The sequence below is a fragment of the Castanea sativa genome, chromosome 9 (assembly GCF_040712315.1).
Source record: "Castanea sativa cultivar Marrone di Chiusa Pesio chromosome 9, ASM4071231v1".
NCBI lineage: Eukaryota > Viridiplantae > Streptophyta > Magnoliopsida > Fagales > Fagaceae > Castanea > Castanea sativa.
The window spans coordinates 16763680-16827447 of NC_134021.1; the positions used below are offsets into that span (position 1 = coordinate 16763680).

Genomic DNA, 63768 nt, shown 5'->3' on the forward strand with positions numbered 1-63768 from the left:
TATGGGTTTCTCCCATGACTTGCAGAGATAAAGGTCTCTCTTTGAATCAGAAAAAAGGTCTCTATTGAAAGTGTTGACATATTTAAATTGAGATTGATTGAGATATATCATCGGTCATGTAGGAAATCTGCTATGTCTTTTCCAAGGCTTAAAATTTAGTTGTCATGATTTATAAATTATAAGGGAGGTAACACACATACATACAAGTCCCACCTGAATCATCCATGCACGGATTTTTCACTCTGTTTATAAATTTTTTTTTAAAAAAAAACAGATATTTTACTAGTTATTTTAAGTCTTGATACAGAGCACATGTATACATCTATTTTTTAATGTTTTCAATTGAGACATTCGAAGTTCAAAACCTCTAATTCCCAACCATCGAATTATAAAATCAAATAACCAAACACATATTATTGTCAAATGAATGGCTTTAATTTAAAGATTCTCTTTTAGAAAATCCAAAGTCAATAGATAGTGGGGGTTTAATTCGTGATCATAATGGACATTAGGTAATGAGTATATCCTTATCAATTGGTCATTTAACTAGTGTTCTGGTGAAGTCATGCACATTTTAGAGATGGTCTTCAACTAGCTCTCTCACTCAAGATCACCCATTTGTTACTTTAGCTTGATGTTTTCTCCCCTTTAATTTAGAATTATGATAGAATTGATAGTAGGTAAGTGGTACAGTTTTTTTTATTATTAATGAAAGAGAAGATTGTATTGCGTCTAATGAAAAGAGTACAAAGTTCAAGTAAAAACACCCTAATAGCAAAACTAGAACATCAAAACTAAGGGTCTGTTTGGATATCGCTTATTGTTAAAAATTGAAAACTGAAAATACTGTAGCAAAATAATTTTTAAATGTGTGAATAGTGCTGTGAAACTCAATTTTAAAGTTGTTTTTGCTGAAAAAAGTACTTGTAGGTACTGTGGGACCTACTATTTTTCAACAAAACATAGAAATACATGTTTAACGTGCATTCCCAATGCACACTAACTCATGCAAGGAAAATGATCACTAAAGCCATAATAAGGGGAAGGAATTAAGAAGAAGAGGATTAAGAACATATAAAGAAAATCCTCATAAACAACATAAAACTTTGTTTTGGACAGAATTACCAAAATAGCCATTCCCTTCAATTCTCCATCTAACTTCCCATTTGATCAAGTGAAGGATATTTTTTTCTACATAAATTCTCCCTTGATGAAGCACACCATTTCTTTGCTGCCAAATGTGATATACAGCAGACCATAAGGCAAAGCGGAATACATTGAATCTAAGGCTCTTGCTTTTGGCATGTCTTTCACCCCAAGCCATGATCTCATCCCAACAAAAGCTAGGGTGCTTCACCAAACACCAACTCATGAGAGTCCTCCATAATCTCCTAGAAAAAGAGCAATCAAAGAAGAGGTGCTCTATGTTTTTAATTTTACTTCTGCTATCTCCATTAAAGCCAACCAATGAAGGCATGCTTGAGTATGGCTTTTAAATACCATATCGATCTCCACCAACTAACCATATCTTTGTTCTCTTTAATAGCCTCTAAAGTTTCTACACAAGAGTAAGAACTAGATTTGGAAGGGTTCCAAATTGGTCTTAGCTTCCACAGTAAAATTAATAAGGAACAATTTGCTTCAAATCCAATTACCCTCTCGCACCAGATTGGACAAAAAAGCATCAGAAGAGCTGGCTGCATCCTACTTCCTACATAAGACACCATCTAGATGCCACCAATCATGCCAAAGATGAATATTCCTACTTGAACCCAACATCCAATCTCTAGCAATCTCCCTGAGCTTCAGGATTTCCCTCTACTTGCCTTAGTCCAACCTTATAGTTGCTATCGACTAGTATCACGTGATAATGTGGCTTTAGAATTTAATTTTAAAGGTTCGGTCTCGACATTTGAAGCTTTTATCTCATAAAACAAGGTATAAACCCAGAAAATAGCACAAACATCAGAAACCTAGAAAATACCCAAAAAACTAAAATAACAACAGAGAACCAAAAAAAAAAAGAAAAAGAGTGGAACAGGCCATCAAACCCAACAAGATTTAACAATAAAACCCAAACAACTCAACACCAGATATAGTTGGAACTGCGAGTATTAATCAAGGAGACTCACCTGAGATTGAGGCTAGAACAGGTAGGTCAGTTGCCCTGAGGGATTGAGAGGCTTGGAAAGAGAGATGGCAGAACGACCAAAGAAGACGAAGGAAATGAGTTGTTTTGATGTTGGAGGGAAAGTAAGCACAGCACAGTAGGTCATGGATTGGGTTTGGGTCGGGTATTCCCAAACCCGAGGCTAAACTTTTACCCATGAATCCCAAACCTCGATATCCATTAAGTATCCGTTACCCATTCATACTCGGAATTTCATCCATGGATATCAAAATTTGATTTTTTTGGACTTTTTATTAATGATAATAATAATGTTTAGTTGATTTCATTTCTTTATCTAATTTGATTTCAAGAGCTGCTAAATAGAAACACAATGATTTTCTCTTATTAATAAGAACAAAATAAGAGAGGGAGTTTGTTTTATGGAAAAAAAGAAGTAAGAGAGTTTGTTGTAGTGAAAAAACTAAGCTGAGGTGTATAGTGCCTCACATGTCTGGCACACTACTTACTAACTAGAATAGATTATATAAGGCTACAAGTCGTATAAGTAATAAGACTACAAAACACTTGTTGTTTAAACAAATTTGAAATTCTCTTCATTCCTGTTAAAGTCTTTGAGCTTGTACAGGTTTGATACTCTGAGACTTTGTTTGGTTCTCTCTTTTCGCTTCTCTCTTTGCAAAACCAAACCAAATCTTTGATACTCATTTTTAGATTTAACTGTAAAAGTGAATCAAATTTTCATTTGATTGCTCCAAAGTACTCCACGCTATAGTTGTTAGTATCGTCTAATATGTGATGCGTATCGTATCGTGTATAAAAAGTTCCGTATCGTAAAGATGTATTGTAGTGCTTTGTGCTCATGAATTTTTCGATACATAGATGCATATAGTATGAATTGTATCGTATCGTATCGTATGATACATAGACATATGTTTTAAAATGAGTTTTTTAAGTTAAAATGTGTGGTTTTATTTGATTTAAACAAGTTGTTAGACTTTTTTAACACAAAATTATTAGAAAACTTAATTGAATATAATAAAATAACATGTCCATGAATTTCTTTTCCTCAATGTGCATTTGGTAACTTCCTTAATCCTATTTCCATATTTAAATTGCTAGCTATTTATTTTTCTTTAAAAAAAAAAAAATTATTTACACAAATTTTGGTCAATGTTTTTATATATTTAATAAAATAGAGAATTAGGAGCTCATGAGATGTAAAAGAATCATCAAATAATCATAATAAAATTACAAGTAGCTTATATACCTTAAATTTGGTTATCTACAAGTAATTTGTCTGGTTGATTGATTCCTTGTAGCTTATATACCTTAAATTTGGTAGGTTTTGTCAAGCAAAGTTCACATTTTGCATATTTTCAAGTTTTTCTTTCTCTCTCACAAACCATCACGTACTATAATGTAGGAAGTGATAATGTTACTTTTGATGGTATGAAGATTATGGTAGATTTTCAAATCTCAAAGGATTTCAACATCTCTCAAAAAAAGTTGGATGTTGGATCATTTTTAAAGCTAATTTTTTGGATTGTTGGCCTCGTAATTACCACTTTTGTTTCATAAAAGGATATAGATTTTTTTTTTCCCAGGTTTCAACAAGATTTTTGGTTCCAAAATTTATTGTGAGCATGTGTCAAAATGCTCTGCTAAATTCAAGATTTTAAAATAAATCCCAAGACCACATTAGGTCTACAAATGTGGGGATATTGCTCCCACGCTCACCCAAACCTAATTCTATTTTTTGCATATTTGACGAAAGTATGATGATGTAATGTATGACGTGTATGAGAATATTTTGATGCATATAAGAGTGTTTAACTACTATAAGAAATTTTTATGGGTATTATGGTATACTTTTAAGTTGGTACTCATGAATCAAGATATCACCTCGCTATAGAATGTTTATGTGTGTAAATATTAAAATTCCTATACTTCACTAAAAAAAAATTATTTCTTTTGAATATCAACCCTCAAAATTACTAACCAACCTAGTTACTTAGTAATATATATATGCAGTTATATGTGGCAGCACACCAAGGTCCAAAACCTTTTTTTTTTTTGCAAACTTTTTGCAATTAAGTTTTTTGTGAAGTCCATGTTTTAATTGGTTTAACTTAGTGATAAATTTATATGAATTTTTTATTCATTTTTAATGTATTTTTCTAGTCTTTATTGTATTTGGGATAGAAAGTACTCAAGTCTCTTACTATTGTGAAAATTGCATTCTAAAAAATTCAAGAATAAATAGTAAATCTTAGCCATCTTTATTTTCTGAAAAATAAACTTTTTTTTGAATTTATATATATAATGCTTTATTAAATAGTATTTTTAAATAAAGTTAAAATGTACACATATATCAAAAAAAGCGCACACAATCACAATTAATTTATGTGTAAGCCAATGAATTATTGATTTATGTATTTTATTTTTTGAAAAATATGCATCCACCAAGTGAATTATGTCGGACATGGATTGTATTTGGGATAGAGAGTCCTCGAGTCTCTAACTATTGTGAAAATTGCATTCTGGGACAACTCGCGACCTTAGTGACCTACACAGCCCGCAAGTAACTCATGGTAGAAAAACCAGATTAGAGTGTAGACTAAGCAACTCGCAACCATTTCATGACTAGATAGGTCGCGACGAGGTTGCGAATTGCACAATCGGTGTACTATATATATATATATATATATTATCGCTCGTGATTTTGCCAACACAATCTCTGTGTTCAAGATTATCAGATGGATATATATAACCCACTATTATACAAAATTCTATATTTCTTTAAAAAAAAAACATAAAATAAAAAAAATTCAAGAATAAATAGTAACTCTTAGCCTTCTTTATTTTCTGAAAAAAAAAACTTTTTTTTTGTTGAATTTATATACATATAATGCTTTATTAAATAGTATTTTTAAATAAAGTTAAAAAGTGTACACATATATCTAAAAAAGCACACACAATCACAATTAATTTATGTGTAAGCCAATGAATTATTGACGTATGTATTTTATTTTTTGAAAAATATGCCTCCACCAAGTGAATTATATCGAACATGGATTGTGACGAATCTCTTCATATGAAAGACCTATTTTCACAAATACTATCCAAAGTTCAAAATGAAAGAAAATTTGAAATTTGCTGGGTAATGGGAATTGTCTCTCTCTTGGAGTCAACCATTGGGAGACATTGGAAATTCCATTTTCGTCATCTAAGGACAGATTTTCTTTCAGCGTAGGAATTGGTAGTTACATTCTAGGATTTGCTAGCTACTAAACTAGTTCTTTTGGGCTTAATTACAACCTTCAATTTGGTGGAAAAAAATGGAGTATTATTAGAACAAGAATACGGTCCATTCATGTGTCATAAGTTGCTTCTTTATTATTATTATTATTCAAAATGAAAATTGAAAAAAATGTTCATTTTGATAGTAAGCAATATCATTTCTAAGGTCACATTTTTTTGTTGTTGCACTTTTTGACAAAGCACAAAACACGTCTAGGCATACTTTTTTTTAGTATGTTTTTATTTTTTTTTTTATTTAATGAATAAAATTAGTTATTTGATCTTGAGGGAAATGATATGAACCATTATACACACATTGTACGTGATTCTCAACAATTGGTTAGACACTCAAAAGCCACCCCAAAATAGCATTATTCATAGGACCCAACAACCTTCTTCTAGTCTCACATTAGCATTTTAACCATGTGTACATTTATATCCCAATTTCATATAGAATTTCAAATTCTAATGAATTACATTTGTAATCAGTCTCACTCTATAATTGCAAAATAAGGCCTAATTACAATCTATTGCAATTAATTTTGTCAATTATATTGCAATCTCATGACAATATACTATTGTTTCACAATTATTATTGCAATAAATTACAAATAATTGACAAAAATAATTTGAGTCAAGTTACAACAACTATATCTTTGTTGTAATTATTTATTACTTCATATTTTTCACTGTAATAGATTGCAAAATAATTTTTGTTGGGTTATTGCAATGATATCTTTGTTACAATAGGTTATCACTCAAAACTTTTGTCGTAATATATTAGAATAAATATTTAATATAAATTTATTACTATAATTATTTTTTGTTTTAAATTATTGCAGCAAGATTTTCTAATATTAAGTCTTCTATTGCAATAAAAAATTATAACACCCTCTTTCTCTCTATATATGTATATATAATTGTAAAATAAGGCCTAATTGCAATCTATTGCAATTACTTTTGTTAATTATTATGCAATCTCACAACAATAGGTTATTGTTTCACAACTATTATTGCAATAGATTACAAATTACTGGTAAAAGTAATTGAGTCAATTTGTTGCAATTATATTTTTGTTGTAATTATTTATTGCTTTTTGTTTGTTATTGTAATAGATTACAAAATAATTGTTATTGGGTTATTGCAATAATATTTTTGTTGCAATAAGCTATCACTTCAAAAATTTTGTTGAAATATATTTTATAATATATGAAAAAATTTGTGGATTGTTTTTTTGTACTAACTCACATGAAAATTTTTTATAAATCTAATTTAATATTTCAGAATGCATTGTTGGTAACTGTTACTAGCTTCACAGTGATTCATCCTAATGAAAAAGAGTTCACGATGAATAAGTTGAATGAGGGGCAACAATATGAGTATCTAAAGAGTTCTTAAAATCAAGAATAAACTCTACAAAGGTTAGTGTGGATTTAGGAGGGTATCAAAAGATGACTTTGTTACACATACAATAATGCTCACAGGAGATGAGACTACACACGACACTGGAGAAAAATGTTGGCCTTTTAACAACTGAAAAAAATACTACGAGAATAGAACCTATTGTAAAGAACTTAATCTTCTAATTACTATAGTTAAGTGTGGACCTATAAGTTAACGACAGTCAAGAGATCGCAAATAGATATTTTCTGAAGTGTGAGTGTTAGTTATTGTGCAAAATTTTTGCCTACTTTAATGATTTGGCTTATCTGAAATTTCATGTTTTGTGCATCTTCAACAGTTTTGGACTTAAACCTCGTGTTAGAATTTTATTCCATCTCCCTTGTGTGTGTTTGTCATCTAAAAAAATAAACATAATTACAACTATTATAGTTCTCTTTGACATGCAGTATTTTGCCAATTCTAAAACCTCACACACTAGTTTATGTTTTTTTTTTTGGCAAATGAAAAACCTCCGGTTAAGTTATGTAATTGTTTGTTTTTGTAAAAACAATATTTTATATACAATTGAGAGAGAGAGAATGGGGGAGAGAGAGAGAGATTTCATTAATAATTCTTATACTATTTTAACAATTTGCCATAGTTTTGAAAATATTTTATAATATTTATTTTTGAACAAAAAATTCCAAACTTGAACTTAAATAATATACCTTTTATTTTATATTTTACTTCATATTTTTCATTGTAATAGATTGCAAAATAATTTTTATTGGGTTATTTCAATAATATCTTTGTTACAATAGGTTATCACTCAAAAATTTTGTTGTAATATATTGGAATAAATATTTAATATCAATTTATTACTATAATTTTTTTTGTTTTAAATTATTGCAACAAAATTTTCTAATGTAGTAATGTATTAAGTCTTCTATTGCAATAAAAAATTATAACGCCCTCTTTCTCTCTATATAGGTATATATAATTGTAAACTAAGGCCTAATTGCAATCTATTGCAATTACTTTTGTTAATTATTATGCAGTCTCATGACAATAGGTTATTGTTTCATAACTATTACTGCAATAGATTACAAATTACTGGTAAATGGTATTCGAGTGAATTTGTTGCAATTATATTTTTGTTGTAATTATTTATTGCTTTTTGTTTATTATTGTAATAGATTACAAAATAATTGTTATCGGGTTATTGCAATAATTTTTGTTGTAATATATTTTATAATATATGAAAAGATTTGTGGATTGTTTTTTTGTACTAACTCACATATGAAAATTTTTTATAAATCTAATTTAATATTTCAAAATGCATTGTTGGTAACTATTACTAGCTTCACAGTGATTCATCCTAATGAAAAAGAGTTTGTGGGGAGTAAAAAGACCCTGATGGGAATGTGGGCCTTTGGGCCATGCTAAGGAAGGCCGACCTGCTCTTGGGTTTAGAACTTGTCAGTACTACGGGTCAGCCCATACGTCGAGGATCCGAGGATCCATCTGAGGGTGAATTTCTCTACGGACGGACACCGGAGAACCCGGGACTTCATGATAAAGGTTAGGGAATGACATGGTCAAGACCGATGGTTAAAGGGGGGAAACCCTTGAATGTCCTAGAAGCACCGATGTTAAGGAAATACCAAAGATAAAGGCTGCCACCTCCACATTAAAGACCCTGCACCTACCACCCTGGCCGCATTAATGGGGAAGTGACACCTGAACAGTGGAAGGGAAACTTCTGGTTACTATTCAAAGGCACTGAGAAAGTAAATATCTAGGCTAAGGGGGAGTTGGGGCAACACGTGTACAAAGTATCAAAAAGAGGGGTATTTAAGGAGCAACTTAGAACAGAAATAGGGATCCCCTTCTTTGTAATCTAAAGAGAAAAAAGAGAAAGAGAGAATATAAGAACATCTCTCGGCTTACATCCGAGCAGGCTGATTTACAATATTCCTTGTTGTTTTTCAAGTGTTTGCAATCTTTGACTTGTCATTTAATCCTCAAACACTTCTAACCTGGGTTTCAAGCCCACATTCTACAAATTCATATTTTTTAAGGCTCATTGGGCCTGAGCCCGTAACTGTTCTTGGGGCCAGGTGCAATTGTGCGCTTACAGAGTTCATGATGAATAAGTTGAATGAGGGGCAACAATATGAGCATCTAAAGAGTTCTTAAAATCAAGAATAAACTCTACAAAGGTTAGTGTGGATTTAGGAGGGTATCAAAAGATGACTTTGTTACACATACAATAATGCTCACAGGAGATGAGACTACACACGACACTGGAGAAAAGTGTTGGCCTTTTAACAATTGAAAAAAATACTACAAGAATAGATGGCATAAAATCTAAGAACCTACCGTAAAGAACTTAATCTACAAATTATTGTAGTTGAGTGTGGACCTATTAAGTTAACGACGGTCAAGAGATTGCAAATAGATATTTTCTAAAGTGTGAGTGTTGGTTATTGTGCAAAATTTTTGCATACTTTAATGATTTGGCTTGACTGAAATTTCATGTTTTGTGTATCTTCAACAGTTTTGGACTTAAAGCTTGTGTTAGAATTCTATTCCATCTCCTTTGTGTGTGTTTGTCATTTAAAAAAACAAACATAATTACAATTATTGCAGTTCTCTTTGACATGTAGTATTTTGCCAATTCTAGAACCTCACACACTAGTTTATTTTAAGTAAAAAATCATATACTATATAATAAAATTTGGGTGTAGATGTCGTGGTTGCGCCAAGTGGTTTCATCATATTGCAGAAATTTTTTAAAATTTTTATATTTTAAAAAAAATTATTTTAAAAAAAGTCTATTGCATTTTAAATTGCATCAACGTAAATGTAGTGTAATCTAATTCTTCTTATATTTTAATTACTACACTAAAAAAAGGTCTAATGCATCTTAAATTCTATTGTTTAATTATTACACTAAAAGAAAATGTCTAATGCATCTTAAATTGCAACAATGTATACTACACTAAAAAAAATGTCTAATGCATCTTCAAAAAGAAAATCTCAATTGTTCTTATCAACTTCCCTTCAATTGGTTTATCTCTTATTTCTATATTGATAATTTGGATTAAAAAAAAGAAATTCTATCCTATTTCCTAACAACCATCCATCAGGTTTGTTTTTTGTTTATTTGTTATGTTCATATGGGTTTAACTAGCAGAAATTGTAATTCTACTCAAATAACCCAAATTTGATGGACAACTCAAGCCAATAAATACGTCCATTTGTAGATAAATTTCAAATTCTTAATATATTTAATCTTTTCTCTTTTTTTTTTTTTAAAAAAAAAACTTGAATTGTTACAATTTTTTACTAATGCATATCTTTTTCATAACCTACTTTGATTAAAAATCTAACTTCTTCATAATTGAAAATTCTATATATATACACACACAAGCGCGGTTTTCTTTAATGTATTCTTATATACTTCTAAACATTGTTTCTTTTTCTTCTTTTTATGGCTTCTTCTTTCTAGTTTTTTTTTTATTTTTTATTTTTTTTAATTTTAATAGAAACACTACTTATTGTTCTAATCAAATTTTTTTCTTCCACATTATCAATAATTCTCATTATCTTATAATTTCTATGTTGATAAGAAATCTAACTCTCCTTTTGTTTTGGTTTGTGAAATCCATAGTAGAATGTTTTATCAAACCTACCATCTATCTTACAGGTATGCATTTCTCTTCTTTATTTTTATTTTTTATAATTTTTTTTTTAAGTTTTGCTTATGAACCATAAGTAATTTTAAATCCATTATAAAATTCTCTATAAATAATTTTATTTATTATTGATGAATTATCAAATTTTGTATTCTCTCCTATAACAAGGAGTTCATATTTTTTATTTCTAGATTGTATTTGTGTTTTGTTTATATGTGTGTTATTAAATTAAATTAATTTTTAGAATAGTAAAATACTAAATTTTTTATGTTACTATTTCTAATTTTTTATTTTTGTCGTTAATAATATTATATGTGTATGGAAGGGATTATCTAACATTATGAGCATGTAATATTTTTATTTAAATTTCACTATAATTAATTTTCATTTTGGTTTTTACAAATATCAAAATTCATGAAAAAATTCTAAAACATTGCTTGTTAATTGTTATGAATATCAACAACATATTCCTTCACAAGATTGCTATAATCAAGTAATATTAAATCTACATCATGAAGAGGAATCCACACCTCAATATGATTATGCAACTTTGCTTGAACTAATAATTTTTTAACAATTTTCTATATCCTTTTTATTCCTTGGGACTCCTTTAATATTAAATTTTCATGACTTTCCACTCATCTTGAAGGAGATCCATATTAAATTGTCACAACTTTCCATTCATCTTGAAGGAGATTTGATTTAGATAAAAGGAATCATTACCATTTCAAAATGTAAATCCAAATAAAGGTTTGAAAAAAAAAAAACCATTTAGTCTATGCTCTTCAAGTGCATAACACAATTTAGATGTAACTATTTAAGTTAGAAGAGAATTATGTTTCTGTTTTTGTTTTTTGTTTTTTGGCAAATCAAAAACCTCCGGTTAAGTTATGTAATTGTTTGAGTCCTTTAAGAACAATACTTTATATACAATTGGGAGAGAAAGAGAGAGAGAGAGAGAGAGATTTCATTAATAATTCTTATACTATTTTAACAATTTGCCATAGTTTTGAAAATATTTTATAAAATTTATTTTTGAACAAAATATAACTTACATAATATACCTTTTATATTTTATTTGTTATTCAATTTATTTATATTATCAAAATATTTTTTATTAAGCTCGTGCATCCTTCGGGCATAATACTAGTAAATAAATAAAAAGGAGTCTTTGCATTAATACCATATGCATTTGAGGAATATGTAGACATTTGAACTGTAAATACGAGTAATTAAAATGGTACTGAACAAGTTCACTTGGACCAAGTTAGATTAAGAAAAGAAATTGGTGATTCAGGATGGAAACAACTCTAAAACTCAACAAAGAGAGGACTTGCACCGGTACCTGAAAGAGCAGTTTGGAGAGAGAAATGGCAGTAGCACTATGCTTTTTTATTTGGATGGGCTATGGGCTTTATGGGAGCTTTATGTAGCCTTGCTCATGAATGATGGGCTAAGCCTCTTATTTGCTGATTGAGTTTCAAGTTTTAACTTTGCTCAGATTATTCCATTCTCTACCTATGAGATACTCTAGAACCCTATTGACTAATAGTATGATGAATTGAACTTGAAAACTCCAAATTCATGACACATTCTTCAAGTCTGTTAAACTCACCACCCAGGTGTCTCCGTTTAACCCGCTTGCTATCATGCTATGCAACTTTTTTGGACGAATCTATACATGCATGCCTAGAGCATTATCTTTAAGTGATATTGTTGGATTCTCGTATAAAGGAATAAACCAAAAAAAATAATATGTGACTAGCTGAAGGCGAAGAGATTGAGACTTGAATCAAAATCACCACACAAGATGAGAGAAATGCCTGTGGGCCTAAAGGCCATTGGGTTTTCATCCCTTTCCTAATGTATTCTCAGGTGGCAAATAAATAAATGAGGCTTCGTTTAAAAGAAATAAGGGCTGGGCTCTATGATAATTTCGAAGTAGCCCAATTCCCGTTTTTAATAAACAACTTCTCCATTAGTTTAAAAGCCATCCCTATTCCTCCAACTTGTAATCATTTAACATATTTTCAAATATGATAATTTGATAATTGTACAATAATTGCTCTAGACTAAGTTAGAAGGATGTTGCACTTTTGACATAACAGGCATTAAATTAATGCGTGCCAAGAAGTCTCATATGCACAATTTCTATACATATTGGTGCAACTTGTAGTGAGATGTAATTTTGGATTCAAAGATTATTATTATTATTTTTTCCAGATGGGTGAAAAGTATGAATAGCCCTTAAAATGTCCATAATATTTATAAACAAAAAAGAAAAAGAAAAAGAAGCACGTTAAGTGAAGAACTTTTGTTTCAAGGAGGTGAAAAAATAAAGAACCTAAAATTTTCTAATGTATAAGTCATTTTCACACTTAAAACTTTCAAACAACAAGTATTAGGCCATATGTATAAACATTTATACAAGACGTTTTCTTGAAATGTTGATGGACCACGTTATCTAGTCAGAAAAGGGAACTATATATATATAATAATATTTTTCTTTACAAAGTGAATAAAAGAAGGAGTCACGACAAATGCATTTGATTGCAAAATAATATTAAAGGATTTGTTTTTTGTTTTTGATAGGAAGTAATAATAAGGAAAACAGAGAAAACAAGCAAGGAAGAGAAGAGTAAACTGATGTGCCTGCCAACCATGTCCATGTGTACTATAGTTCGATTGATGATGAATTCCAAGTTGATCCTTTAGGTCCCACCTTTGACTTTGTGCTTGCCAACATTGGCGGTTCTAAGAATTTTTCTCAAAATATTTTTTAAGAAGTATAAATTATACAATCTAATAAAAAGAGAAATTCATATATTGACAATAACAACAATAAAAAAACAAGCAAATAATTAAAGTTTACAATTGCCTTCTACGAGTTTTCATATTTTGAAATCGTTACATGATAGTCTTGTCATCAATGCTACAAGCTACATCTTTTTCAATGTACACAACCAACTAATCTTCATTTATTGAATGTAGAACAAATTATGGAGCAAAATTTAATTTTATTAGCATAAAAAAAATTAAGAGTGTTCCCAAATTTTTTTGAAGAGTAGACAAATAAATTTTTTAAAATTATTATATAAATTTTTTTTTTTTTCAGGTAAGGGTAGTCTTGGGACCACCTTGGCCTTAAGGTGGCATTGCCCCTGCTGCCAACCATGCGTGCTAAAATGTTTAAACTCTTAAAGGCTTAAAATTGGCCCGCATAGGTTGTCTTGAATCTCGATTTTGATTCGACCTTATTAGGCTATTAGCTGCTTGGGCTAATTAAGAAAAAGCTTTTGTTAACAGATTCACACATTTGTTACGGAAAAATTCTTTTTTTTTTTAAATTTATTTTTTTATGAAGTTACGGAAGAATTTAATAGGTTTTATTGTCTTAGAAAGTAATAACATAAATAAATAGATATTTCCTTAATTGATTGAAATGCGACTACACTCAAAAAATTGATCGATTAAATAAACTAATACATTTTAGACATTTGTTAACTGAACTCTTTAACTAATTATCACAGCTTTACATCAATGATACCCTAATTTGGTAATGATTAATATTAGTTTTATGGGTCCAATTAACAGACACTCTTAGGATTTTTTTTAGTGGTTCATTTTAAGAAAATTCTAATACCTCTTTTATGATAAATATAAAAAATATTTTTTATAATAATTTTTTAAAAATGGTTCGCTAGTAAATGCCCTTAGGCACTCATTAACTTTTCCCTAGTTTTATTACCAATTTTATTTATCTTGTAAATAATGCGTCAACTTCTAAACATAAAACAAGATTCTTAGTAGTGTTCTATGTTGTTTGAACCCCTATCATCCGTCATTTACTATCTACCTATCTATCTTATAAATAAAACATAAAACAAGTAAGTAACTAATATAAATATATTTATTATTTTATTAATATGACACAAACATTTTTGTTAAGTCAATTTGCAAGACTTTTAATATTTTATTATAAAGGTTATTCTTGGTGTAAATAAGAAAAAAAAATATTTAAAAAATTTTATATCACTCAATATATTTTTATTAGATGTGTATTTTGATAAAATCTAATGTTGGATTGTGTTTTCTACTTATACTCTCCATTTAAATTTTCAAAATGATTAGTGATAAATAATTATTTCGTCTACAATTTCTTAACTAGCTCTCTCACTCAAGATCACCCATTTGTTACTTTAGCTTGATGTTTTTTCCCCCTTTAATTTAGAATTATGATATAATTGATAGTATGATAGAATTCTGATAGTAGGTAAGTGGTACATTTTTTTTTCAATGAAAGAGAAGATTGTATTGCATCAAATGAAAAGACTACAAAGTTCAAGTAACAACACCTAATAGCAAAATTGGAACACCAATGAACACCAAAACTAACACATGCAATGAAAACAATCACTTAAGCCACAACAAGGGAAAGGAATTAAGAAGAAGAGGATTTAAGGACATCTAAAGAAAATCCCCATAAACAACACAAAACTTTGTTTTGGACAGAATTAGTAAAATAGCCATTACCTTCAATTCTCCTTCAAACTTCCCATTTGATCAAGTGAAGGATATTTTCTTCAACATAAATTCTCCCTTGATAAAGCACACCATTTCTTTGCTGCCAAATGTGATATACAGTAGACCATAAGGCTAAGCAGAATATATTGGATCTAAGGCTCTTACTTTTGGCATGTCTTTCACCCCAAGCCATGATCTCATCCCAACAAAAGGTAGGGTGCTTCACCAAACACCAATTCAATTAGAGTCCTCCATAATCTCCTAGAAAAAGAGCAATCAAAGAAGAGGTGCTCTATGTTTTCAATTTACTTCTGCTATCTCCATTAAAGCCTCATTTAAGCATTCTTTCCTAGGTTGACAATCTATTCAACATGACCAGCCAATCAATGAAGGCATGCTTGAGTATGGTTTTTTTTTTTGGTGTAAATGCACTTTTAGTCCCTACATTTTGACTTTTTTCCATTTTAGTTCCTACATTTTATTTTTACCACTTTTATTCCTTAAACCAATTAACGTGGGACATTTTAGTCCTTGAAGCAGCATTTTGTCACCAAACTAATGGGAAAACTGACGGATGAATAAAATTAATAATATTTCTAACCTTCTTATTCTTTAAAAAAGAAAAGAAAAAAATTAAATTAGTTTTTTTTTGTCTTTTTTTGGGAAGAACATGAAGAATCTAGAACATGTGTTCGTCCCCGTTAATCATATTCTTCATTTTCTTTCCAACAAACCTTGCCCAGAAATTTAAAAAATCAATATTTTTGTTTCCCTTCTTGCATTTTCTTAGCAACCAAACATGCAAAACACATAGAAATCTTCAAATGAGAAAAAAACCAAACAATCACAAAAATACAAATCTCCTGCAAAATCAATCTCCAACAAAGAACCAAACCCAAATCTCCAATAAAACAACCAAACCCATAAACCCAACAACCAAACCGATCTCCAACAAAGTAAACCTTAACCTTCAAACCCATAAATCTTCTTGGGAAACAAATACAAAAAATCTAGATTGGTTGAATTGTGAGAGAGAAAAAATGAATCGTTGATAAAGATCAGGTTAGATACCGACATATGAAGCCGAACACCGCAAGCGGAGATCGGGACTTGCTCCGACGCTGGTGCGGTGAAGTCGTTGGAGACAAAATACAAAAACCATAGCAAGACCAAACTGATCCCTTCTCTCACCAAATCCTAACCGCCGCCACCATCAATCTCTTCTCTCTCCTCAAACTCGGATCTTCGATACCCAACACTCATAAGCTTCAATCTCAGCTAAGTTTTCTGTGTTTAGTGGGTTTTGATCTTTGTGGGTTACTAGGTTTCAATTTGTGGGTGTAGATATTTGGATGTATGATTGTGGGTGTTGATCTGCTTTTTTGGGATTTGAGGGTGTCGATCTGTGGTTGTAGGTGTCACTCTGTGGCTTACTAGTTATGGACGTCGATCTACCTATGCACCGCATCGAACCGAGTCCAGGAACCGCACCGCTGGAGGTTGGATAATCAACCTCCGGCGGTGATGAGCAGAGCTGACAAAGGGAGAACTGACTCATAGTGAGAAAAAATCAGACCTTGCGAACGAAATCTCTCTTCTCTTAATCTTTAAATCATAATTCATTTGAATTTTGATTTTTAATTCTGTTTTTATTTAGTTAAAATTAATAAATTAATTTTTTAAATTTATATGCTGATGTGTCAGTGCTACATTGAATTATTATTATTATTTTATTGATCTGTCAGTTTTCCCGTTAGTTTGGTGATGGAATGGTGTTTCAAAGACTTAAATGTCCCGCGTTAATTGGTTTAAGGACTAAAAGTGGTAAAAATAAAATGTATGGACTAAAATGAAAAAAAGTCAAAATGTAAGGACTAAAAGTGCATTTACGTTTTTTTTTTTTTTTTTTTTTCTCTCTAATAGCCTCTAAAGTTTCTACACAAGAGTAAGAATTAGATTTGGAAGGGTTCCAAATTGGTCTTATCTTCCACAATAAAATCAATAAGGAACAATTTGCTTCAAATCCAATTACCCTCTCACAACACACTGGACAAAACAGCATCAGAAGAGTTGGCTGCATCCTACTTCCTACATAAGACACCATCTAGATGCCACCAATCATGCCAAAGACGAATATTCCTACCTGAACTCAACATCAAATCTATAGCAATCTCCTTGAGCTTCAGGATTTTCCTCTACTTGCCTTAGTCCATTCTTATAGTTGCTATCAACTAGTACCACTTACCTTATTATTTTGTTGGTGTAAATGCACTTTTGGTTCTTACATTTTGTACTTTTTTCATTTTGATTCCTACATTTTGTTTTTACCACTTTTAATCCCTAAACCAATTAACACCTGACATTTAGGTCCTTTTTGTCACCTAACTAACGGCAAAAACTGACATGGCCGACGATGAAATAAAATAATAATAATAATATAATCACGTCAAAAAAACATTAAAATAAAATTCTAAACTTGATTTTAAAAAATAAAAATAAAATAAAGTAATAAAATAATTTTTTTTTCTTTTCATTAATATTTCGGAAGACATGTTCATGTTTTTCTTCCCAAAACGTGACTATCATGTTCTTCATGTTCTTAGCAAATTAATCCTCGTTTTATTTTATTTTCTTTGTTTTTCTTGTATTTTATTTACAACCAAACACATTAAAATTCAAAATTTAGTTCAAACAATAATCAACCAATATCAATAGATCTATATATCTGAAATTGAACACAGAAATTTGAACCCAACACACACCAATCAAAATCAACAAACCTGCATCCTCTTTGTTCACAAAGTCAACACCAATCTCCAAGTTGGAAACCCACCAAGCCAAATTAGAAACACAAAATCAAATCCAATTTGGAGACACAAAATCTAGCAATCATCAAAACACAAACCCAGCAAATCAAACACTCAAAAAGGTAGAAATAACCTACAAACAACTATCCGCATTCCACACTAACAACAAACCTAGAATCTTTAGAGAAACTAGCTGACCACAACTATCCTCACCAACACTAAACCCAGAAATTCCAGCACAAACCAAAAAAAAATCAAACACAAGAACACAAGAAAATCAAACCTAGAACACAGGAGCACAAACCCAGAAAATCAAACACAACTCCCACCCAAATTTGAACAAAATACCCACAAAACCATTAACCCAGCACACCTCAAACTCTTTCTGTCAGAAAATCCCCTTGATCGAACCTTAAGCCCGCCTCACCAACCTGAATTTGAATAAGGTGAAACCCAGATCAACAAAAATCATAAGCCACAAACCCACCATCGGAGTGTGCCACCACCTATCTCCACCGAAATCTCCACCACTGAGTTGAGGGATAGAGAGATGAAATAGAGAAAGTCTCACCAATTTGAGACAAAAACCACCCACTAATCTGGAGCACCCACCGATCTGAGGCAGAGACCCCTCGATCTAAGAGAGAGAACCGCTAATCTTAGAGAGACACCTATCTGAGAGAAAGAGAGAAAGGTTTTGGGTCTTCAGCTTGAGTGAGTTTGAGATATGAGAGAGTTCGAGATGAGAGAGATGAAGATATGGGGAAATAAGTAAATAGATAACGATGAGAAAATAAAATTTTCTGGGCAACGAAAAACATGAACAATCATGTTCTAGTGAAGAACACATCTTCCAAAAATATAATAAAAAGAAAAGAATATTTTTTTTAAATCCTCATAAGTTTATTTTAAGTTATTTTTTCTGAAGTGGTTATATATATATATATATATATATATATATATATATATTTAAAATGCTAATCTGTGTGATTATATTATTATTTTTTTATTCCATTGTCAACCACGTCAACTTTTGCGGTTAGTTGGGTGACGGAAAAGACCTAAATGTCAGGCGTTAATTAGTTTAGAGACTAAAAATGGTAAAAACAAAATGTAGGGACCAAAATGAAAAAAAGTGCAAAATGTAGGGACTAAAAGTGCATTTACGCCTATTTTGTTAGTAATGTGATACTGTGGTTTTAGAATTTAATTTTAAGGGTATGGTCTTGATATTTGAAGCTCTTATCTCATAAAATAAGGTATAAACCCAAAAAATAGCACAGACGTAAAAGACCAAGAAAATATCATAAACCTAGTAAATAGCACAAACATCTGAAACCCAGAAAGTACCCAAAAAAACTAAAACAACAACAGAGAAAAAAATGCCCATAAAAATAAGAGTGGAACAATCCTTCAAACCCCACAAAATTTAACAATAAAACCCAAACAACTCAATGCCAGATATAGTTGGAACTGCGAGTATGAATTAAGGAGACTCACCTGAGATTGAGGCTGGAACAGGTGGGTTTGTTGCCTTGAGAGACCGAGAAGATGGTAAAATGACCAGAGAAGATGAAGGAAATGAGATGTTTTGATGTTGGAGGGAAAGTAAGAGTTATGTGAAGATTTGGGATGTAGTGTAGGTGTAGCATAAGCACAGCATAATAGGCCATGGATCGGGTTTGGGTCGGTGTACCTGAACCCAAGACTAAACTTTTACCCATGAATCCCAAATCTCAATACCCATTAAGTACCTGTTACCCATAAATACCCAGATTTTTACCTGTGGATATCCAAATCTGATTTTTCAAGACTTTTTTTATTTATAATAATAATAATAATAATAATAATAATAATGTTAAGTTGATTTCATTTCTTTATCTAATTAGATTTCAAGAGAGAGAAGCTAAATAGAAACACAATGATTTTCTCTTATTAATAAGAACAAAGTAAGAGGGAGAGTTTGGTTTATGAAAAAAAGAAAAGAAAAGAAAAAGTAAGAGAGTTTGTTGCTGTGAAAAAACTAAGCTAAGGTATATAGTGTCTCGTGTTTGGCACACTACTTAATAACTAGAATAGATTATATAAGGCTACAAGTCGTATACTACAAAACACTTGTCGTTTATGCAAACTTGAAATTCTCTTCATTCCTCTTCAAATCTTTGAGCTTATAGAGGTTTGATACTCTAAGACTTTGTTTGGTTCTCTCTTTTCGCTTCTCTCTTTGCAAAACGAAACCAAATCTTGATACTCATTTTTAGATTTAACTATAAAAGTGAATCGAATTTTTGTTTGATTGCTTCAAAGCACTCTACGCTATAATTGTCAATATCGTCTGATACGTGATACGTATCATGTTGTGTACAAAAAATTCCGTATCGTAAAGATGTATTGTAAGTGCTCATGAATTGTTCAATATATAGGTGCATATAGTACGAATCGTATCGTACAATATATAGACATATGATTTAAAATAAGTTTTTTTTAGTTAAAATTTGTGGTTTTATTTGATTTAAACAAATTGTTAGACTTTTTAAACACAAAATTGTTAGAAAACTTAATTGAATATAATAAAATAACATGTTCATGAGTTTTTTTCCTCAACATGTATTTGGTAACTACCTTAATCCTATTTCCATATTTAACTTGCTAGCTATTTATTTTTCTTTTAAAAAAAAATTATTTACACAAATTTTGTTCAATGTTTTTATATATGTAATAAAATAGAGAATTAGGAGCTCATGAGATGTAAAAGAATTATCAAATACTCATAATAAAATTACAAGTAGCTTATGTAACTTAAATTTGGTTATCTACAATTGATTTTTTGGTTGATTGATTCCTTGTAGCTTATATACCTTAAATTTAGTTTTTTTTTTTTTATTGATTTGTTTGGTTAATAAATTCCTTTTCAAGAAAGATTTAGCCTTTTCACCATTTTCAATTTCAAGAAAAGCTTTGTCAAGAAAAGTTCACATTTTGCATATTTTCAAGTTTTTTTTTCTCTCTCACAAACTGTCACGTACTATAATGTAGGAAATGATAATGTTCTTTCTGATGGTACGCAAATTATGGTAGATTTTCTATTTTCAAAGGATTTCAACCTCTCTCAAACAAAATTGGATATTAGATCATTTTTAAAGTTATTTTTTTGGATTTTTGGCCTCATAATTACCACTTTTGTTTCATAAAAGGATATAGATTTTCTTTTCATTTTTTATTTTGTTTTATTTGGGTTTCAATGGGATTTTTCGGTTCCAAAATTTATTGTGAGCACATGTCAAAATGCTTTGCTTAATATGGAATTTGGATTTTGAAGATTTTAAAATAAATCCCAAGACCACATTAGGTCCATAAATGTGGGGATTTTCCTCCTACGCTCACTCATACCCAATTCTTTTTTTGCCTTTTTGACGGAAGTTTGATGATGTAATGTATAACGTGTATGCTAATATTTTGACGCATATGAGAGTGTTTAACTACTATGAAAAATTTGTATGGGTATTATGGTACTTTTAAGTTGGTACTCAAGAATCAAGATACCACGACACTGTATAATGTTTGTGTGTGTAAATAATAAAATTCCTATACTTCACTGAAAAAAATTATTAAAATTGCTAACCAAGCTAGTTACTTAGTAATAAATATACAATTATACATGGCAGCACAACAAAGGTCCAAAACTTTTTGTTTCTGCAAACTTTTGGTAGTTAGGTTTTTTGTAAAGCTCATATTTTAATTGGTTTTACTTAGTACTAAATTTATATGTATTTTTTATTCATTTTTAAATATATTTTTTTAATTTTAATTGCATTTGGATTAGAAAGTACTTGAGCCTCTTACTAATGTGAAAATTGCATTCTAGGACAACTCGCGACCTTAGTGACCTACATAGCCCCACAAGTAACACATGGCATAAAAACCAGATTAGAGTGCAGACTAGGCAAGTCACAACTATTTCATGACTAGCGAGGTCGCAAATTGCATGATCGATGTACTTTATTTTCTGATCTTTTTTTGTCCATCGTGATTTTGCCGACACACATTCTCTGTTCAAGATTATTGAATGGGATATATATAACTCACTATTATGTGGTCTTTTTATTTAGTACAAATTTCTATATTTCTTTAAAAAAACATTAAAAAAAATTCAAGAATAAATAGTAAATCTTAGCCTTCTTTATTTCCAAAAAAATAAACTTTATATATATATAATGCTTTATTAAATAGTATTTTCAAATAAAGTTAACTGCATACATATATCTAAAAAAGTGCACACAATCACAATTATTTGTGAGTAAGTCAATGAATTATTGACGTGTGTATTTTAATTTTTGAGAAATGTGCCTCCACCAAGTGAATTATATTGGACATGAATTGTGACGAATCTCTTCATGTGAAAAACTTATTTTTGCAAATAATATCCAAAGTTCAAAATTAAAGAAAGCAATTTGCTAGGTAATGGGAATTGTCTCTCTCTTGGAGGCAACCATTGGGAGACACTAGAAATTCCATTTTCGTCATCTAAGAACAAATCTTCTTTCAGCGCAAGAATTGACAGACACATTTGGGTATTTACTAGCTACTAAACTTGTTCTTATGGGCTTAATTACAACCTTCAATTTGGTGGTGAAAAATGGAGTACTATTAGAACAAGAATACGGTTCATTCATGTGTCATAAGTTGCTTCTTCTTTTTTTTTATTTTTTTATTTTTTGCGTTTTTTGACAAAGCATAAAACATGTCTAGGCCTACCTTTTTTTTTTAGTATGTTTTTATTTTAATTTTTTATTGAATGAATAAAATTAATTGTTTGACCTTGAAGGAATTTATATGAAGCATTATATTCTCACAATGTAATTCTCAACCAATTGGTTAGACACTCAATAGCCACCCAAAATAGAATTATTCATGGAGGATCCAACAACCTTCTTCTAGTCTCACATTAGTATTTCAACCATGTGTACATTTATAGCCCAATTTCATATGGAATTTCAAATTCTAATGAAATAAAATTTGTAATCAATCTCTCTCTATAATTGCAAAAATAAGGCCTAATTACAACCTATTGCAATTAATTTTGTCAATTATTTTGCAATCTCATGACAATATACTATGGTTTCACGATTATTATTGCAATAAATTACAAATAATTGACAAAAATAATTCGAGTCAAGTTACAAAAAATATATTTTTGTTGTAATTGTTTATTACTTCATATTTTTCATTCTAATAGATTATAAAATAATTGCTATCGGGTTATTGCAATGATATCTTTGTTGCAATAGGCTATCACTCAAAAATTTTGTTGTAATATATTCAAAAAATAAATAATTAAAATCAATTTTTTACTATAATTTTTTTTTTGTTTTAAATTATTGCAACAAAATTTTCTAATGCATCAATGTATCAAGTCTTCTATTGCAATAAAAAATTATAATTTATTGCAACTAATTATTATTAATGCCCTCTTTCTCTATATATAATTGTAAAATAAGGGCTAATTGCAATCTATTGCAATTACTTTTGTTAATTATTATGCAATCTCATGACAATATGTTATTGTAAGTGCACAATTGCACCTGGACCCAAAGAAGGTTATGGGCTCAGGCCCAACGAGCCTTAAACAATGAAACTTGTAGAGCGTGGGTTTGAAACCTAGGTTAGAAGTACTGAGAACTTGATAACAGGCTAAAAGTTACAAACACTTGTAAATAATAAACGATAATTGCAAATAGACCTCCTCGGACGTGAGCCGATGACTACTTCTGTATTATTTCTCTTTCTTTCTTTAAAGGTTACAATTCTTAATTTCTTTCTTAGTTACCGAACTCCCCCCCACTCTCTTTGGCCTTCACCCCCCTTAAATACTTCCTTCCCTGATGCTTTTTGGACAGTGACTAGAAGTTTCAGCCCTACTGTTCAGGGGTCACTTCCCTATTAATGCAGCCAGGGAGGTAGGTGCAGAGTCTTTAATGCGGAGGTGGCAGCCTTTGCCCTTGATATTTTCTTTAACACTAGTGCATCTAGAAGGTTCAGGGCCTCCCCCTTTTAACCAACAGTCTTTCCAGAATTCCGCCTTGACCTTTATAGTGAATCTCCGAGTCCTCTTGGAACAGTCCGAGGAGGAACTCACCCTCGGCTGTATCTTCGGACCCTCGGCATATGAGCCGGTTCATAGTACTAGCAAATTCCTAGCTTATGAACAGATCGGCCCTCCTTGCTAGAGCCCAAAGGCCTACATGCCCACTTGGGTCCTTTTACTCCCCACAATAGCCCCTCAAAACTCTATTTTTCAGCATCCGAGGAGAAAGATAGGGTTTTGATCCAACGAGAACCTTCCCCACACGTTTTGTAAATAACCGCGCGTGTGAAGACCGTTTCGCGTTCTAGAGGATGCCACTTGGCGGTATTATTTTCAAAAACGCGCGCATTCATTACCGTAAGTTACACCTTGTCCCCCACGTTCAACGGTGAGATGAGCATCCAACGGTCCTTGTTACTCCATGAAAATTTGGGCGGAACAAATACAATTTCGAGGCTGCTTCCCGCACGTCGTGACGCTTCGGAAACCTGCGCCTTCATTTATTTCTTCAGAAGCTAATCCCATCAAAACATCAGCAATCACCTTTTGTCTGCAGAAATCCGTGAAAATTCGCACAACTTGAAATTTGTAAGTTCTTATTCCTTTTTTTCTTAACCCTTTCTCTTCGGACCCTGTCCTCGGCTCCCTTTATAACCGTTCTCCCTCTTAGAACTTAGCCTTTCATTCCTTTCTGATGGGAAAGTTTAAGTGTCTAGTTGATACCGTCGCTGGGATGGAAGGTTTTAGGGCCAAGTATCGCATTCCCAGCGACGTAGGTTTAAAATATTGCCCGGCGGAAGCCGTGGCCGGTTCTAGGAAAACCGGAGAGGTCGTCATCCCAATGGTCGCCTTTGTAGAAGGGGGGATGACCCTCCCAATGAAACCCGTAACCAGGGAGTACCTCTGCAACCACCGGTTGTGTCCCGATCAATGCGCTTCCAACGTTTTTAGAGTTTTGGGAAGCGTCGACGCTCTAAACGAGCAGATGGGTCTCAACCTTACCTGGCACGACGTCCTTTTCCTGTACGAGTGCCATAAACTTACCAATGTAGGTTATTACATCAAATCCCGTTCCAGCGTAGTTAGGTTATTCTCCTGTTTGCCTAAGTCTAATAAAGGCATGAAGGATGACTACCTCATTGTCTCTGGCAACTGGCACGACGGCCCCCACTGCCCAGTTGAGTGGGGAGATCCAGGTGCGACACCTTAGGATTTAACTTCCCACCCTATAACTCCCTCTATCATTTAGGAATGTGCATTTGCATTTACTTGAGCGTCTAACTTTGATTTATTACATGTTCCACGAATCTGACTATGTTTGTTTATTTGGATGTCTTTCTTTGCAGATAAGCAAAACGTGCGCCCCCGCTTAAGCCACTGTAACGTTGCAGATTTGAATCGAGTGCTACGCTCCGAAGTGTTCGTCAACGAAGACTTACAACTTAGGGCGGCTCATTTGATTCTAGGGTACAAACCTATCTCCTCGGACTTTCGGGAGATCGAGAACGCAATAATTGCGGGTGACCGGAGGCGAAGAAGGATTCACGTAGCCAGGCCGCACTTCTTAGCTGACCACGACCTTCCCGACGACCCCAACACCATTCTGTACAGCCGTCCTATCACGGCAATCCCCCTCTCAACACACTCCCAAGCAACTACTGTCCCGGAGGAGCACGTGTCCTCTTCACACACACTAGACGACAAAATAGATAACTTTCAGCTCGAGGACGTCGAAAGACCCTAAGGAAACCTATTCGTCGTACTTTTTGACGAGGAAGAAGAGCCCACCGAGGCCTTCGGAATTGCAGGGTTCGTTGTTGCCCACCCCCTAAACAACTCCGAGGAGGACATGGACAGACTTCACGGCCTTCTGACCAAGAGAGGCGAAAAAGTCGCCCAGAAGAAGGCAGGAGGGTCCCAAGCTCTTCCATCCTTGCCACCTCCCCCTCCTCCAGCCGAACCCAAGCTTCCAGCTGAGGAGCTGAAAAAGAAAAGAAAGGCAGAGGCCGAGGAGACTGCTGGCGAAAAACAAAAAAGACCAAGACAACAGCCGCAGCCAACTCAGCAGCAGAAGCTAGACAAGGGCAAAGGTATGGCTCGTTCAGTCGAGAGTAGGGAGATCAGAGATGTGGCCGAAGTGCGCCGAGCACCGGCCACCTGGTCTCCTGACCTAAGACTGGACGGTGCACCTATTTCCTGCCAGTCTAGTATCAGGGCAATCCAACAAGGCCACGCCCACCACCTGGCCGATGCGTTGGAACGCCCTCTTCTGCTGCCTAAGGACATGGAAACCTTGGAGAGAATGAGCCAACCTCAACTATTCCTGTCTTTAAAAAGGGAATTAGCCCTTGTAAGTTTAATTTTTTTTTTTATGAATATTCCCTCCTTCATAATACTGGATTATTAATGAGTGTCCTGCTATATCTAATTCTTTAACACTTTATGTAGGCCGTTCAAGAAGTCTTTGTAGCCGAGAAGTTTGTAGAGGACTCTCAGAAGAAGGCCAGACTGGAGCTTGACATTTGAATGGAGACTGAGAAGTCCCTAGGCCAAGCCCTCGCAGAAAATGAGAAACTCGTCTCTCAGGTGGCTGATCTCAAAAGAGAAAGAGACGGTGCCGAGGCCAGCCTGAAGACTATGAAGACTCAAATAGAAGGGCAGCGCAAGCTTCTCCGTGAAAAAGATGACGAGCTGGCCCAAGCCCAAAGGGAGCGCTCGGATTTGGAGAAGGAGCTTGCGCGAATGAAGGAGGAAGCCGGCGCATTCAGATGCTCTCTGGAGGCTGCCAAGTAGGCGAGTTATGAGGAAGGGGTAGCTGCAATAGAGGAGCAGCTGGCAGAGGCTTTCACGGCTTTGTGCTAGGAGTACTGTCAGCAAGTCTAAGGGGAAGCTCTGAATGTAGTAGGGGTTCCTTCAGCCTCGAAGCTGAGGAAGTCTGAGAACGTTTGGCCTCCCCTGGACATACAAGAGATAGAAGAGACTCTTGCTGTTGCTCCTGCCCCTGAGGCAACTCTTCCTGCTCTTCCTCCTATGGCCCTAAAGCTCATTCTAGATCCTACAGAACCTTCAGGTTCTAACAAAGAGATGGAAGGGGGTGGGGATGACGAGAAAGGCTTGAGCCAGACTGTGGAGCCCAATGTCCCTCCAACAAATGCAGCAGACAAAGGGAAGCAAGTTCTATCTTCCTTTGAGTTGGAGCTAAGGAACACCGAGGCAACCAGCACTTCTCAGCAAAACCCCCCTTCAAGAGTTTAGGGACCAGCCTAGGACTTCTCTTTCTTTGTAATCAGAACTTAGCATGTAATGTATGCCAGAATTATTAATGAAAGACAATTTTTGTACAACTTTCTATCATGTTGTATTTGTTTTACTTTATTGTTTTTGGACTTGTCGTAAAAGTTCTCATGAATACATAGTTAAAGGTAGGTCAGAACAAACAAATCTAACACCAGGGATTGCACAATTATAACCTCCACACAGCCATGCGCATATTTTCTTGGCAAAGTAAAATACTTAAGAACCTGACAGAGAGTAACTTAGTCTGGATATCAAACAATGCCTTAGTTAAACAATGCCTTGTAATCTGTGGTATTACTTTTAGTAGGATATAAGGTCCGATGACCATTCCTTACAAAAATTTGCTTAACACCTAAAGACATAGAACTTAAAATCTGAATTAATGAATGGTAAGATACTGATTTCCACAAAACGTTTAATAGGAATAAGAACAGTGACAAAATGTTAAGAATAGTAACTTTAACTGTTAATTTTCCCAAAGTAGAAGGTCCGAGGACCCGGCATACCTAAGGTTCTGTTGAACAAATGATAAGATATCAATTTCCATAAGGTTTGTGGTCCGAGGACTACACTTAACCAAGTTTCTGTTTGACTCTTAAGAATAGTGACTTCAAATGTTAATTTTCCCAAAGTAGGAGGTCCGAGGACCCGGCATAACTAAGGTTTTGTTTAACAAATAATAAGATATCAATTTCCACAAGGTTTGTGGTCTGAGGACTACACTTAATCAAGTTTCTGTTTGACTCTTAAGAATAGTGACTTCAAATGTTAATTTTCCCAAAGTAGGAGGTCCAAGGACCCGGCATAACTAAGGTTCTGTTTAACAAATGATAATATATCAATTTCCACAAGGTTTGTGGTCCAAGGACTACACTTAACCAAGTTTCTGTTTGACTCTTAAGAATAGTGACTTCAAATGTTAATTTTCCCAAAATAGGAGGTCCGAGGACCCGGCATAACTAAGGTTCTGTTTAACAAATGATAAGATATCAATTTCTACAAGGTTTGTGGTCCGAGGACTACACTTAACCAAGTTTCTGTTTGACTCTTAAGAATAGTAACTTCAAATGCCAGAAGTACTTATAACTTTGAAATGTTAACTAACAAAAGCACATTTTATTAATAATAATACCTTCTAAGGTTATTTACATTCCATGGGCGTGGTACAATTCTTTCATCTAGGTCAGCTAGCCGATACGACCCTATGCCTGCTACTGAAACAATGCGATAGGGGCCTTCCCAGTTTGGTCCTAGCTTACCCCAAGCTGGGTTCTTAGAAGTGCCCACAACTTTTCTTAGTACAAGATCACCAGGTGCGAGTGGCCTTAGCTTCATGTGAGCATCATATCCCCGTTTTAGCTTCTGTTGATAATAAGCCATTTGGACCATAGCTGCCTCGCGTCGTTCCTCAAGTAAATCGAGACCTTTCTCTAGGAGTCCATTGTTATTCTCCGAGCTAAAAGTACTCGTCTTCAGGGTGGGAAAACCTGATTCCAGAGGTATAACCGCCTCGGCTCCATAAGTCATAGAGAATGGTGTTTCTCCCGTGGACCTGCGCGGTGTAGTCCGATACGTCCACAGAACATGTGGGAGTTCTTCTACCCATCTGCCTTTCGCATCGTCCAACCTTTTCTTGAGCCCACTAACTATGACCTTGTTAACAGCCTCGGCTTGCCCATTTCCCTGAGGATAAGCTGGGGTGGAGTATCTATTTATGATGCCCATGTCACCACAGTATTTCCTAAAAGCCTTGCTGTCGAATTGAACGCCATTGTCTGAGATAAGTGTGTGTGGTATACCGAATCTAGTGACGATGTTTTCCAGAAAAATTTCTTGGAATCAACGTCCCTGATATTTGCTAAGGGCTCGGCCTCAACCCATTTAGTGAAATAGTCTGTCCCCACGAGAAGCCATCTTTTATTTCCTGTAGCCCTCAAAAATGGCCCCACTATGTCCAATTCCCACTGTGCAAAAGGCCAAGGACTGGAGAGAGAGTTTAGAGCCCCTCCAAGTTGATGAATATTAGGGGCGAACCTCTGGCATTGATCACACTTTCTGGCATATTCCTGAGCCTCCCTCTGCATATTAGGCCACCAATAACCCTGAGTCAGAGCTCTGTGGGCTAAGGATCTTCCCCCGGTATGGCTCCCACAAATACCTTCATGTAATTCTTCTAGAAGTACTTCCGTTGATTCAGGGTGCACACACAACAAGTACGGTCCTGAGAAGGAGACAACTAGAAACGTGGGGCCTTTCGACGCACCTTATCTGCTTAAGACTTGTCTTCAGGAAGGATGTCGTTCTTAAGAAAAGATACGACCGGGTCCATCCAACTAGGTCCAAGCCTTATTAGATGGATGCGAGCCGCATTGACAGCGGTAAGAGTTGGCTCTAGCAAATCCTCCACAAGGATAATCATGGGCAAACCCTGAGCCGAGGACGTTGCTAACGTAGCCAAATAATCGGCATGGGTGTTTCCACTCCTAGAGATGTGAGCTAAGACGAAGGAGTCAAATTCAGCTTGCTGACGCTTGACCTGGGCCAAATATTCCTGCATTCTTGGGTCCCTAGCCTCCATGGTCCCCGTGACCTGGCCGACCACTAACTGAGAGTCCGAGAATGCATGGACTTCCTTTCTCCAAGAGTAGGTAGCACACCTCGGCCTCATTCAAAGACTTACTAACATAGTAGACCGGTCTTTGCACCCCGCTTTCATTCCTTATGAGGACCAGGTTGACCGCGTGGACGGCCATTGCCAGATAAGCAAACAGAACCTCGTCCACCTCGGGGCGAGATAGAATGGGTGGCCGAGAAAAATATTGCTTAAAGCTGTTGGAAAGCTAACACGCAATCCTCGGTCCATTGAAACCCTTTCCACTTGTTCAATAATTGGAAGAAAGGACGACACCGGTCAGCTGACCGAGATATAAATCTGTTCAATGCGGCAATCATCCCAGTCAATTTCTGGATTTCTTTTGGGTTCCGAGGCGGTTGCAAATCCTGAATAGCCTTAACCTGCGCTGGGTTTACCTCTATGCCTCTATGAGTAATCATATATCCCAAGAACTTTCCAGACCCCACGCCAAAAGAGCACTTTGAGGCGTTAAGGCGCAGCTTGTATTTTCTTAGCATCTGGAAGGTATCGGCCAGATCTTTCACATGTGAAGGTATTGTTTTACTCTTCACCACCATATCATCCACATATACTTCAATAGTCTTCCCCAGTTGCTGTTCGAACATCCTGGTCATCATTCTTTGGTAAGTAGCCCCAGCATTTTTCAACCCAAATGGCATGACCTTATAGTGATAGTTCCCCGTTGGAGTAATGAAAGCAGTCTTCTCTTGATCCTTCAACGCTAAGGGAATCTAATGGTAACCCTGGAAGGCGTCCAAAAAACTCATCCGAGGATGTCCGACAGTGGCATCCACCAGTTGATCAATACGCGGCATTGGGAACGAATCCTTGGGGCAGGCCCTGTTCAAATCTGTGAAGTCCACACATACTCTCCACGTTCCATTCTTCTTTTTAACCACAACCGTATGCGCCAACCATTCGGGGTAGAAAACTTCTTTAATAGCCCCAGCCCTCTTGAGTTTGAGCACCTCTTGCTTGACGGCCTCAGAATGTTCTTTGGAAGAACGCCGAGGTGGCTGCCTTCTCGGAACAATAGCAGGGTTGATGTTTAAATGATGACAAATAAAGCTCGGGTCCACGCTTAGGGCCTCATAAGGGTCCCACGCAAAAACATCGATATTGCCTTTTAGAAATTCCAACAACTTCATCTTCTCCTGGTGCGGCACGCGTATGCCGACTTGGAAGAACCTCTTTGGATCATCGGCTATCAAAAACTTTTCTAACTCCTCACAATGAGCCTCCTCTCCTGTCACCACTACAGGTGCATCAGGAGCTGTTAATTGCTATGATTCTTAGATGGGCAAAGCTGATGACTCGGCTTCTGTCTGATGAAGCACTGCGGCCGATATGCATTGCCTGGCCACCGATTGGCTGCCGAGGATTTCCTCAACATATTCCCCAGAGGGGAACTTAACCTTAACATGTAAGGTAGATGAGACTGCTCCCAGGGCGTGCAGCCATGGCCTGGCGAGGATAGCTGTATACGGAGAGTACGCGTTAACCACAATGAAATCCACCTCAACCGTTTCTGAACCAGATTGAACGGGTAGGCGAATATGTCCCTTCGGCACAACGACTCTTCCTTCAAAACTTATGAGTGGTGAATCATAAGGAGTGAGATCCTCCAGCTTCAACCTTAGCCCCTTAAATAAATCAGGGTACATGATGTCTGCACCGCTGCCCTGATCTATCATCACCCTCCTCACATCATAATTCCCTATCCTAAGAGTAACTACAAAAGTATCGTCATGGGGTTAGATAGTCCCCACCTTATCCTCCTTGAAAAATCCCAAAACGGGAAAATTCAACTTCACCCTCTTCGGCCTGTAGCCTGACTCCTCGGCCTGAGGATGTGAAACTGCCATCACCCTGGTGGGACCCGAGCCGGTCCTGCCAGGCGCAACAAAAATAACATTGATTATTCCTAACGCCGGTTGAGATAAACCGTTCCTCTGATTGTTTGAGCCTGATTGACTGCCCTGTCCGCCAGGTTAACACAAGTACTGCTTCAATTTTCCTTCACTAACCAGCTGCTCCAAGTGGTTCCAAAGGGTTCGACAGTTCTCGGTAGTGTGGCCCACATCCTGATGGTATTGACAAAAGAGGTTATGATTCCTCTTCGCAGGGTCTCCTGCCATCTTACCAGGCCATCTGAAGAAGGGCTCTTTACGAACTTTCTCCAACAACTGATGTACTGGTTCTCAAAACACAGTGTTCATAGCTTGAGGCGTTGCCGAGCCGGACTGCCCAACGTAATCTCTCCTCGGCTTGTTGTTGTGGTACCTGTCCGACCTGAAATCCCTTCTCTCCTGCGGGATAACCTTCTCCTTACCCTTTCCTTGCTGCTGGTCTTCCTCCACTCTCTTGTACTCGTCAATACGGTCCATGAGGCGACGTACGCTACGGACAGGCTTTTTGGTCAAAGACTTTCTCAAGTCGTGATCAGTAGGAAGGCCTACCTTAAAGGTATTAAGCACCACCTCGTCAAAGTCACCATCTATTTCATTAAACATTTCCCAGTACCGGTCGAAATACGCTTTCAACGTCTCCCCTTCCCTCATGGTCATGGATAGTAGTGAGTCCAATGGCCGAGGTACTCTGCTACACGTAATGAACCGCGAAGCGAATGCTCTAGTGAGCTCCCCAAACGAACCTATAGACCCCGATTTAAGGCCGTTGAACCACCTCATAGCAACAGGTCCCAAGCTAGAGGGGAAAACTTTACACATCAGAGCCTCGTTATGAGAGTGCACCGCCATCCTCTGGTTAAAGTGACTCACGTGCTCCACCGGATCAGTCCGGCCATTGTAGATAGTGAAGGTAGGCTGGGTGAATCTCCTGGGAAGCTTCCCTTTCTCAATCCTCCGTGAAAATGGAGATTTGGAGAGTTGGTGCAACGCCCGACTCATAGCATCGTTCCTTAAGCCCCTAGAAGGAAGCTTCTTACATTTACGAGCTGGCTGGTCATCCTCCTTACAAGAGGACATTGCGCTGGGGGGTGAGCATGACCTTGAGCTGTAACTACCTCCTCGGGCTTCCTCTGAAGAAGGATTAGATGAGGACGGTGAAGGCTTACGTCTGGCGCGGCGCAGCTTTCTTTTCAAACGACCAATCTCCTTCTGCATGGCTTTAGCACTATCCTCGTGGGTGGTGCTACCCCCGCCCTGAGTATGGCTAGCCCTGGGGTATTCTGTATGGACACTTCCCTCACGATCCCTTTGACGCTCAAGACGCTCGAAATGATCCTTCGGTTGTGATCCCTGTGATTCTGCATGGTGAGAACCTAGGCCTGCCATCGTATCCCAACTCCTTTTATGACTAGATTCCCACAGACAGCGCCAATTGTAAGTGCACAATTGCATCTGGACCCAAAGAAGGTTATGGGCTCAGGCCCAACGAGCCTTAAACAATGAAACTTGTAGAGTGTGGGTTTGAAACCTAGGTTAGAAGTACTGAGAACTTGATAACAGGCTAAAAGTTACAAACACTTGTAAATAATAAACGATAATTGCAAATAGACCTCCTCGGATGTGAGCCGAGGACTACTTCTGTATTATTTCTCTTTCTTTCTTTAAAGGTTACAATTCTTAATATCTTTCTTAGTTACCGAACTCCCCCCCACTCTCTTTGGCCTTCACCCCCCTTAAATACTTCCTTCCCTGATACTTTTTGGACAGTGACTAGAAGTTTCAGCCCTACTGTTCAGGGGTCACTTCCCCATTAATGCGGCCAGGGAGGTAGGTGCAAAGTCTTTAATGCGGAGGTAGCAGCCTTTGCCCTTGATATTTTCTTTAACACTGGTGCATCTAGAAGGTTCAGGGCCTCCCCCTTTTAACCAACAGTCTTTCCAGAATTCCGCCTTGACCTTTATAGTGAATCTTCGAGTCCTCTTGGAATGGTCCGAGGAGGAACTCACCCTCGGCTGTATCTTCAGACCTTCGGCATATGGGCCGATTCATAGTACTAACAAATTCCCAGCTTATGAACAGATCGGCCCTCTTTGCTAAAGCCCAAAGGCCCACATGCCCACTTGGGTCCTTTTACTCCCCACAGTTATTGTTTCACAATTATTATTGCAATAGATTACAAATAACTAATAAAAATAATCGAGTCAGTTTATTGCAATCATAATTTTGTTGTAATTATTTATTGCTTTATGTTTGTTGTTGTAATAGATTACAAAATAATTCTTATCGGAATATTGCAATAATAATTTTGCTGCAATATGCTGTCACTTCAAAAATTTTGTTGTAATATATATTATAATATATGAAAAAAATTTGTGGATTGTTCTTTGTACCAACTCTAATATGAAATTTTTTTATACATCTAACTTAATCTTTTAGGATGCATTGTTGGTAACTGTTACTAGCTTCATAGTGATTCATTCTAATGAAGAAGAGTTCATGATGAGTAAGTTGAATGATGGAATTTGTTTATGTGCAACAATATGAGTATCTAAAGAGATCTTAAAATCAAGAACAAACCTTACAAAGGTCACTGTGGATTTAGGAGGGATTCAGAAGATGTTAGACTTATGGTTAAGTGATTAAATTCACCATTTTCTAATAGTTTAAATTATTGGGACAATCGGTAATTTAACATGGTATCAGAGCAGGAGATCCTGAGTTCGATTCCTGGTTTTACTCTGCCCATGAGTGAGGGGGAGTGTTAGACTTATGGTTAAGTGATTAAATTCACCATTTTCTAATAGTTTAAACTTTTGGAATAATTGGTAATTTAACAGAAGATGACTTTGTTACCCATATAGTAATACCTACAGGAGATGGGACGACACACGACACTAGAGAATAGTGTTTGCTTTTTATCAACTGTTGGAGAGTGATGGGGATATGGTGCATTTAGAAAAATACTATGAGAATAGATGGCGTACAATCCAAGAACCTATCATAAAAAACTTAATCTACTAATTACTATAGAGTGTGGACCTATTAAGTTAACGACGGTCAAAAGCTAGCAAATAGATATTTTCTGGAGTGTGAGTGCTGGTTATTGTGCAAAATTTTTGCCTACTTTAATGATTTAGCTTGTCCAAAATTTCATGTTTTGTGTATCTTCAACAGTTTTAGACTTGAATTTAGCATAATTATTTATGTTGTGTTAGAATTTCATTCCATCTCTTGTTTGTCATCTATATATATATATATATATATATATAATTACAACTATAATAGTTCTCTTTGACACGCAGTATTTTGCCAATTCTAGAACCTCACACAACAGTTTATTTTAAGTAAAAAATAAATAAATAAAAAGGAGTTCTTGCATTAATACCATATGCGTTTGAGGAATATATAGACACTTTGAACTGTAAATTCAAGTAATTAAAATGGTACTGAACAAGTTTACTTGGACCAAGTTAGATCAAGAAAAAAAATTGGTGGTTCAGGATGGAAACAACTATAAAACTCAACAAAAAGAGGACTTGCACCGATACTTGAAATAGCAGTTTGGAGAGAGATTGTAGTCGAACTACGCCTTTTGACTTGGATGGGCTATGGGCTTTATTGTAGGCTTGCTCTTGAATGATAGGCTTGCTCTTGAATGATGGGCTAAGCCTCCTATTTGTAGATTGAGTTTCAAGTTTTAACTTTGCTCAGATTATTCCATTCTCTACCTATGAGATACTCTAGAACCCTATTGACTAATAGTATGATGAATTGATCTTGAAAACTCCAAATTCACGACACGTTCTTCAAGACTATTAAACTCACCACCCAAGTGTCTCTGTCCAACCCACTTGCTATCATGCTATGCAACTTTTTTGGACAAACCTATACATGCATGCTAAAAGCATTATATTTAAGTGATATTGTTGGGTTCTAGTATAAAGGAATAAACCAACAAAATAATATGTGCATTATACGCGCATATTTCTTTAGCGACTAGCTGAAGGCAAAGAGATTGAGACTTGAATCAAAATCACCACACAAGATGAGAGAAATACCTATGGGCCTAAAGACGATTGGGTTTCATCCCTTTCCTAATGTATGCTCATGTGGCAAGTAAAATAAATGAAGCTATGTTTAAAAGAAATACAGCTGGGTTCTATGATAATTTTGAAGTTGCCCAATTCCCGTTTTAATAAACAACTTCTCCACTAGTTTAAACTAGTGTGTAGCCTCATGCATATGCACAGGTACAATTAAAAATAATTACAATTATACGGTTCAAATTATGAATAGTCAATTGTAGTGGTGCTATTGATATTAGCTTGAGTTATTAAACATATAGGACATTAGTTCGACCAAGATATTTGAAGGTAAAATATTTTTTCCTTGCAATTTTCATGATATTAGTTACGTCAAGTTTCTCACAATTACATTTATGAATAATCACAATTAGATATATAAAACTTTTGGTTTAATATACACATTAGTTTCAAGTTTTTATTAGAGAACTAGCCTCTGAGTGCGTGCTCAGAGGCTCTATAATTTTTTTTACATAAAAGTTAATAATTTGCATTTATTATAATTTAGAAATTTTTTTTTTCAAACAAATAAAAAGGATCAACTTTAGAGATAAGCAATAGCTGTAATTTCCTTTTTGAATGTGAAGGGAAAAAATTCAAAATTTTAGGATTTCTTTTTTTGAATTCAAAATGAGATTTGTTATTTGACATTTATGACCATATTTATGAATGAAGATACCATTTATTAATGAGGGTATTTTTAAATCACATAAAAGTTCAGTTGAAAGAAGATAATCATCTTATATATAGTATAGATGTACTCTAACCATCATGAAAAAAAAGCCACGTTATGTGCCTTTGTTGTTTTGATAATAAATATTTTGACAACATGTTATTTCTTTCATACCAATCAAGGGAAAAACTACCAACAACCATTAAAAAAAATACTTTATAGGAGGAATCCCTTAATGAGTGCAATAAAAAAAAAAAAAAATTTATTTAAGATTGCAATTGAAACCACAATTTGTCCCAATATTATGTCTATACATACATTAAAAAAAAAAACAACTCATTTTTGTGCATATGCCTATGCAGTATGCACCTTAGCCTCTGATGTGAAGCACCATCTCCCGATTGCCAAGGGCACTCAATAAGTCAAAATAGCATTGAGTTGAACCCTTGAATCAGCTATAGATCACAAATATCTTTTCTTTATAGCCTACTTCGCTACAACCCTACTTCACTAAAAGGGATGATACAAAATTTATAAAGTGATACAAAATTTATAAACAAAAAGAACCAAGTACAAACAAAAGCAAAAACTAAACTTTAAAGTTACATTTATTTGAATCAAATAGATGAGAAATACCACCCAATGAAAATCATAGACGTGATCATGCAAATGGCATCCAATAGCAATAAAAATGTCTTGATTAGTTGAGTAGTTGATCATAGATATATTGAGTTAGATGCTTCACCACATTTCTTGAAATCTCCCACATCACAACTTCTTAATAAGTATAGAAATTGCTTAAAAGAGTCTGTAGCAATACATTAAAAATATCTTATCAACACATGGGATTAAAAAAATATATCTGAATGATTTGCTTATCATAGAATTCAGTGCATTAATCTTTGGAGTACTTAACGATCATAAACCATAACTACAGGCTAAAAACTTGGCCAAAATGGGCAAATGCCTTTTTCGCGCAAAAAAAAAAAAAAAAAAAAAAGCATTATGCCCCCTTTCCCAAACTAATTAGGGAAATGTTTTTCTTTTAAAACTCGATTTTCTCAAAATCGAGTTAAGCCCTATAGTGACGTTTTTAGGAGTCTATAGTGACGTTTTTAAGGACCTATAGCAGCGTTTTGTAACTCAAGCTCCATGAACTCGAGTTATATGTAAAAAAAAGTCGAGTTATAGGTTCCTTAAAACGTCGCTATAGGGCTCTAGAATTTTTTTTTTTGAAACTCGATTTTGAGAAAACTGAGTTTCAAAAAAGGGGCATTTCCTTAATTAGTTTAGGAAAATGGGCATTTGCCCTTTTTTTTTTTGCGTGAAATGGGCATTTGCCCATTTTTTCCCTAAAAACTTGGAGTTGTAAAAGTAGAAAAGAAAAAGAAATGTAGACAACATTAAAAGTAATAGGGCTTACAAAAATTAATTTATTTTCACAAAAGGAATGAATTATGGACATCTATACTTAATCTCAAATTCTCTTAAATCCAATTTGTTCCTTCAAACCATAAAGTCATAAACCCAAGTCAAATATATAAGGTCCATTACCACAGCTCAAAACATTACAATAAAAGTGGTAACACAAAACATTATGACAATAAATAATTAAGAAAAGGAGCCCACATGATGTTGGGATTCAATTAATCGATTTGGAGTACATCTTCTACGACATTCAACTTAGCCTAATGGTGCTTTAGTGATTAATTAAATAAAACCGCAAACCTATAACTTTTAATCCATTTATCAAATGAAATAAAAACCCTTAATGAAATAGGCCCCTTAGATTACTACTACATAAATTGTGCTCACCTGCATAGTTTGCAACCAAAACCAATTGATATTCCACGCTTCTTTGTATCTGAAGAGAAAAATATGAGCAGAGCCACCTTAGATTGCTACTAATCATTCTTACTAAAATAGAGTTGACATGGAATATAGAGTCCAGAAAGATTTTGTAGTCATATCTAGATGTCTAATTGGAATTGAATTAGTTGGTTTTTTTACTTCTTAATATGTTTATATAACAAACTGAGATAATGTAAGACATTATCGAACAAATTTAAAACTGGAAAAGGCATTCTAGTACAACACCAAAATAAAGCTATCTCAAAAGTTACTGTTATGTTCTTAATCATGTTTTTTTTTTTTCTTCATTTATGTTCTTATACCAATGACATAATTTTTGGCAACTTGAATTGGTTCTTGTATCTGCAAAAACCAACACCACTACTTTTTCATCACCAAAAACATAAATTTTCTTACCTCGCCAAATATAATACACAAATCCAAATGCATATTAATATTGAAGCCAGAAAACAAAAAAATTCAAAGAGAAAAAACTAAATCCAATTGTGTTAGGACATATGTTGTGGGGAGTAAAAGGACCCAAATGGGCATATGGGCCTTTGGACTGTAGCATGAAGGGCCGACCTGCTTCAGAATTGAACTCTACGAATTGGCCAATACGCCGAGGGTCCAAGATTACAGCCGAGGACAAGCTTCTCCTCGGACAAGCCCTAGAGAATTCAAAGTTTCATTATGAAGGTCAAAGCTCAACTCTAGAAAGACTAATGGTTAAAAGGGGAAACCCTGAACCTTCTCGATACCCTAGTGTTAAGGAAAATATCTAGAGCAAAGGCTGCCACATCCGCATTAAAGACTCTGCACCTACCTCCCTGGCCGCATTAATGGGGAAGTGACGCCTGAACAGTGAGGTGAAAACTTCTAGTCACTGTTCAAAAAGTATCAGGGAAGGAAGTATAAAAGGGGGGTAAAGGCCAAAGAAAAGGGGGATCGAAAAACTAAGAAAGAAATTAAGAAATTGTAATCTTGAAGGAAGAAAGAGAAATAATAAAGAAGTAGTCATCGGCTCGAGTCCGAGAAGATCCATTTGTTATTATCGTTCGTTATTTACTTGTGTTTGTTTATAAAAGCCTGTTATCAAGCTCCCAGTACTTCTAACCTAGGTTTCAAGCCCACACTCTACAAATTTTATTGTTTAAGGCTCATTGGGCCTGAGCCCGTGATTGTCTTTGGGTCCAGGTGCAATTGTGCACTTACAATTGGCGCCGTCTGTGGGAAACCTGGTCTAGAAAAGGTTGGGATACCATGGCAGGCCTAGGTGCTCACCATGCAGAGTCACAGGGATCACAACCGGAGGATCGTTTCGAGCGCCTTGAGCGTCAGAGGAATCGTGAGGGAAGTGTCCATACAGAATACCCCGGCGCTAGCCATACTCATGGTAGGGGTAGCACCACCCACGAGGAGGGTTCTAAATCTATGCAGAAGGAAATCAATCGTTTGAAGAGAAAGTTACGTCGTGCTAAACGTAGGTTTTCACCGTCCTCATCTAATCCTTCCTCAGAGGAGGATAGGGGAGGTGGCTACAGCTCGAGGTCGCGCTCCCCCACCAGTGCAACGTCCTCTGGTAAGGAGGGCGACCAGCCAACTCGCAGACGTAAGAAGCTTCATTCTAGGGGCTTAGGCAACGATGCTATGAGTAGGGCGCTGCACCAACTCTCCAAATCTCCATTTACACGGAGGATTGAGAAAGGAAGGCTTCCCAGGAGGTTTACCCAGCCCACTTTTACCATCTACAATGGCCAGACTGATCCGGTGGAGCACGTGAGTCACTTTAACCAGAGGATGGCGGTGCACTCTCACAACGAGACCCTGATGTGTAAAGTTTTCCCCTCTAGCCTGGGACCTGTTGCTATGAGGTGGTTCAACGGCCTTAAATCGGGGTCTATAGGTTCGTTTGGGGAGCTTACTAGAGCATTCGCTTCGCGGTTCATTACGTGTAGCAGAGTCCCTCGGCCATTGGACTCGCTGTTATCCATGACCATGAGGGAGGGGGAGACGTTGAAAGCATACTCCGACCGTTATTAGGAGATGTTTAATGAAATAGATGGCGACTTTGATGAGGTGGCGCTTAATACCTTTAAGGTAGGCCTTCCTACTGATCACGACCTGAGAAAGTCTTTGACTAAAAAGCCCATCCGCAGTGTACGTCGCCTCATGGACCGTATTGACGAGTATAAGAGAGTGGAGGAAGACCAACAGCAAGGAAAGGGTAAGGAGAAGGTTATCCCGCAGGAGAGAAGGGATTTCAGGTCGGACAGGTACCACAATAATAGACCGAGGAGAGATTACGTTGGGCAGTCTGCCTCGGCAGCACCTCAGGCCGTGAACACTGTGTTCCGAGAACCAGTACATCAGCTGCTGGAGAAAGTTTGTAAGGAACCCTTCTTCAAATGGCTTGATAAGATGGCAGGAGATCTTGCGAAGAGGAATCAGAACCTCTTTTACCAGTACCACCAGGATGTGGGCCACACTACTGAGAACTGTCGGACCCTTTGGAACCACTTGGAGCAGCTTGTCAGTGAAGGAAAACTGAAGCAGCACCTGTGCCAACCTAGCGGGCGGGCGGTCAATAATCCGGTTCAAACAATCAGAGGAATAATTCATCTCGGCCGGCTTTAGGAACAATTAATATTATTTTTGCTGCACCTGGCAGGACCGGTTCGGCTCCCACTAGGGTGATGGCAGTTTCCCATTCTCAGGTCGAGGAGGCAGGCTGCAGGCCGAAGAGGTTGAAGCTCAATTTGCCCGTCTTGAGATTTTCTGAGGAGGATAAAGTAGGGACTATCCAACCCCATGACGATGCTCTTGTAATTACGCTTAGGATAGGGAACTATGATGTGAGGAGGGTGATGATAGATCAGGGCAGCGGTGCAGATATCATGTACCCTGATCTATTTAAGGGGTTAAGATTGAAGCTGGAAGATCTTACTCCTTACGACTCACCACTTATAAGCTTCGAAGGGAGGTCCGTTGTGCCGAAGGGACAGATTCGTTTGCCCGTTCAATCCGGCTCAGAAATGGTTGAAGTGGACTTCATCGTGGTTGATGCGTACTCTCCATACACGGCCATCCTCGCCAGGCCTTGGTTGCACGCTTTGGAAGCTGTCTCCTCTAATTTGCATGTTAAAGTTAAATTCCCCTCGGGGGAATATGTTGAGGAAGTTCTCGGCAGCCAATCGGTGGCCAGGCAATGCATATCGGCTGCAGTACTGCATCAGACAGAAGCCGAGTCTTCGGCTTTAATCACCAAAGACTTATAGCAGTTAACAGCTCCTGGTTCATCTGGGATGGTGACAGGAGAAGAGACACATTGTGAGGAGTTAGAGAAGTTTCCAGTAGCCGGTAACCCAGAGAGGTTCTTCCAAGTCGGCATACTTTTGCCACACCAAGAGAAGATCGAATTGTTAGAATTTCTGAAGGACAATATTGATGTTTTTACGTGGGATCCTTACGAAGCTCCAGGCGTCGATCCGAGCTTCATTTGTCATCATTTAAATGTCAACCCAGCTATTGTTCCGAGAAGGCAGCCACATCGGCGCTCTTCTAGAGAACATTCCGAGGCTGTGAAGGAAAAGGTGCTTAAACTCAAGAGGGCTGGGGCTATCAAAGAAGTTTTCTACCCCGAGTGGTTGACCCATACAGTTGTTGTTAAAAAGAAGAATGGAACGTGGAGGGTATGTGTGAACTTTACTGATCTGAACAAGGCCTGTCCCAAAGATTCGTTCCCAATGCCGCGTATTGATCAACTGGTGGATGCCACTGTCGGACATCCTCGGATGAGTTTTTTGGACGCCTTCCAGGGTTACCACCAGGTTCCCTTGGCATTGGAGGATCAAGAGAAGACTGCCTTCATTACTTCGACGGGGAATTATCATTATAAGGTCATGCCATTTGGTTTGAAAAATGCTGGGGCTACTTACCAAAGAATGATGACCAGGATGTTCGAACAGCAATTGGGGAAGACTATTGAGGTGTATGTAGACGATATGGTGGTAAAGAGCAAAACGATACCTTCACACGTGAGAGACCTGGCTGACACCTTTCAGGTGTTAAGAAAGTACAAGCTGCGCCTTAATGCCTCAAAATGCTCTTTCGGCGTTGGGTCTGGAAAGTTTTTGGGGTACATGATCACTCATAGAGGCATAGAGGTAAACCCAGCACAGGTAAAGGCTATTCAGGACTTGCAGCCTCTTCGCAACCCAAAAGAAATCTAGAAATTGACCGGGATGATTGCCGCATTGAATAGGTTTATCTCTCGGTCAGCTGACCGAGGCCGTCCCTTCTTCCAATTGTTGAATAAGTTGAAAGGGTTTCAATGGACCGAGGACTGCGTGTTAGCTTTCCAGCAGCTTAAACAATATCTTTCTCGGCCACCCATTTAGTCTCGCCCCGAGGCGGACGAGGTCTTGTTTGCTTATCTGGCGGTGGCCGTACACGCGGTCAGCCTGGTCCTTATCAGGAATGAAAGTGGGGTGCAAAGACCGGTCTACTATGTTAGTAAGTCTTTGAATGAGGCCGAGGTGCGCTACTTGCTCTTGGAGAAAGCGCTTCTGGCCATAGTTCATGCCACGCGGAAGCTCCCTCATTATTTTCAGTCTCATACTGTGGTGGTTCTGACCCAATTGCCTCTCAAGGAAGTGTTACGCAGCGCCGACTACACTGGTAGGGTGGCAAAGTGGGGAACCATATTAGGAGCTTTTGACGTTAAATACAAACCTCGCACCTCGGTGAAGGGCCAGGTCCTCGCTGACTTGGTGGCAGAGTTTACTGAACCATTGCCAGAAGAGACTCTAAAAGAAGCACGCATGGATGGAAAATCAGTTGGTGTGATCACGGCCGCAGGGCCTTCGACTTGGAAAATGTATGTGGATGGGGCAGCTAATCAGAGAGGGTCTGGTGTGGGCCTTGTTCTGATATCCCCAGAGGGAATTATCTTTGAAAAATCTCTAAGGCTATCATTCTCGGCTACTAATAATGAAGCCGAATACGAAGCAGTTTTGGTAGGCATGAACATGTTACATAAGATGGGTGGAAAGGAAGTCCATGCGTTCTCGGACTCTCAGTTAGTGGTCGGCCAGGTCATGGGGACCATAGAGGCCAGGGACCCAAGAATGCAAGAATATTTGGCCCAGGTCAAGCGTCAGCAAGCAGAATTTGATTCCTTTGTCTTAGCTCACATCTCTAGGAGTGGGAACACTCATGCCGATTCCTTGGCTACGCTAGCAACGTCCTCGGCTCAGAATTTGCCCAGGATTATCCTTGTGGAGGATTTGCTGGAGCCAACTCTTATCCCCGCCAAGGCGGCTCGCGTCCATCTAATAAGGCTTGGACCTAGTTGGATGGACCCAGTCATATCTTTTCTTAAGAACGACATCCTTCCTGAGGACAAGTCTGAAGCAGAGAAGGTGCGTCGGAAGGCGCCACGTTTTTGGCTATCCGAGGATCAGAAACTGTACAAACGATCCTTCTCAGGACCGTACTTATTGTGTGTGCACCATGAATCAACGGAAGCACTTCTCGAAGAACTGCATGAAGGGATTTGTGGAAGCCACACTGGGGGAAGGTCCTTAGCCCATAGGGCCCTGACTCAGGGTTATTGGTGGCCCAACATGCAGAGGGAGGCTCAGGACTATGCCAGAAAATGTGATCAATGCCAGAGGTTCGCCCCTAATATTCATCAGCCTGGAGGGGTTCTCAACCCTTTCTCCAGTTCTTGGCCTTTTGCGCAGTGGGGATTGGACATAGTGGGGCCATTTTCGAGAGCAGCAGGAAATAAAAGATGGCTTCTTGTGGGAACAGACTATTTCACCAAATGGGTTGAGGCCGAGCCCTTAGCAAATATCAGAGATATTGATTCCAAGAAGTTTGTCTGGAAAAATATTGTCACTAGATTCGGTATACCACACACACTTATCTCCGACAATGGCGTTCAATTTGACAGCAAGGCCTTTAGGCAATATTGTGGTGACATGGGTATCATAAACAGGTACTCCACCCCAGCTTATCCTCAGGGAAATGGGCAAGCCGAGGCCGTTAACAAGGTCATAGTTAGTGGGCTTAAGAAAAGGTTGGACGATGCGAAAGGCAGATAGGTAGAAGAGCTCCCTCATGTTCTATGGACGTATCGGACCACACCGCGCAGGTCCACGGGAGAAACGTCATTCTCTATGACTTATGGAGCCGAGGCGGTGATACCTCTGGAATCTGGTTTTCCCACCATAAAGACAAGTTCTTTTAGCCCGGAGAATAACAATGGACTCCTGGAGAAAGGTCTTGATTTACTCGAGGAACAACGCGAGGCAGCCATGGTCCAAATGGCTTATTATCAACAGAAGCTAAAACGGGGATATGATGCCCATGTGAAGCTAAGGCCACTTGCACCTGGTGATCTTGTACTAAGAAAGGTTGTAGGGACTTTTAAGAACCCAGCTTGGGGTAAGCTAGGACCCAACTGGGAAGGCCCCTATCGTATTGTTTCAGTAGCAGGCATAGGGTCATATCGGCTAGCTGACCTAGATGAAAGAATTATACCACGTCCGTGGAATGTAAATAACCTTAGAAGGTATTATTATTAATAAAACGTGCTTTTGTTGGTTAACATTTCAAAGTTATAAGTACAATTAACAGTCGAAGCTACTGTTCTTAAGAATCAAACAGAAAATTGGTTAAGTGCAGTCTTCAGACTACAAACCTTGTGAAAATTGATGTCTTGTCATTTGTTAAACAGAACCTTAGTTATGCCGGGTCCTCGGACCTCCTACTTTGGGGAAATTAACATTTGAAGTTACTGTTCTTAAGAATCAAACAGAAACTTGGTTAAGTGCAGTCCTCGGACCACAAACCTTGTGGAAATTGATGTCTTGTCATTTGTTAAACAGAACCTTAGTTATGCCGGGTCCTCGGACCTCCTACTTTGGGGAAATTAACATTTGAAGTTACCGTTCTTAAGAATCAAACAGAAACTTGGTTAAGTGCAGTCCTCGAACCACAAACCTTGTGGAAATTGATGTCTTGTCATTTGTTAAACAGAACCTTAGTTATGCCGGGTCCTCGGACCTCCTACTTTGGGGAAATTAACATTTGAAGCTACTGTTCTTAAGAATCAAACAGAAACTTGGTTAAGTGCAGTCCTCAGACCATAAACCTTGTGGAAATTGATGTCTTGTCATTTGTTAAACAGAACCTTAGTTATGCCGGGTCCTCGGACCTCCTACTTTGGGGAAATTAACATTTGAAGCTACTGTTCTTAAGAATCAAACAGAAACTTGGTTAAGTGCAGTCCTCGGACCACAAACCTTGTGGAAATTGATGTCTTGTCATTTGTTAAACAGAACCTTAGTTATGACGGGTCCTCGGACCTCTCACTTTGGGGAAATTAACACTTGAAGTTACTATTCTTAAAAATCAAATAGAAACTTGGTTAAGTATAGTCCTCGGATCAAACCTTGTCACTATTCTTAATATTTTGTCACTGTTCTTATTCTTATCACCCTTTTTATGGAAATCATTATCTCATCATTTATTAATTTGGATCTCAAGTTCTTCATTCTTAAGTGTTAAGCAAAATTTTTGCAAGGAATGGTCTTCGGACCTTACATCCTGCTGAAAGCAATATATCAGATTACAAGGGTTTAACTGTCATATGAGTTGTCTAACTTTGGTATTATTTGATGTCTAAATTAAGTTATGCGACAGTTTTGAAGTCATAGTTAATTGCATGGTGGAGTTGTACTTATTTATTCTGCTTCCCCTTTAACTGTTTGTTATTAAAAGCTCTCATGGCAAGCACAAAAAGAATAAAGTAAAACCAAGACAATGTGAACAAAAATTGAATAAAAATCTTCTTCATTAATTATATACAAAGAAGGGGAGTACAGAAAATTCCTATACTAGGCCCTAAACTAGGGAAGGGGGGTCTTGAAGGGAGCTGCTGCCAGCCTCAGTACTCTTCAATTCCAGCTCAAAGGTGGACAAGACTTGTTTCCCTTTGTCTGTTGAAGGCATGGGGGGCTCCACACTTTGGATCTGCTCCTTCTCGGCACCACCACACTCGTCCTTCTCTTTGTGGGAACCTTCAGGTTCTGTAGGAGCAGGAACGAGCTCTTCCACTACAGGAGGAAGGGCAGGAGAGGTAGCAACAGGAGGAGGGTCTTCAATTTCCTGTATGTCTAGGGGAAGCCAGATGTTCTCGGGCTTCCTCAGCTCGGAAGCTTGAGGAACCCCTACCGCATTCATGGCCTCTCCCCAGACCTGCTGACAGTACTCTCGGCACAAGGCCGCGAAAGCCTCTATCAGCTCTTCTTGTGTTCTGGTCACCCCCTCCTGATAACTGGCCTTCTTCGCAGCCTCCACTGCGTGCTGATGGGCGCGAGCCTCCTCCTTAGCCCGCGTAAGCTCCTTTTCCAAGTCAGAGCGTGCCTGTTGGACTTGGGCGAGCTCGTCATCCTTTTGACGAAGGAGCTTACGCTGCCCCTCCACTTGGGTTGTCATCGTCTTCAAGCTGGCCTTGTCACCATCTCTTTCTCTTTTCAAGTCGGCCAGCTGGGACATGATTTTCCCATTCTCTGCTAGGGCCTGGCTTAGAGATCTTTCTGCCTCTTGCCTTAGCTCCTGCTCCATCCCAGCGCACTTCTGAGAGTCGTCCATGAACTTCTCGGCAGCAAAAACCTCTTGGATGGACTGCAAAAAGGATAGGAGGTTAAATGCAGTGAAGTGTTTACAAACCAGTATAGACTGTTAGTGTAAGATGGAACTTACCAGAGCTAAACCTCTTTGCAACGAGAGGAACAGCTGCGGCTGGCCCATCTTCTCCAAGGTTTCCATGTCCTTGGGAAGCAGAAGAGGGCGCTCCAGCACCTCGGCTAGGTGGTAAGCGTGGCCTTGCTGGACCGCCCTGATGCTGGAATGGCAGGGAACGAGAGCGCCGTCTAGTCTCAAGTCAGGAGACCAGGTAGCTGGTGCTCGGCGCACCTCGGCCACTTCTCTGATCTCCCCGCTTTCAACTGAGCGGGCGCGCCCTTTGCCCTTGTCCAACTTCTGCTGCTAGGCCGGCACGGGCTGTTTCATCTTCTTTTGCTTTTCACCTCCAGCCCCCTCAACCTCCGCTTTCCTTTTCTTCTTGGGATCTTTGGCTGGAGGTTTAGGGTCAGCTGGAGGAGGAGGAGGTAGTGGTAAAGCCGGGGGAACCTGGGACCCCCGTGTCCCTTTCTTTGCCACTCGGGCGCCTCTATCGGTCATAAGATCCTTTAGCTTGTCCATATCTTCTTCAATGGAACTGTCGTCTGGACGCGCTATCACTAGACCCGCGATCCCAGAGGCCTCGGCTTCTTCTTCTTCCTCGTCGGAAAGGATAACAAACGGGTTTCCGCAAGGTCGTATGGAGTCCTCAAGCTGAAACTGGTCCATCTCCTCGTCCAATGTGTTCGAGGAAGACACTCGCTCCTCTGGGACGTCAATAGCCTGAGAGTGCACAGTGAGGGGAACTGCCGCTATGGGCTGTGTGTACAAGACGGTGTGAGGGGCGTCAGGGATGTCGTGATCGTCCAAGAAGTGACGTCTGGCTACGTTGATTTTCCTACGCCTTCGGTCACCCGCGATTATGGCGTTCTCGATCTCCTGGAAGTCCGAGGAGACGGGATCGTATCCCAAAATCAAGTGGGCCGCTCTAAGTTGTAGGTCTCTGCTAACAAACACCTCGGAGCGCAGCATCCTATTCAAGTCTGCAACGTTGCAGTGGCTTAGGCGCGGGCGTACGTTTTGCTTATCTGCAAAGAAAAACATCCAAATAAACAAACATGGTTAGATTCGCAGAACATATAGATAAAATAAAGATTGACGTCCGAATAAATGCAAATGCACATTCCTAGATGATTTAGGGAGTTATGGGATGGGAAGTTAAATCCTAAGGCGTCGCACCTGGAACTCCCCACTCAACTGGGCAGTGGGGGCCGTCGTGCCAATTGCCAGAGACGACGAGGTAGTCATCCTTCATGCCTTTGTTGGACTTGGGCAAACATGAGATCAACCTAACTACGCTGGAGCGGGATTTGATGTAATAACCGACTCCAGTGAGTTTGTGGCATTCGTACATAAAGCCGACATCAGGCCAGGTGAGGTTCAGACCCAATTGCTCGTTCAGAGCGTCGACGCTACCCAAAACTCTAAAAATGTTTGGGGCACACTGATCGGGACACAACCGGTGGTTGCGGAGGTACTCCCTGGTTACAGGCTTCATTGGGAGGGTCATCCCACCTTCTACAAAGGCTACCATTGGGATGATAACCTCTCCGGCCTTCCTAGAACCGGCCACGGCTTTCGCCGGGCAATATTTTAAACCTACATCGCCGGGAATGTGATATTTGGCTCTGAAGCCTTCCATTCCAGTGGTGGTATCAACTAGACACTTGAACTTTCCCATCAAATATGAACGAAAGGCTAAATTCTAAAAGGGGGAATGATTATAAGGAGAGCCGAGGACAGGGTCCGAGGAGAAAGGGTCAAGAAAAAAAAAAGGAATAGGAACTTACAGACTTGAAGTTGTGCGAGTTTCCACGGATTTGTGCAGACAAAAGGTGATTGCTGATGTTTTGATGGGATTAGTCCCTGATGAATTAAATGAAGGCGCAGGTTCCTGAAGCGTCATCACGTGTGGGAAGCGGCCTCGAAATTATATTTGTCCCGCCCAAATTTTCGTGAAATAACGAGGACCGTTGGATGCCCATCTCACCGTTGAACGTGGGGGACAAGGTGTAACTTATAGTAATAAATGCGCGCATTTTTGAAAATAAAACCGCCAAGTGGCGTCTTCTAGAACGCGAAACGGTTTCCACACGTGCAATCATTCACAAAGTATGCAGAGTTCGTTCTCGTCGGATCAAAACCCTATTTTTCTCCTCGGATGATGAAAAATAGAGTTTTGAGGGGCTATTGTGGGGAGTAAAAGGACCCAAATGGGCATATGGGCCTTTGGACTGTAGCATGAAGGGCCGACTGGCTTCAGAATTGAACTCTATGAATTGGCCAATACGCCGAGGATCCAAGGTTACAGCCGAGGACAAGCTTCTCCTCGGACAAGCCCTAGAGAATTCAAAGTTTCATTATGAAGGTCAAAGCTCAACTCTAGAAAGACTAATGGTTAAAAGGGGAAACCCTGAACCTTCTCGATACCCTAGTGTTAAGGAAAATATCTAGAGCAAAGGCTGCCACCTCCGCATTAAAGACTCTGCACCTACCTCCCTGGCCGCATTAATGGGGAAGTGACCACTGAACAGTGAGGTGGAAACTTCTAGTCACTGTTCAAAAAGTATCAGGGAAGGAAGTATAAAAGGGGGGTAAAGGCCAAAGAAAAGGGGGATCAAAAAACTAAGAAAGAAATTAAGAAATTGTAATCTTGAAGGAAGAAAGAGAAATAATAAAGAAGTAGTCCTCGGCTCGAGTCCGAGGAGATCCATTTGTCATTATAAAAGCCTGTTATCAAGCTCCCAGTACTTCTAACCTAGGTTTCAAGCCCACACTCTACAAATTTTATTGTTTAAGGCTCATTGGGCCTGAGCCCGTGATTGTCTTTGGGTCCAGGTGCAATTGTGCACTTACATATGTGATTCATGTTAGGAACATATGTCATCATGTATTGGCTAATCCTTTGACAAAACGCACTTTACTTATAATTGTGTAGATCTAGGATGTGTTTAATGTTTCAAGAAATAAGGTTTCAAGTTCAAGGGTTAAAGCCATGCAAGTTTGTCCAAGAATCAAGTGGTGAAGTGCAGGATTTTAGATCTCGATAGCTAGCTCGACAGCTAGTATCTATCGAGATTTAAGAAGTTGTCTAAGCTCGAATCTTGACAGCTGCCTGATAGATAGGATATCTATAAAGAATTATAAAAATCAAATTTTCAGTTCTGATTTCATTCCAATCTGTGAGTATGTGTTTAGGTCTTCTTTTTTCACAACCCTAAACATATATAAAGATTATTTTAAGGGCCGTCACAAAGAGCACAATTGCAAGAGTGTTTAGCAAAGAGTTGTTCATGCAAATTGTGACCGGAAACCTAGTTTACTCTAGTTCATCTTGAAGAAGCTGCTATGTTTGTACACCATAGGGTTTTGTGACCAAGCAACTTTGTGATTTTCATTGTGTGATGAACTGAAAAACTTTGCAGCCAACATCCTTCTCAAGTTGGTGATTAAGTCGCGTACTGAGATCCGCGCATCTATTGGTTAGTCACATATTGAGAGCTGTGCATTAAAAGGAGAGATTGTCACGACAGAACAAGTCCAATTGGGTATTAGAATAAAGGTTCAACAATAGGTTGGTATAAGGTACTGAGATTCTTTTACTTATAACTGCTTGTTGTGATAATAGTGAATTCTTGGGAGTGGTGACCTTAAAATCACCCGGTGGGGGTTTTGCCTTGAAGGTTTTCCACATTCGAAAACAAATTATCTTGTCAACTTCATTTTCCACTGCATTTTAATTAGTTGGTGATTTGTTTGTGCTGCCACGTATATTGTATGTTAATTTGATTAATTAATAAACTTGGCTAATTAATCAATTAATTCATCACAAGGAGTCAATACATTCTTGGCCTATCAAATTAGGACGACGATTTTACTTCAAAAACACTACAAAAATAGTAAAAGTGCAAGTACAATATTTTATAGTGCCTATTATGCTGATAAGTTGTACTTCTGAAAACAAAATAAAAGGCAGAACCAGTATTTTCTATAGAAAAACTAGAAAAGGCAAACCTGTTAGGGACGTTGATCAAAATTATGCTGGTAGACATTATTTACTTTGTCATTTATTTCAATGCTTCCAATTCTTTCACATTTACACTTGCCTTCATTACTAAGTACCTTTAAATTTTACATCAAGAGGAAAAAAAAAAAACACAACAACAAAACAAAGAAAATTACACACAAATAAAGAGACAAATGAGAGACAAGCAAAAATAATGATTATGGAAGTATACAAAGTATTACCACTGTAGAATTTGAGGACTCTCTAGGGATCGTCTTTTTTGCTTCTAAGAACCCTCCGCCATGGGATTGTCTTCTCCACCCAACTCCAATTGATATCTATAAATATTTTTGAAAAAGCGAAGCTTAATATAGTCTTGAATTTAATTAAGACAGTCAAAGCTCTCTGTGATGGACCTAAAGTGTGAAAATTATCTTGAATGAAGAAAGCAAAAAAAAGGAAGACCCTTAAATTTCCTAAATGAACCAATCTTTAAAATCTCTAAATTCTAAAATTATCCCAACACCAAAAGAAACCCCCAATTCCCATTTGCAAACAAAACCTTAAAAAGAAAAAAAAAGGACTTTGGTATGACTTGCAATTGGAAACTTGGAGACAACAAAACTTACTTTCCTTTAGGAGAAGTTTAACTCAAATGAATTGCAAATTGTGCCAACTTCTTAACAGCAACATTAACATATTGGTAACACAGCAAACATTCCAAGTATGAAAGGAATATAATAGGACCATTTTCTCAGAGGAGAAGAGCAAACTTCCTAAAGAGTGCCTTTTGATTATATCATAAGGCCAATCTTAGGAGCAAAAGCACCAACATGAAGTACCACTATATATCTTTTGTTGTGGGAAAAAATAAAATAAAAACCCTTCAATTTCACGAACCCTCACAAACCTAGAAACCATTTCAGATGCAAACCTCAAAGAATGGAGAAAAAAAAGGCCACGCAATCAGATATCAAATAAAGATACTAACGTGTTCTCAAGCCAAAAAAGATTAAAAAAAAGGTGTGCTATCTTGTTATCAAACAGAAAACAAACATGCAACATTTATTAAAGAAAAAATAATATTAAAATTATTCAAAAACAAAAATTTCACTAAAAGAAAGGAAAAAGAATTTACTTACATTTCCTTAGGAGAATGTGCTCTCTGCTTCCTCAATCTTCATTGTACCACCTTTAGAAAAAAAAAAATCATGAGATTGCAATTATATTTAAGCTCCTTGGTGGGCTAAGAAATTACATAAAGAAATAATTAGGTGGAAACAAATTAATAGACTCTTGTAATCCAAATTGAATTTCAAAACCAACAACACTCAAACTAAAGCAATTATCAACATTAACGGATCAATAAAACTAAATAAAGTTAAAACGATTCACAAATGTCTGATGCATTGAAGGTTTAAGAAACCATAATACTCTATTTCTTCGTACTAAAATGGATACAGTCGAAGAGTTAGAGAAAGAGCAACCTTTTTGGACGGATTCGTCGCTCTGGGTCTGGGTTAATACTGTTGCCGGGGAAGAGAACGGCTCCAATGGGGGTGTGGGTCTTGTTCTAAGGACAAAGATCTCTTTCCTTCATTTAAAAGTTGTGGCTCTTTGATTTTTTAGGGATAGAGGCAACTGAACCGGGACATGAAGAATTGGAGAAAGGAAGAGTCGTGCAATTAAGAAGGAGAAGAGCCAAGAAAGAAGAGAGAGAGTCTATAAACTAAAAATTACGGAATCTGTCAAGGTAAATCCATATGAAATTTTTGAGTTAATTAATGACAACTAGATTAATATTATTATGCAGCCCCCACATAGCTCGCAGATTGAGGAATAATTGAAGATAGGTGGTAGAGACAAATGACACAAAATTATAATTCTAATTTGAGTTTCTCTCAGCTTCACCTATTATTATATATATAGAAACTATTTTTATTCCTACAAGTTGTAATCATTTAACACATTTTCAAATATGATAATTTGATAATTGTACAATAATTGTTCTAGACTAAGGGTCTATTTGGATACAGTTGAAAACTAAAAACATTGTAAAAAATAATTTTTAAATGTGTAAATAATACCGTATGACCCATTTTTATTTTATTTTTTTCTGAATAAAGTGGTAGTGGGTCTCATGAACAGTGAGTGAACAATACATGAATAGCACATAAACAGTGTGTGAACAGTAAAAAATACTTACAAATGGAGTGCATCTCAATAAAAATAAAAATAAAAGTTGAAAACGGAGATACCAAAACGCAGCCCCTATCCAAACACTACCTAAGTTAGAAGGATGTTGCACTTTTGACATAACAAACATTAAATTAATGCGTGCAAAGAAGTCTCAAAGATTGTTATTATTATTTTTTCCTGATGGGTGAAAAGTATGAATGGCCCTTAAAATGTCCATAATATTTTTTTCTTAAAAAGAATCACGTTAAGTGAAGAATTTTTGTTTCGAGGAGGTGAAAAAATAGAGATCCTAAAATTTTCTAATGTATAAGTCATTTTCACACTTAAAACTTTCAAACAAAAAGTATTAGGCCATATATATAAACATTTATACAAGACGTTTGCTTGAAATGTTGATGGACCACGTTATCTAGTTAGAAAAGGGAACTATATATGTAAGTGTACAATTTGTACCCGGACTCAAACGAGTGATGGGCTCAGGCCCAAAGTGCCTTATACAATGAAATTTGTAGAGTATGGATTTGAAACCTAGGTTAGGGATATTGGAAATTTGATGAACATGCTAGAATACCGTAGTTTATGCAAGTAATAGATGAATGTGACAAAAAACCCTCCTCGGACGTAAGCCGAGGACAATTTGTATAGCCTCTCTTCCTCTAAGCAAAATATTACAATTTTTTGTTTAGTTTTCAGAAAAAAGGTCCCTCCCCTTCTTTCCTCTCTCGTCTTCTTATAACCTTCATCTTCTTCCCTGTTTCATCCATGTGTAACACAGATTTTTCTCCTAGATACTTGTCCCATCCGCCACCTTCTTAAAGTTTTCAAATAATAGTTGGAAGGCTGAATACTACTGTTCAGAGGTCATTTCTCTATTAATGCGACCATGGAGGTAGATGCAGGGCCTTTAATGTGGTGGTAGCAGCTTTTTCCTCAGATATTTCTCACACGTTCCTGCTTCTAACAAGTGCTTGGATCACGCATTTACCCAACAGATCTTCTAGAATTCTGTCTCTAAACCCTTTAGCAAATCCCATGGCCTTTACTAGGCCTATCCGAGGAGATACTCCTCCTCGGACAACTCTTCGGACCATTATAGTGCGGACTGACTTATGGGCCTAGAAGACTCTGATTAAACAGACTTATACCAACATACCAGGCCCAAAGCCTAAACGTGCATTTAAGCATTTTTACCCTCCACAATAGCCCCTCAAAACTTCATTTTTCCCTCCCATCCGAGGAGAGAAATGGAGTTTTGAACCAACAACGCACCCTTCACACACTTTGCAAACCGCCACACGTGGAGGGGTCCTTTCGTTCCTTTAAAACCGCCTCTGACGCTTCGAAACCCGGAACACTCGCATTAATGACTGCAAGTTACGTCTTGTCCCCCCACGTTCAACAGTGAGATATGCATCCAATGGTCCAGGTTCATTCTAAAAAATTGGGCGAGATAATGCTGATTTGAGGCCGCCTCCCACACGCCAAAACGCCTAGGAATCCGTATCTCCATCCATTCTTTCAGAAATCAATCACATCTAAGAGTTTATCACTATCTTTCCTCTCAAGAATCTCGTGAAGAATCGCCTAATTATCTCTTGTAGGTTTTCAACTTCCTTTACTCATTTCTTCTCGGCTTCTGTCCTCGGCCACCATCTAAACCCCTCCCCTTCTCTAAACTTTCGTTCTCACTCCCACCAAATGGGTAGATTTAAGTGTTTAGTAGATACCGACGCTGGTATGGAGGGTTTTCGAGTCAAATATTAGATTTCCCAAGACGTAGGCTTAAGATATTGCCCAGTAGAAGCCATAGGTAACGCTAGGAGAGATGGAGAAGTTATCATCCCTATCATCGCCTTCCTAGAAGGTGGGATGACCCTTCCCATGAAAAACGTAACCAGTGAATACCTACGTAACCATAGGTTATGCCCAGATCAGTGCACCCCCAATGTATTCAGAGTCTTAGGCTGCGTTGACGCTTTAAATGAACAAATGGGTCTGAACCTCACATGGCACGATGTCGTTTACATGTACGAGTGCCATAAACTTAAAAGTGTAGGATACTGCCTTAAATCCAGGTCTAGCATTGTTAGGCTCATATCCTGTCTTCCCAAGTCCAACAAAGGCATGAAAGACGACTATCTCATCGCCTCGGGAAACTGGTCTAACGGTCCTCACTGCCCAGTCGAATAGGGAGACCCAGGTGTGACTCCATAGGAGTTAGATTCCCTAACCCATGACTTAATCCCATTATCTTTACCGTTTTTTATTACATTGCATATTATTGCACTTTCCTTTGATATTTATCGCTAATCTAACCATGCTCGTCTCTTCGGATGTTTTTCACAGATAAACAACACGTATGGCCGCGTCTAAGCCTTTGCAACATCGTAGACCTTAATCGCGTTCTTCGCTCCGAAGTTTTTGTTAGTGAAGACCTACAAGTGAGAGCAGCCCACTTGATATTAGGATACGATCCTTTATCAGACGACTTCTAAGAGATTGACAACGCGATCACAGCAGGAGACAAATGACGCAGAAGGATAGACGTTTCATGGTGAGGCTTCCTTTTTGACCACGAACTCCCAGACGATCCCTCCATCATCCTATACTCTCGCCCCATCGCAGCAATTCCTCTCTCGGCACATTCCCAAACAACCGTCGTCCGAGAAGAACCTGCGTCCTCGTAACAATCGTTGGACGAGGAGATTGACCAGTTTCGCCTCGAAGAAGCTGAGAGACCTCGAGAGGATCAACTCGTCATCCTCTCGGATGAAGAGCATGCGCCCGCAGAAACTTCGGGCATAAAAGGTTTAATAATTGCACAGCCTGACTCTAGCTCCAAAGAAGACGACATGTCCACTCTAAGGAAGCTGATGTCGAAGAGGGGCTCGAAAGCCTCTAAAAAGGACGCGGGTGAGTCATAGATCCCTCCCCCTCTGCCACCGCCCCCTCCTCCCTCCGACCCTAAGCTTCCCATTCCAGAGCCTAAGAAGAAGAGGAAAAATGAGGTCGAGGAGGCAGATGTGGAGAGGCAGAAGAAACTAAAACAGCAACAACAACAACAGAAAGCTGGCAAAGGTAAGGGACGTGCCTCTTCAGTGGAAAGTGGGGAGAACTGTGACCTGATCGAGGTACGCCGTACACCGGCCAACTGGTCTCCCGAGTTGAAGCTGGATGGGGCACCAATCTCTTGCCAATCCAGCATCAGAGCGTTCCAGCAGGGACACGCTCACCACTTGGCTGAGGCCTTGGAACGACTTCTTCTTCTGCCAAAGGATATGGACGCCCTAGACAAGATGAACCAACCACATCTTTTTCTCTTTCTCAAAAGGGACTTGGCTTTGGTGAGTGTCTCGTGTTTACCCCCACCTTACTGCTTTCATTACACTTTAACGAAAAAACCGTTCTCGTGTACTTTGAATTTGCTTTAACAATAATGCATTTATTTTAATATTTTAACGCAGGTCATTCAAGAAGTCTTTGCTGCTGAAAAATGGGTGGAAGACTCTCTGAAGAAAGTTGCAGCTGAACTTGAGGTCAGGTAGGAAACCGAGAAGTCCCTAGGCCAAGCTCTTATGGAGAACGAGAACCTAACCAAGCAGCTGGCAGAGCATAAGAGTGAGAGGGACGGTGCCGAGGCTAGCCTAAAAACGATGAGAACCCAGGTAGAGGGGCAATGCAAGCTTCTGCGTCAGAAGGACGAGGACTTGTCCAAAGCCCAATAAGAAAACTCCGACCTGAAGAAGGAGCTTACTAGAATGAGGGAAGAGGCTCGTACCTTCAAGGACAGCATGGAGGCCGCGAAGAAGGCTGCTTACAAAGAAGGGGTAGAGGTGACAAAAAATCAACTGACAGAGGAGTTCGCCGAGCTATGCCGGGAGTACTGCCAGTAAGTGTAGGCGGAAGCTCTAAATATGGCAAGGATTCCCACAACTTCCAAGTTGAGGAAGCCCGAGAACATTTGGCTTCCTCAGGACATCCAAGTGCTCGAAGAGCTTCCTCCTATCGCACCTACCCCCAAGACAGTGCCTTCAACGCGCCCATCCATGATTCCAAAGCCCAATCCAACTCCTAAAGAACCTGAGGGTTCTAACAAAGAGAAGGAACAAGGCGATGGAGCTAAGAAGCCCACGAGCCAGAATGTCGAGCCCAATGTTCCTCCACCAGTGGCCAGAGACAAAGGGAAGCAAGTCCAAACCTCATTCAAAGCAGAGCTGAAACAAACAGAGGAGGATAGCAAAGCAAAGGGGTTGCGAGCACATCCAGCAGGACCCCCTACCAAGGCTTAAGGCTTAGGCTAGTTAGGACTCCTTCCCTTTTTCTTATGTAGTAATTTTTGTATCAGGGCTTTCGTTTCGAGTGTATATCTTAACAAAAATTAACGAGAAACTTGAATGATTTGATCTTCATCTGACTTCCAACCTTCAATACAAAAATACTAATTTGCTTCTCTTTAGCGCAAAATTAAATAAATGGAACAATTAACTCCACCTCCTAATACATAGTAAAGTCTTTACAACATTTCGATTAGCAGTAGCTTCAAATAAAAGTACATACACTTAGTGTATATATGTAAATCATGCCTCAAAACCATAATACATGTAATACAGCAATACACAATCTAAAATTGAACTTAGCATTTAATTTGGGGCATAAAGCAATCCATCAAACTTACTGTGGCTCATCAACACATCAACACTCATGTCGTATAGTTTCTACTAATTTGCCCAAAGTAGAGGGTCCGAGGACCCGACATAAGTAAGGTTCTGTTTTAATAGTCAATAGGACATCAATTTTCACAAGGTATGGGGTCCGAGGACCATGCATGACCAAGTTTCTATTTGACATTTAGCAATAGCGAATTGAAATATTAATTTTCCCAAAGTAGATGGTCTGAGGACCCGACATAACTAAGGTTCTGTTTAACAATCAATAGGATATCAATTTCCACGAGGTATGTGGTCCGAGGACCATACATGACCAAGTTTCTGTTTAATACTTAGAAATAGTGAATTGAAATGTTAATTTTTCCAAAGTAGAAAGTCTGAGGATCCGACATAACTAAGGTTTTGTTTAACAATCAATAAGATATCAATTTCCACAAGGTATGTGGTCCGAGGACCATGCATGACCAAGTTTCTGTTTGATACTTAGAAATAGCGAATTGAAATGTTAATTTCCCCAAAGTAGAAGGTTTGAGGACCCGACATAACTAAGGTTCTGTTTAACAATCAATAGGATATCAATTTCCACAAGGTATGTGGTCCGAGGACCATGCATGACCAAGTTTCTGTTTGATACTTAAAAATAGGGAATTGAAATGTTAATTTCTCCAAAGTAGAAGGTTTGAGGACCCGACATAACTAAGGTTCTGTTTTACAATCAATAGGATATCAATTTCCACAAGGTATGTGGTCCGAGGACCATGCTTGACCAAGTTCTATTTGATACTTAGAAATAGTGAATTGAAATGTTAATTTCCCCAAAGTAGAAGGTCTGAGGACCCGACATAACTAATGTTCTGTTTAACAATCAATAGGATATCAATTTCCACAAGGTATGTGGTCTGAGGACCATGCATGACCAAGTTTCTGTTTGATACTTAGAAATAGCAAATTGAAATGTTAATTTCCCCAAAGTAGAAGGTCTGAGGACCCGACATAACTAAGGTTCTGTTTAACAATCAATAGGATATTAATTTTCACAAGGTATGTGGTCCGAGGACCATACATGACCAAGTTTCTGTTTGATACTTAGAAATAGTGAATTGAAATGTTAATTTTTCCAAAGTAGAAGGTTTGAGGACCTGACATAACTAAGGTTTTGTTTGACAATCAATAGGATATTAATTTCCACAAGGTATGTGGTCCGAGGACCATGCGTGACCAAGTTTCTGTTTGATACTTAGAAATAGCGAATTGAAATGTTAATTTTCCCAAAGTAGAAGGTCTGAGGACCCGACATAACTAAAGTTCTATTTAACAATCAATAGGATATCAATTTCCACAAGGTATGTGGTCTGAGGACCATGCATGGCCAAATTTCTGTTTGATACTTAGAAATAGCGAATTGAAATGTTAATTTCCCCAAAGTAGAAGGTTTGAGGACTCGATATAACTAAGGTTCTGTTTAACAATCAATAGGATATCAATTTCCACAAGGTATGTGGTCCGAGGACCATACATGACCAAGTTTCTGTTTGATACTTAGAAATAGGGAATTGAAATGTTAATTTCCCCAAAGTAGAAGGTCTGAGGACCCGACATAACTAAGGTTCTGTTTAACAATCAATAGGATATCAATTTCCACAAGGTATGTGGTCCGAGGACCATGCTTGACCAAGTTATGTTTGATACTTAGAAATAGCGAATTGAAATGTTAATTTCCCCAAAGTAGAAGGTCTGAGGACCCGACATAACTAAGGTTCTGTTTAATAATCAATAGGATATCAATTTCCACAAGGTATGTGGTCCGAGGACCATGCATGACCAAGTTTCTGTTTAATACTTAGATATAGTGAATTGAATAGCAAAATGATAATTTGAACAACGAACGACAGAAGTGCTTTTTATTAATAATAATACCCTCGTAGGTTGTTTACATTCCAAGGGCGTTGTACAATTTTTTCATCTAGATCAGCTAAGCGATATGACCCTATGCCCGCTACAGAAATGATTCGATATGGTCCTTCCCAATTTGGTGCTAGCTTTCCCCACGCTGGATTTTTGGAAGTACCCATGACTTTCCTCAACACCAAATCCCCAAGCGCTAGTGGTCTTAGCTTTACATGAGCATCATATCCTCGTTTGAGCTTCTGCTGATAATAAGCCATTTGGACCATGGCGGCCTTTCGCCGTTCCTCAACCAGATCCAGGCTTCTTTCCAGGAGGCCATTGTTATTTCCCGGGCTAAAAGAACTCTTCCTTAATGTGGGAAACCTAGATTCCAAAGGTATCACCGCCTCGGCCCCGTAAGTCATGGAGAAGGCTGTTTCTCCGGTGGATCTTCGCGGCGTAGTCCGATATGTCCACAAAACGTGTGGCAATTCCTCTACCCATCTACCCTTTGCGTCATCCAGCCTTTTCTTAAGTCCACTGACTAAAACTTTGTTAACGGTCTCGGCCTGCCCATTTCCCTGAGGATAAGAAGGAGTGGAGTATCTATTTGTGATGCCCAAGTCATTACAATATTTCCTGAAAACTTTAATATCAAATTGCACGCCATTATCTGAAATAAGTGTGTGAGGTACCCCAAATCTAGTGATAATGTTCTTCTAGATAAATTTCTTGGAGTCCACATCCCTAATATTTGATAGGGGCTTAGCTTCGACCCACTTGGTGAAGTAATCAGTTCCCACGAGTAGCCACATTTTTTTTCCCACAGCCCTAAAAAAAGGCCTAACTATATCCAGTCTCCATTGAGCGAATGGCCAAAGACTAGACAAAGGATTAAGGACACCACCAGGCTGATGAATATTGGGGGAAAACCTTTGGCACTGGTCACATTTTCTTGTGTAATCCTGAGCTTCTCTCTGCATATTGGGCCACCAGTATCCCTGAGTCAGAGCTTTATGGGTTAAGGATCTCCCCCTAGTATGGCTTCCACAAATTCACTCATGCAATTCTTCCAAAAGTGCCTCCGTCGTTTTAGTATGTACACACAGTAGGTATGGTTCGAAAAAGGAGCGTTTATACAACTTCTGATCCTCAGACAACCAGAATCGAGGCGCCTTTCGACAAATCTTATCTTCTTCAGACTTCTCCTCGTGCAGAACATCGCTTTTTAGAAAAGAAACCACGGGGTCCATCCAGCTAGGTCCAGGCTTTATCAGATGGATATGGACGGCACCTGTGGTAGTTAAAGTCGGTTTCAACAAGTCTTCGACGAGGATAATCCTAGGCAAACATTGAGCCGAGGACGTCGCTAAAGTGGCCAACAAGTCCGCATGTGTGTTTCCACTACTAGAAACATGCGAAAGGATGAAAGAATCAAACTCGGATTGTAAACATTTGACCTAGGTCAGGTACTCTTGCATTCTTGGATCCCTAGCCTCCATGGTCCCCGTCACTTGGCCCACTACTAATTGAGAATCCGATGACATATGAACTGCCTTTCCCCCCATTCTCCATTCCATATCCACACCGACTAAGACAGCTTCGTACTCAGCCTTGTTATTAGTGGCCGAGAACGCTGATCTCAATGATTTCTCAAAGGTAATTCCCTTAGGGGATACAAAAATAAGTCCAACGCCAGATCCCCTCCAGTTTGCTGCCCCATCAACATACGCTTTCCAAATCGGAGGCCCTTTGCCTGTGATCATGCCAACTGATTTTTCATCCATGTGCGATTCCTTCGCAGTTTCTTCCAGCGATGGTTCGGCGAATTCTGCCACCAAATCAGCGAGAACCTAGCCCTTCACCGAGGTGCGCGGCATATATTTGATATCGAAAGCTCCTAGAATAGTTCCCCACTTGGCTACCCTCCCCGAGTAATCAGCACTTCACAATACTGACTTGAGAGGCAGTTAAGTTAAAACCACGACGGTGTGGGATTAAAAGTAGTGAGGAAGCTTTTGTGTAGCATGGACTACGGCAAGAATTGCCTTCTCCAAAGGTAAATAACGCACCTCAGCTTCATTTAAAGATTTGCTGACATAATAAACCGGTCTTTGTACCCCACCGTCGTCCCTTATCAGAACTAGGCTGACGGCATGGATAGCTACAGCTAGGTATGCAAACAGGATTTCATCGACCTCCGGCCGAGACATGATGGGTGGCCGGGAAAGATATTCTTTAAGTTGCTGAAAAGCTAAAGCGCACTCCTCGGACCATTGGAATCCTTTCCATTTATTTAATAGTTAGAAAAAAGGTCTACACCTATCAGTGGACCGAGAGATAAATCTGCTGAGAGCAGCAGTCATCCCGGTCAATTTCTGAACTTCCTTTGAATTTCGAGGTGGTTGCAAGCCCTGAATGGCTCTAACCTGTGCCGGATTTACCTCTATTCCTCTATGAGTCACCATGTAGCCTAGGAACTTTCCGGAGCCCACCCCAAAAGAACACTTTAAGGCGTTAAGGTGCAGCTTGTACCTCCTAAGTGTTTGAAATGTGTCGTCCAAATCTTTCACATGCATAGGTACTGTCTTACTCTTCACTACCATATCATCCACATATACCTCAATGGTCTTCCCAAGCTGCGATTCAAACATCCTGGTCATCATCATTTGGTAAGTAGCCATTGCATTTTTCAAACTGAATGACATCACTTTATAGTGATAATTCCCCGTAGGAGTAATGAAGACAGTCTTCTCCTGATCACCCAACGCTAATGGTATTTGGTGATAACCTTGGAAAGCATCTAAAAAACTCATCCGAGGATGCCCAACTGTAGCATCCACTAGCTGATCGATGCGAGGCATCGGGAACAAGTCTTTTGGGTAGGCCTTGTTTAGGTTTGTGAAGTCCACACATACTCTCCACTTTCCGCTCTTCTTTTTTACTACGACAGTGTGCGCCAACCATTCTGGGTAGAAAACTTCTTTAATAGCCCCAGCCCTTTTGAGCTTGAGCACTTCTTCCTTGATGGCCTCAGTATGTTCTTTCGAAGAACGCCAAGGTAGTTGCCTCCTGGAAATAACGGTAGGGTTGACATTCAAATGATGGAAAATGAAACTTAGGTCAACCCCGAGAGCCTCATAGGGATCTTAGGCAAAAACATCGATATTGTTTTTCAAAAACATCACCAATTTCATCTTCTCTTGGTGTGGTAACCGTATCCCAACTTGAAAGAACCTTTCGGGGTCATCATTTATGAGAAACCTTTCCAAGTCTTCACACGTGGCCTCTTCTACTGTCACCGCACCGGGCGCATCTAGAGTTGTTAATTGCTATAAGTCTGCCACAGCCGAGGCTAAGGATTCTGATTCGGCTTGATGCAGTACTGCGGCCAATATGCATTGCCTTGTACTGATTGGCTACCAAGAATTTCTTCAATCAATCCTCCCGAGGGAAATTTTCACTTTAACATGTAAAGTCGAAGAGACAGCACCCAAAGTATGTAGCCAAGGCTTGGTGACGATGACCGTGTATGGAGAATATGCGTCAACCACAATGAAATCTACGTCGACCGTCTCCGAGCTCGATTGTACGGGCAATTAAATTTGTCCCTTTGGCATGACAGCCTTCCTTTCCAAGCTTATCAATGGCAAATCATAGGGAGTGAGATTCTCCAGCCCTAACTTAGGCCCCTTAAATAAGTCAGGATACATAACATCCGCATCGCTACCCTGATCGACCATCACCCTCTTGACGTCATAATTCCCTATCCTCAATGTGACCACCAGGGCATCACTGTGTGGTTGAATAGTCCCCACCTTATTTTCATCAAAGAATCCCAAAATAGGCGTACTCCCTTTGATCCATTTCGGCCTC

General features: G+C 38.2%; 1 long non-coding RNA gene across 1 annotated transcript; it reads right to left on the reverse strand.

The window, feature by feature from the left end:
• Positions 1-38363: 38363 nt before the first annotated feature.
• Positions 38364-52795, reverse strand: LOC142610045 (uncharacterized). Its single transcript, XR_012839751.1, has 4 exons — positions 52627-52795; positions 52282-52331; positions 51382-51477; positions 38364-38392 (listed from the first exon to the last, which is right to left on the reverse strand). It is a non-coding gene; the product is annotated as an uncharacterized LOC142610045 (long non-coding RNA).
• Positions 52796-63768: the final 10973 nt, after the last annotated feature.